Genomic DNA, 68692 nt, shown 5'->3' with positions numbered 1-68692 from the left:
CCGGATGCCCCACCACCAAATATACAGCTTCCCAACAAATGAGTATCCGGGAGGAAGGAGGTGGGGCCTCCCAGGCCTTTCCTGCAGCATCACCTCCACCTCCTGCCAAAGTGGGGGATTAGCCTTGCTGCCCTTTAGGAACTTTTGTGAGATCTTCAGAGAGGAGGGGAACCTCATTACAAAGATGAAAATAGCAGGAGGAGGAGGAGGGCGGGGCTGCATGGCACTTTCCCTCCCTCTCCCAAAGGGTGGGTAAAAGCTACAAGGAAGGGAGCGGATTGCTGCTCCTGGCTCAGTTACCTCCTGTGTGCCAGCATCCTGCAGTAGGAACTGTTCTTCTCCCCAGGGACCAAGGACCACCCCCACAGTAATGGTTGGGTGATACTCCCTCAAGCCAAAGAGGAGCTCCCCAACCTGTTCTAGGTGACCTAGAAAGGGTGGGAGAGAATACAGAGGGCCAGATATGGGGCAGACCCCCACTCTGGGGCTCAGGTTTCTGGGGGACTAAATCCTCCCTCCTCAAGGCCTGAATACAGACTAAATTTGAGTAGGTCAGGCCAGGGGCCCAGTCAGGAGCCTGCCTTGCCTTGGGACCAGAGCAACCCAGTGGATAACAGGCTAGGGAGATTCGGGCACATTCCCCCTCTAAGGAGGGGCCAGGGAGTGGCAGTTTGCATGGGGAACCCCCATATCCTCCTTGCTGCCCCTTTCCCAGTCTCTTTGCTCCCGCTCCTGGTCTGTCCCAATCCCTTCTTCTGTATCAGGTTATTGGTTGTACATATAAATTATACTTTCCTTTCTGTGTGCTGTCATTTTTGCCTGGGGGGGGAATTTTTGTGTGGAGATAAAGTAATGATTATTGCTTTGTACTATTTCGTCTTAATAGCCTCCCCACCCCCCATTGTTTTTAAGACAGGGTTTCTCTGTGTAGCCCTGGCTATCCTGGAACTTACTCTGTAGCCAAGACTGGCCTCAACTCAGAGATCTTCCTACCTCTGCCTCCCAAGTTCGAGGATTAAAGTGTATGCCACCACCACCACCCCGCTAATAATTCCCTATTTTGTGAGTTTTCTGCATTTTTCTCTCTTGAATCATTCACCAAAATAAGACCTTTTTCCAGTATCAACCCCACAATGAGCTCAGTGCGCAGAGCTGGTGAGCAGTAGGACCCCCGAGGTCACAATGGCAGAGCAGAGCTGAACACAGCAGAGAGGGGGCAGGCTGCCTGACAGGAGGGATGCCCAGCACTGAAAACCAGCTTCCCCCACAGTCAGTAGAGGTCACTACAGCACCACAGGTTCAATTATGGAGCAAAGAGCATATTTTGTTTTAAAGAACTGAGATGAGTGTGGTGTCACTAAACTGCTGGGCAAAACTTGGTCTTATAACTGTCAGTAACAGTCTTTCACAGGCTGAGTGAGTCCAGACGCTTTATTCTTGAGACTATTACATTAAAAATAAATTCAGCAAACATTTTTTAATACATATACATTAACACTGCTATTGGCTCTGGAGATAGTCATTTGAAGTTTACACTCTAGAAATACTCAAGAGGACAGGAAAAGGACAAAACAGTTTTAAAATGGAGGTTTATACCTTCTAACTGGATACATTATTATTTGTCAATAAAAACAAGATCTTGAAGACCTCTGAAAACTGAGGTCTACTGCAAATTCACATTTTTAGCTCAAAGCTTTTCTTCTCAAAAGAATGTCACTTTGGAACTTTAAAGCAATGTGTCATTAGTGTTTTAAATGTTTCACCTACAGATGATGATGACATCTCATAGTGACTAAGATCTAAACCAGTGTTTCTTAACTTTCATACATGCACCTGAGAGTCTAAAAAATATCAGGGAATGTGGACTGGGGTCCTGAAATTCTGCATTTCTAGCAAGCTGTGAGACCAACCAACACTGCTGGTCTTGATAAGACTACAGTAAGATATTTACAGGACTTTAAAAATATAACTAACTACATATAGTAAACAATGTCCCATTATGGGACACATTTAAATTATGTGAGCATCCTCTCCCCCCCCCCCAAGTATTGCTACACAGTCAGTACAGATAACAAAGGGCTAGATTTTGCTTCCTTTATCAAATGGTCCACCCATCCCTGATAGGCCTTAATTAAGGCCTCCTGTAAATGTCCCTTGGATGTTTTCATGCCTGCCCTACCAGGCTGAAGGGAGATTGTGTACGCAAGACTTCCAATCATAAGCGGGGAGGCAACCAGAAATTTCTGGAACAAGGAACCAAGAGTGGGAAGATGGCATGCCAGCAAACACACATAACCAGATAAGTGAGATTGACACGGCATAAAAATTAGCTTATCCCTTGTCCTGCCCCCCCCCTTTTCCCCAAAGTAAACATTTCCCACCACAGACTACTGCTAAAATGGGATCTGTTGCTTACACTACAGCCTCTGAACAAACGCCACATTTTTTCTCTTCCCACATTATGGTAGGCTTTGTTTCTGTTATCCCTTGGCCACTCCATCCTGAAAATGTAATGCTGGCACAGTCTAGGAGCCTTCGCCGCTCACAATTCACACTGCCTAGGGTACTTTCTGTTCAGCTCCATCTCCGTCACGCGCGTATCAATTCCAGTATCAGTGTAGTCTTGACATCAACCCTTTGTATCAGAGCACGCCTGAAGAAGATGCTGCTCCCACCTGCTTTCTGCCACAGCTCCCGGGTTCGGTCACAGCGTACAACGCGTCATGTGGGCAATGTCCTTGACCTCTGGACAGTAGAGCACTGGAGAAAAGAAGAAGGGTTAGTGGCAACAGGGGGATGCAACCTGACCCAGCATTCTTCAGCGCGAGATACCCAGTATCCTCCCTACACGGTCCCTCACCATTGCTAGGCAACGGACGCCGCAAGCGGCGCGCGGGCGCCAGGACCCTGTCCAAAATTCGGCGAAGCGCGCGCCAACCGGCACTTGAAGGTCCCGCCCCCATCTCGCTCTCCTGTTCCCCGTCGTCGTCCTCTCCATCCTCTCCGCTTTCTTTGGCCGGGCTCCCCATCGGGTCTCCTTCACACTCAGCCTGGGCTTCTTCCTCCAGCCGTGACCACAAGTCAGGATCTAGCGCGATCTCCGTGATGCCGCCGCGCGGGAGCGGGGAAGGCGCGCGGCAGAACGGGCACGTGACAACACGGCGCAGGCGCACCACACGCGCGGCCGTGCGGCTGCCGTCTCCCCGCGCTGCCAGCTCGCGCAGGCAAGCGGTGCACAACGTGTGGCCGCAGCGGGCGCGCGCCGTGCCAGGCAGGCGGCGGGGAGCGCGGGCCCCGAGGTTGTAGGGTCGGAAGCAGATGTTGCAGTCCAGCTCACCCAGCTCGGGAAGAGAGGGCACTCTCATCAGGAGCTGCATCGTGGTCGCCGTGGCTCGAGGACTTCGATCCCGCGGTGGCTAGGACACAGAACAAACGAGCCCACTTTGGGCCAGGGCTGGGGCCTGGGGCCCGCGCCGCCGCCTCTGTTCCCTTTTAATAATGAGGACCCGCCCACGAGGCGTCACGCACAGATCGGCCGCTCCCTTTCGAGGCACGCGTTGGGGAGGCGGAGGCGCGAGGCTGGGCATACGAGTGGGGGTGCAGCGGGGTGAATGCCCAAGACAATGCCAGAATTGCCAGTATGGCGGACTCCTTATCCGCAGGTAAACACCAACGCTGTCACTTAAACCTATCTGGTGCAGATGCCCAGGCCTCCTCTTGTACACACAGTCACTGGCACAAGTCTCTAAGGCCCTCTTAGCATATTTGTCACATGTTCATACTCTTTCACAACCACCCCCCACACATACACACGCAAACATGTTTACTGTTGGTTCTGCCCGGTTTTAATTGAGCTGCTGGATGTTTGGATTGTGCCCAGCCATAATTTACTCTGCCCTCATTTCTCCTTTTTATACAAGACTTTTTAGGTTCTTTGGAAGGCTGGGTCCCCAAAATTCCGCCCCCTTCCGAGAGTTTGAGTTCAGCTAACATCTCAGCCCAAGGAGGGACTTAGATTCCAGGAGCACAGCCTTAGGAATGCTGGGAATCTTTTCCTTCCGGAGTATCCGGAGTATCCTGGCTAGGACACCCACACAGTATGATGGTAGACACGAAGCAGCCCTGCATGACTTCTGACTCAGGGGTCTGACTTCTCTCTCCCACTGGTAAACAGGACGTGGTACTCACAACCCACATTCCCTCATGGTGTAGCGCCCACACCCAAGCTGCCTCCTCGTCCTCTCGTACCCAGGTTCAGTGGCGGAGGATAATAACACAGGCTTGGCATAGCTGGCTCGAGTACAAATCCTAGTTGTGACACCACAGGCAAGTTACTTAGTTTCTCTGCGCCTTGATTTCCTCATCTACAGAGTGTAGATAATAATAGTAAGGATTGAAGAGCTTGTGTTTGGAAGGTGCCTTAAATGATGCCTGGTACCCAGTAAACATCAGATAAGCAATGGTTATTTTCATCCTTATCATCCCTGGCTCCAAGCTAGTTTTGTGTTCACTTTAACTTCTCCGTACCAGTATTTTCCAACCGTCTCCTGGTTAATATGAGATGGGTTTCTCTACATGTATAGCATTAACTGGCTCCTCACAGGTAAGACAGAGCTGCTTTTGGTTTTCAACATTAGAGTTTTTTGTTTGTTTGTTTGTTTGTTTGTTTGTTTGTTTTCGGAGCTGGGGACTGAACCCAGGGCCTTGCGCATGCTAGGTAAGCGCTCTACCACTGAGCTAAATCCCCAACCCAACATTAGAGTTTTTAAAACTTTGTTTTGTTTTGGGGACAGTCTCACTATGTAACCCTGGCTGATCTGAAACTGTGTGCAGCTCTGGATGACTTCAAACTCACAAGAAATCTGCCTGCTCTGCCTCCTGAGTGCTGGGATTAAAGGCATTTGTTACCACGCCTAACAGCAGTAATCTTTTGCCCAGTCTAATTTGGGATTCGATATGTAGCCGAGGCTGGTCTCAGATCCTGGCAGTCCTCCTACCTCAGCTTCCAGGGCACTGGGATTATGGCTTCTGGAAAGTTATCTTTTTGGTGTGATTTACCTAAGCTTTATTTTGTTTTTAGTGATAAATGTTTGGGGGGTCTGTGTGGGTGTGTGCACATAAGTGCAGGAAACCCCCGGAGTCCAAATAGCTGTCCCATCTCCTGAAGCTGGAGTTGCATGTGGTTGTGAACGACCCAGTATGGGTTCTGGCCACAAAGCTGGGTCCTCTGTAAGAGCAGTAAGGACTGGGAGGGCCTCATGTAACTCAGGCTGGCTTGGAGCTCTATACGTTCCAAGTGACCTTGGACTTCTGATCTCTCTTGTTCTGCCTCTCAAGTGCTGGGACTACAAGTGTGTGCCTTCAAGTCCAGCTTTAGATCTGAGTCTTTTCTAGACTCCGTGGGCACCTGGACATGCCTGGCATACACACACATGCGCATAAAGCAAGCTTCAACTGATGGCAAGTCTTAATCTTTGTTTTTGTGTGCGTGTGCATGCACGTGGGTTCTTGTGTGTGGTTCATGCTATGGCACATGTGTGAAAATCAGAGGATAACCTCAGGAGTCCTCACCTTCTCCTTGTTTGGCCTTTCCTGTTGTTGCTAGTGGCTGTTTGTTGTTTGTGAGGCTGAGTCTTACTACAGTCTTGACTGGCCTCAAACTCAGAGATCCGCTTGCCTCTACCTCAGAGTGCTAGGGTTAAAAGCGTGCACCATCATGCCCAGCCCCATGTCCAACCTGGCTTAGGTCAGGGTTTCTCAGACTTGTATGCCAGGACATCTGGTCCACAGGCTTCTGGGATTCCGTGGATTCTCCTGTATCCACCTCCCACCTCGTAGGAGACCGTGATTACAGACACACATATCGGCACACTCAGCTTATGTGAGGTCTGTGGGTTCCGACTTAGGTTCTCACACTTACATTCAAGCGCTTTACAGGTGAGCCATCCCCCAACCCAAGTCTGATTCATCGAAGGTGGAATCAAACAATACAGTGAGCCCAAGGTGCTCCACAGCCAAGTCTAAGCTCACTTACAGCTTCCTGTCATGGGCTCCACAGCCTTTATGGCCAAGAACCTGAACTGGTGATCTCCCTTTTCCAACCAGAATTCCTTCCATTTTTTCCTCTTTCCCTTCCTTGGCTTGCTCCATAACCCTGAGTGATACCTCCCTTCTCTCCTCCTTCATGTGGCTGTATCCCCTCCCCTTCTCTCCCCTCCCCTCCCGTTATTGACCCTTCCCCAAGCCCAGGCCATTTTGTCCCTTGAATAACCAATCTCCCTACTTATCTCTACCTCTTTCTCACGCTCCTGATCCAAGCTGTTGTCATCTCTTGCCTCCCTGTGATTCACAAACTCCCAGTTCATTCACAAACACACTGGTCTACAGCCTCCCCCCCCCACGCCCTCCACGTTATTTACAGAGAGTTCTCCAAACCTCAAACCAGTCACGTTCTGTCACCACTTCCACTCACTCCTGTTTAAAATCTTTCGATGTATCGAGTGTGGAACGGTGCCCATATCCTTTGCTACTTCTCCCAGCCCACTACACTAGGTTTGGTGGCACAGAGTGCAATCCCAGCACTTAGGAGGCTGAGACAGAATGGTTGAATTTGATGACACCCTGGACTAACACAGTGAGACTCTGTTTTCAATCAAACAAAAAGAGTGGACTTCCCTGTCTCTGCCGTGGAGGATGACTTTATGACCAGCCTTGACCAATGATAGCAAAAGGCAGGGATCGTGTGTTCGTGTTCTGGAGCCTCGACCTCCACAGCAGTGTACATCTGCCTGCCGAAAGTGCTGGAAGGCTGCCCTGAGACCACCACAGAAAGAAGGAGGGTTAGTCAGACCCAAGAACTGGAGGTGAGTGCTACTGCCTGACATCCTAGTGAAGAGATCTGGAATAGTCCTGCTCAGTTTACCTGCTCAGTGAATACAGACCCAGAGGCCAAGTGAAAGGGCAGAGTGACTTCCCGCCAACCCACAGGAGGATGAAAAAAAGTCTTGTTATGCATTTGGTTTTATTTTAAATTATGTCTCTGTGTATATCTATTTGTCGTATGTGTGTGTGTGTGTGTGTGTATACACATGTGCATAGAGGTGCCTGCCTGCTGGAGGGTGTCAGATGTCCCCCGGGGTTGGAGTTTGGGGGTGAGCTGCCTGAGGACCCTTGGAAGGGAACGGTGTCCCTTGCAAGCACAGCGTGCACCTTTACTGCTCAGTCATTTTTCCAGCCCTCTTCCCCCTCAATTTCATTTTTAACCAAAATAGAAACTATCCTGTTATCTTTAGGACGAGGATAATATTCTGAACCACCCAGATGGTCTTGTGGGCCCTGACCTCAGTGTGTCAGGCTCTCTTTGCTCCTTGGACACTCTGGCTTTGGAGACTTTGGGGTTCTATTACGGTTTGGAACTTAAATGTCCCCTAAAGCCATGTGTTGATGGCTTTGGTCCCAGGTGATACTTTGGAGAGGGAATAGAACTGTTAGGATTTAGATTAAAGGGCTTGTGAAGGGTATGTTGAGAACTCAGCCCCTTCCTCTCTGCTTCTCAGCTGCCATAGATTGAGCAGTTTATTCCACTGTGATAATCTGCCACAGGCTCAAAAGCAAATGGGCCAAGCCACCGGGTGCCGAAACCTAGAAATTCATGAGCCGGAGAAAACTTTCCTCTCTATTTGTCACAGCAACAGAAAGCTGTCTAACACTACTTGGCTCCTTTCTGCTGCCAGGTCCCTGCGTGCAACCCTCCCCTCACACTCTTCCTTTTAACACCTACTCCATCTGCTCTGGGGGCAGCCTCACCATGGCCTGAACTCACTCTAGTTAGTACCATGGGCTTCCCTCTGGACATTGGGCAACAGAAGTTTATACTAGAACAGTGACCATGTGGTTGTCTCTCCGAGCAACAAACTACATGAAGGTCATCCCATAGCCCCATGCCACACCGTTGAGTGACTCAATGCCCAGATGCTCACTGAACTCATGAAGTGGGTGAGAAGTAATGGCAAAAGTCTATACACAAAGGAGGTGTGACAACAAAGGAAGGTTCTCTTTACAAGGTACGTCCAAACCACCTCTGGAGGCAATCCTAAGAGGAGGTTTTAAAGGGTATTGAACAGAAGCAGGGATAAACAAATAAGAAATAAATAAAAATGTGTTGAGCTCTGGGGGAGGCAGCATTAGAGGAAGCGCATTGCTCTCCAAGGGAACTATTTAAGGCGAATACTATTTTGAATTGATAAATCCTTGTGTGTTTGTCACAGAAGAACTAATCATAGCTTAGTCATGTCTTGCTTCTTTGGATCTCCTCGGTCTTCAAGAATGAGTGGGAGATTAGAGGGGTGGCTGTGAGCACTCATTAGTCTGCGGATGGTTGCTGAGCCAGTCGGTGAGCAGCAGGCTGCTCAGTGGCTCTCTTGGAACTTCGTTCTATGCTGCACTCCTGTCAGGATCAAGGCAGGATGAGAAGGGTAGGAGGGAGCCGCTGAGGTCATATTTCAGGGCGGCAGACTTCTCCTTTGCTTTGTGATCACTGCAGGTTGTAACTTCCCACCTGCTTGCTTCCTTTCCTCCAAGAAACAGAGTGTGTAAATAGCGGCAGGACCTGAAGAGCCCATTGGGCTCTCCTCCCCTGCCGACTTCCTACCTGGCTTTTCACTGGTTTCCCTCACAAATTGTGGCTCTTCCCCTCTCTCTGTATCCTCTCCAGAGAATCTTTTTTTTTTTTTTTTTGGTTCTTTTTTTTCGGAGCTGGGGACCGAACCCAGGGCCTTGCGCTTCCTACGTAAGCGCTCTACCACTGAGCTACCCCAGCCCCCAGAGAAACAGGTCTTACAATTCCACTCTATCACATCACAGAACCGCAACCCCAGTGACCTTTCCTATCTAGCCACAACAAAATGGCTTCATTTCTGGGTCCCTGTAGGTATGAGACAGGGAAAGGAGAACTATGAGACAAGAAGTGTGGCAGATAAAGTGTGTGCACATGTGTGCATGCGTACTTGCTTGTGAGAGCAGTTAAGAGTACTGGCTGCTTCTGAGAAGGGCCCAAGTTTGTTTCCCAGCATGTACACAGTGACTCACAGTCATCTATAACCCAGGTTCCAGGGGATCTGACTTCCTCTCTTGTAGGCACAGGCATACCTGTGATGCACATGCAGGCAGAAGGCTCATACACACAAAACCTTAAAAGACAGAAAGGGTGAGGTGGGGCGGTGGTGGAGAAGTTGCTCAATTGCTGCTCTTGGGTTCAATACCCAGCATCCACAGAACAGTTCGCAACTGTTTGCAACTCCAGTCCTTGGGGATCCAACACCCTCTTTCTGGCCTCTGTTACCATTAGGATACAAGCGGTGCGTAAACTAAACACACAGACAAAATACGTAAAAATGAAAGGGGGGGAGGGTGGGTGAACAAGATGGCTAAAGGGATCACGGTGATTGCTGCCAACCATGACAGCCTGAGTTTTGATCCCCAGAACCCACCTAGTGGAAGGAGAGAACCAAATGATGTCCTCTGACCTCCAAAAAGCACCGCGGCACGTGCGCCCATACACATACACAAAACGAAAATTCAGAATGTAATGCACAAATGGTGGAGAGTGTTAGCTGCATCTTCCATTAGGAAGAAAAGAAGGGGTCAATGAAACTAAGGTTCATCACTAGTTTCAAAAGAAAGGACGATGACCTGAGCCCGGGGGTACCTGGTCCTAAGATCCTTCAAGAGAACCATAACCAAGGGTGGGGTGCCTGAGCCACTCACATGAACGGAGGGAGAACCAGGGCTGAGGGCTTTCTAACAAAGAGGAGGCAGTGCTGAGTGAGCCGGTGCCCCTAAGGCCCCACCCCCACCCCTGCAGTTTCAGAGGATGTCGTGAGGATCAAGCTGAGATTTTATTTACAGTTCCCTGGAAAGTCTTACAGCAGAGAGGCCATCTTTATTGCTTTAGGTTTACGGTCAGGAAGACGACTTAAGTCCTCTGCTGCTACATACTAAATCCAGTTCGAGCCCAAGCTTTTCCCCAGACCCTTTACAACCCGGTGGCCCAAAGGGTGTCAGTAAACCCTCCAAAGCACTCTGTTTTCTAAGGGCCACCTTGCCATTTCTACAAGACAGCCATTACATTTCTTCCTGCCTTTGTCAACATTTGTCTTCCCTAACTTTATCCTCTCGTGTGACCCTCCTTCTAGATTTAAGTCCTCCACCTCCAGGAAGGCAGGAGGCAGTAGTCTCCTTTCCAAAGACTATAATTTACTTTCTGCCAGGGCCAGCCTGGCTTCTATTGGACAAATACTACAAAGCCCCCTTCCCAGTGTAGGTTCTTGCCCCCTTGATGACATTTCAAGGCCCATTTTTGAGATGCTTTCAATGTTTCTTTTAGCTGCTCCATGTTTTCTAGGTTTCAGCAACAGGGGGAAGAAATGAGCAGAGCGGTGCGAGACCAAATGGCGGAGAGAAGGCTCATGCCCTGGATTAGCGAGAAGGCCTAGCCCTAGGAAACAGCAGGGGCGTAGAGGGTGGGCGGGAGATCTACTTTCCCTCTCCTGCCCGGTGCCCCACGGTGAAAGGATATGGCTTTGTTCATGCGAATCGCTACTCGAAGCCGGGACTCGTTGGTGGGCGGGGCTACCCTGATTCTGCCGCGGCGCTGCGTGGGAGCAGGGTTTGGTTGGTGGGGATCCAGAGCTGATTGCAGGATGCAGGAAAGTGGTTTTCCAAAGGGTGCAATCACTCCGCGTTGGGTTCCCGCGCCCACAACGGACTATTTCTTGGAATGCGATTTGTTCCCCAAGAGCGCATCTATTTCCATCACCGTTTGCGGCGTCAGCTGACCCAGCACCTTGAGAATGGGCAATAGAGAGGGCAGTTTTCCCGGGTCACCGAGTAAGGAAATGATGAAGGCCAAAGTGGGACCAGCTGAGAAAGAGCCTCAGCTGTTTGACAGCTTGGCCCGTCTCCCTGGACTTTCCTTTGCAAATGACAATTCTGCACGAAGGTCGGTCATTCAGTCCCTTCAGGGTTAGACAGCATTGAAAAGGGAGAAAAAAGAATTCCGTTTCTGAATCTCCAACTCACCTGTAGGGAGCCCAGATGTTCCATCAGCTGCTCTGCACTGGACACCCCCAGTAAAACTGAGCTGACACCTTCGCTTCGGAGACACCAGGCTGGGACCAGAGGAGAGAGAGAAAAAAAGAAAAGGACCCCTGATGGATCAATGTGGGCACCCAGACTCCAGAAGTGTCTGAAGAGGGTCCTCCCCAAGAACAAACTAGCCTAGAGAGAGGTTTAGGAAGTCACAAGAGGCAGGTCCCCTGCAGGGTCTCACCTATAGCAAGTTGGGCCACGGTGCAGCCTAGCTGGTGAGCGATGGGGAGAAGGTCCGTCACTCTGGCTTGTTGCTTCTTGCCATCTTCACTTTGCACTTTTTCTTTGAGCCACTGGTAGCCCTGGAAGTCAATGAGAATCAGCAAAGAGCCCTCCCTACCCTCTTTTTGACCATACATCGGCCTAGCTAGCCCAGCCCTGCCTCCCTGAACAACCAAGTCTGACCTTGACAGTGGCCTTGCAAGCATCTGGAACTTGCCCATCGTACTTGCTAGTAATGAGGCTGCACGCCAGGGGAGACCAAGTGACTGAGCCAACACCTAAGAGCAAGAGGATCTGGTGTGGAACAGGGACATATGTCATGGGAGAGGCAGGAAAGGGGGGACGAGGGTCTGCACACCAATTTTGTGGTAGAGCTCAGGCAGCTGCATCTCCACCTTCTCCCTCTGAAAGAAGTGGTTCTCCGCTTGTTCACACACAGGAGGGATCAGATTGAACTGTCTGGCCATGGAGTAGGCCTCCTGGGTTGGTGTGCAAAGGAGACAGGGGTCAGAGCAATCCTTCGTTTTCTCCATTCTCAGTCCAGTGAGGTGGGACTGGTCATGAGGAAAGGTCAAAGTCACATACCATGATTTCTGCAGCACTCCACCTGGATGTCCCCCAGTATAGGGCCAGGCCCTGGTTGATGACATAGGTCATGGCTCTTACAATCTCTAGGTGCACAAGAGAGAAAAAGCCTTGATGTCTGATCCATGGGTTCCTAGACTCCAGATCCATTGCACCTAGACTCTGTCCACCACAACAAGACTTCAGGCAGTCATGTTTACTCTTCACCCTCGGATCTGAGCCTCTGCTATTGGGGGATGTGTGGGTGGGGGAAGCTTGGCTTCTTGCTGCACATTTGAGACAGTGCCCGGTATGGAAGGGCTGCCAGGTTTGGGGTGTTGGCTCTTACCCTCCATAGGACTGCTGGGGTCTGAACGATTGGCAAATACTATGTCAACGTATTCCAGTTGGAGGCGGTCCAGGGATCCTTGCAAGCCTGGGGGGTGGGGGAGGGAAAGGAAGGTAAATACTACCTTCAGTAAAGACATCAGACCAAGCGCTTACCTAGGAAGCGCAAGGCCCTGGGTTCGGTCCCCAGCTCCAAAAAAAAGAACCAAAAAAAAAAAAAAAAAAAAAAGACATCAGACCATATTCCCTTGACATGGTCAACTTAAATCTTTCCCTTCAGGAAAATTCCCAGCTCCTCTGGCCTCCATGGCTACCCACCTCAGGTTCCCGGGCACCGACTCTCACCTTCAATGATGTGTTTGCGACTCAAGCCTCGCTCAGTTTCTGCCCTGTAGGAAAAGGCTCCGTCAAGGAGGGGGGCTTATCTGGAGCTATGAAAAACTGGGATGGCATGAATCCTTACCCGCAGGTATGGAACAGCAAACCCCCCACTCCTATCCCATATTCCACATATCCTTTGAAAGGCTTCGCCCCAATTACTTACTGTCCTCCCCAAAAAATCTTGGTGGTGATAACATAGCTTGATCTCCTGGAAAAAGCAAAACGGTATTTCCAGCAGGAAAATGCTATCCGGTTGGTCATGTTTCTGGTACCTCCCTCCCCCCAAACAGTCTCACCTCCAACCTTTGCTCTTGAGGATGTTGCCTAGGGTTCTTTCAGCCCTGAAATAAAGACAATATAAGGCACTCGACTCCGCCAAGATAGACTAGGTTCCTCCTCTTCTCCCACTTTGTCCTCTCTAGTAGAGAGAAGAGTGGGGGAACGGGAGCCACTTTGGAGTCTCAGCTTTACCTTGGACAAAGGCGAGGGGGGGGTCCTAGAGCTAGGAGTGTATAATTTTTATTCATTCACCTATGTTGTATAGCGACTATATACCAAGCCCTATTGTGGGTGCTTAAGGGGTAGACTATAACAAGGCAAGAGAAACAGACTGGGTTGTTCCTCTCCTTCTGCCTCTGTAAAATTCCAGCCATCCTCCTAAGCCCAGCTCTGGTTCTGCCTGTGACTGCCAGTTTGTGGGGAGTCCTCTCATCAGCTTCCACAGTGTTGCTCACACAAGTCCCCTCTCTTCTGGCCTCCCACTTTTAGAAACAAGATCTCACTTTGTAGCCCAGGTTGGCCTCAAACTCTCAGTCCTCCTCCCTTGCCCTTCCAGTGCTGGAGCTGTAGGTGTGTGCCACCAAGCCCTGCCCGTGTAGTTCCGTTACACACAATCATGGATGGCTGTGACAAGTCCGAAATTATGGAAACACTATATAATGCTGGATCTTTCGTATGTCCCTTGTTTGTATAATCACGTAAGACTCTACATTTCGCAAGCTTATGTTGACTTCTTCCCTGAAGCAGTGCATGCATTTTGCTGGCCTCCATGAAGGATCTCGAGAAGACAGGTTCTGTGGAGGTTGCCATGGAAGGCTCTGAGTTGATCAGCAAATATAGTCGTATGAAGCAGACATTTACTCAATGTCAGAAGGTAGTACTGAGTGTCGTGGGTGCTCACTGCTTATGGCCAATTCTGGGCAGTTGGGTAAAGGCTTCTTGGAGAAGCTGACACTGAGCTAAGTCTTGAAGAAGAATGTTTATCAAATAAAGAGGCAGAGTAAGCCATGCAGATTTTGGCTACTTCCAGTGTAAAGCCATAGGCATATGATGTGACGTGCTGTGTTTAAAAATACAGCGTTGTAATCTTCAGGATAAACTTGTTGGTTTTATTTTAATGTGACTGCACAGTAATGGCTACTGACCTCTAATCCAGAGAGGAAAGTGTTGTGGGAACTACAACTCCCATAATACATAGGGTGTCTACTAGCCTGAAAAGTTGGAACTTTATTGTTCCCAGAATTCCCTGGCTTTTTTTTTTTTTTTTAAAGAGGGAAACAAGAATCCCTGATGTTCTCTCAACCTGCCTTCCAAATATAACTTTACTCTTTCACCCCAGTTCTTACTTTCCTGCTGCGTACACTTCAGCGGTGTCAAACAGGTTTACACCGTGCTCATAGGCTACTGTCAGGAGATCTTCTGCTGTCTAGGGAGGTGAGAAAAGTTGAAGATGAAGGACTGCCCTTAGTTACTTCCCTGCCTACATCTTAACCCACAGCACTGCAGCCCTGGTCCCCACATTTTCTCTCCTTTGCCCATCAGGTCCTTTACTCCACTCCCATGCGTATCTAAACCCACTTCTTATCCCCTCACCACAACCACCTGGGCCCTCTTTCTAGATCCCATCACATATACCTCATCTGAGATCTGAGAGCCAAATGTGACCCAGGTTCCTGCAAGAGAGAATTCAGACCTGTGAGAATTGTGGGAGACAGGTCATGAAATAATGCCCCTTTTCCCTTAGCTTCTATTCTAACTCACCGAGGCCAAGACAGGACACCCGGAGTCCAGACTTTCCTAGGTTCCTGCAGGATACAGAAGCAGCAGGAGAGGATGAAGCCTCCACTGGGGACTTGGATTATCAGTCCCCAGCTCCTGTCCTTCCAAGCCCTCAAGGGTCTCAGTCCAAGAGACCAGACCCAATGGGCTGATGGTATGGACAGTGCTATCCCATAGCAGAGGCCCTAGGAACGTTGTTGAAAGAATGAGTAAACAAAGAGGACTGACCCTCGAGAGCCACTGTTCAGTGCCTCCTTCCCCTCTGCCCTCTGATTTGACTTTCTTCTGGGTGAGGTCCTGCCTGCCTGTGTCTGAGTCATCTCTGGGATGTGTGGAGTAGTGGGATTTGAAAACTGGCTGGTTGTGGTGAGTTTGAGAACAGCCCCTCAGTTAAGGAACGCCACACTGAAGCATGACAGTGAACAGTAAACCAACTCAGGCACCTTCAGGAGGCTCAGTAAAGGCAGATGTGGGGGTGGGGAGGATTTGACGGGAAAGTCTAGCTCTCTCTCTCTTCCTCTCTTCACTGACTTCTGAAATTCAACTAGAAAGCCTCCTTCTCTTTCTAAGTTACAGGTTAAACAGTCCTACTTCCAATCAGGGCTGCTACAGGGAGAGGACTGGATATTTCAGAGGACAAAGGTGGGTCACATTAATGACTCATTCCCAAGCAAAAGTGGTCCCCACTCCCCTTCTGAGAGTCTCTGCCCGGCAGTCCTCTGAGTTAAAGTAAAATTCCCGCAACCCTTCCCGCCAACTCTTGTCTTACAGCATGAGGGTGAAAGATGTGGTCCATCCTTCCAAATGTCCCTTCCCTCTCTCATGCCTTGATCTTACTCTGGAAAGGTTGAGGGAGACCGGCCTCGGGACTGGTGGGGGCAATATCTGGGTCAGGCGCCCCAACCGGCCAGAGTGAGATGCTGTTTCCCTCCCTCCTCTCCCCAGGACGCCAACCCAAGGACACTCCATTGGAGGGGGTGGGGGGAAAGCAGCCTGGAGATCCAGGCGTTCCCCTCTCTTTTACGGGTAAGGATGACAACTCAGGGGCATCGTTTAGGTATGACAGAACTCTGTCAACCTTGGTAAACTTGATTTCAAAGTTGGGGGAACTAACTAGCACTAAGAGAGTGTCAGTGAGAGAGAAGAGGGGGAGTGAACCAGACCTTTAAGCTAAGTTTGAAGGGTTCTAGGCAGCTAACCCAGAAAACCTCAGGGTCCCAAAAGAGGAGCGAATGGATAGGCTGCCCGGCCACTCCATACCTGTATTTCATGCCAGTGCCTCGGCCGGTGCTCTCTCGAAGGGCCCCAGCAGGTGCTGGGGGTCGGGGGACCACTGCAGTCCGTGACTTGGAGCCCAATCCTCCACCCCCCGGAGGGTTCCCATGCCCTCCGCCCACTGGCCCTCCATTACCGCCTCCAGGACCCGGCCGGGGTCCACAGAGACGGTCCTCACTGCTCCGGCTGCGAAGGTTCTGCTCGGTACACGCGATAGACACCTGCATGCCGGATGGCCAGGGCGGGGGAGGGGGCTCCGAGGGAGCGGGAGGAGGGAGCGGGGAAGTTGAGGGCAGACACCGGTGGGGTAGTAGAGCGATCCCTGGGAGAGTGGGAAGGCAGAGGAGGCTGCAGCTAGAGCCGCCAAACGGGATCGGGCCCGCGGGGGCGGGCTGTTGGAGGTCGCGGGTTTTGCGGCGGGAAAGGAAAACCGTGGGGTCGCCCGGAGTGGTGGATATTCAGGTGCTGGGGGCTGTGATGAAGGGAGTAGGAGGATAAACGGGTAAGGATAAAGAAAAGTCGAGGACGGTCTTCCAGGATAGCTACCCAGGAACAAGGGGTAGCAAAAGACCGGTGCCACTTCAGCTGGAACCGCTGCGGGACCGCTGTGCTCCCAGCCGCTTCAGCAGCGAGCCCAGCTCATTAACATGCAGGCTCCGCCTCTTCATCTGCATGGAACCGCCTGCCTCTGAGCCTAACACGCTGCTCATCTGCATAAGCTCCGCCTGCGGAAGGCTCCTGAACTTAAATAATCAATGTGCCATGATCAGAACATCCCGTTTTAGGAACGTGGTTCTCACTTTTTGTACTTGAAACCTGTCAGCTTCCATTCCCGTCAGTGGTGTGCACTCGAGAGGGCGTTTTTGTTCCCCCAGAAAACTAGATTTGGAGACGCTGATCATCACAGCCAAAGGTAAGAAGGATGTGTGTACCACATCAAGTGGTAGCAAAGGTTGCTGCTAAAATTCTCAAACGCAACAAAGAATTATCCAGCTCAAGAGAAATCTACTGGGAAAACCTCCTTATAGGCTTCAGGGATGTGTGGCTACCCTAGTTCTCATTTTTGTGTGGGGAGGGGCCACAGGAACTCACACTCAGGCAGCAGAGGGTGACAAAAGGTTTATTCTGCATTGTTTACAGAGTCAAGCAGGGGATAAAACTGGCAAAGACTCTCTTGTGAACTTCATTCTCATGACTTGAAGTCAGTGGGTGGTAGGCCTTCAGGTTGAAGCTCTGGGAGACGGATAGGTGGAAGGGCTCAAATTGCAACAAGTGAGATGGGCCCAGGCAGTCACGGGTTCTTCTGAGGGGTGAGGTAGATGTGTCAGCCAGCTCGAGCAGAGAAGAAGGGCAAAGATCGGACATAGGAGTCTAGCCGGGATCGGAAGAGTTCACTTTGCACAGTTTGTCCCAGCGGGCACAGAGGATTCTTCACAACAAACTCCACATACAGCTGTGAAAAGGAGAGTGTGTGAGCTTGATTTGAGACACTTTCCATTTTCAATCTCAAACCTGGTATAATCTCAGGAATTTAAGAATACCCGGGGTGGGGGTGGGGTGGAGAGGGAGCTCAGGAGTTAAGAAGCATACTAATGTTTTTGTGGAGGATGGTCAGTACCCAGCATCCATGTTGGTCAGCTCAACAACTGCTTGTAACTCTCCAGAGAATCTGTCACCCTTTTCTGCCCTCCACAGGCACCTGTGCTCATGTGCACACATACCCTCCACACAATACATATAATTAAAATGGGAAATAAGTCAGTGAAAAAAACCGTACAAGTGCTTCCTTAGAGAAGCTATTACTGTTTAAGGAGCTTAAGGTTCTGGAGAAAACTGAGTTCAACAGGGATATAATGTAGAAGGATTAGGGCAGACTCCTAGGGCTCCAGCGGGGGAGAAGAGTTCCTCCACTGACACTGACCGCACTGTAGATATGGTGTAGAACATCTCGGATAGGGCCCACGCCCAAGTCAGTATTCATGACAACCTTGATTCCAGTGGGAGTCTCGTAGTAATGGAGTTTGTAACGGCTAGTTTGGAAAGATAGAAAGCCATCCTTCCTGCAGAAATGAGTATTAAGACAGGAGTGGAATCACTCCCAAAGAAATATTTGCTATGCCCTCCAGGTTAACTCCTTTCTATTCATGTAGATTGTCGAGTAAAAACACCACCCATCATCCCCACCCCTCGACTTAATTGCTGCTGCCTTCACTCTTTCCCTACTTTCAGACCAGCCCTGCAGCCGCTCCTGCCAGCTTCAAGACTCTTGTTCCAGATTCAGCCTCTCTAAAACACACCCTCCCCTCTTTGGGGCCACATGCCACTTCCATCCCAAAACAATATCTCCTCTTCCCAAGGCTAGTTAGCCCTCCTTTCAACACCCCTCTAAAACGACCGTACATGTCTAGCGGGGACATCTTGCTGACAAACGAACGAATGGAGAAGAGCATCCCATACATCAGCTTGTACTCCTGGAGGGAGAGGCGGTAGAATTAGATCCCGGTTATGGAGGGAGACAGGATGGGTATAGGAAGGACCTGGGATTTGGAGAAGGGGAACAGGACAGGGACTATGTGCGTTTGGGGATACTCTAGGACCCTCCGATCACCTCTTCCTTAGGGATCCCTGCTTGCTTCTTGCGGTGCCATTCGCTGTAGTGTAGACACACTCCATTCCGGTCAAAAAGATACAGATTGTGGACAGTCATCTGCAAGATAAAAAGCCTCACTCAGTGGCTTGCACCCAACTCTCTAAAACCTGGTTCTTCAGGACAGGTGGTAACCCCACCCCCGGACTCACCGGAATTGCCCTAAATGAGGGTGACAAGCTACTTCCGGTTTCTAAAGCCCAGCTGGGTCGCAAGCCCTCAAGAACCTTAACTCCGCCCCGATAGTCTTACTAGATTCCGCCTCTCTCCTGAAGCCAATCCGCGGTCGCCGATGCCGCGCGCACGCGCACTCCTGCTCCCCGGCCTCTCAAGCCCCGTGAGGTGCGGGGAGTTTGGTCTCGCGGGCGGGTGACGTAATTCTGTTGGAGGCGGGATTGCAGGCGGTGGGCGGGAGGCTGCCAACGGTTTTGAGAGCTAGTTTCGCGCTAGAAAGGGGTTGCCTTTGGTTTTTCTCTATGGAAGTTATTGGGTAGGGAGATAGTCCTCCTCATCTTGGTAAGCCAGGGCCGTCGTGCTCAGAGTAGTCGGAACCATCCAGGCGGCTGGTTGCCCGGTGTGTTTGTGCACGCGCGCCCCTTTCTTAGAGATTTCTTAGGGTGGGGTAGGGCGGAATTCTACCGACCTCTGCTGTGGCTTTCTTTTCAGGAAGGATTAGAAGGGAAATCCAGGGAATTCGACTCTGGATGGGACAGGTGAAGAAGGGGCGGAAGGAGGGTGTTGTGGCTTTGAAGTCGTGCCTCTTTCTTCACTAAAACCAATTGAAGGACAGACATTGGGCCAGCTTTGGCGTGTGGTCTGTTTCAGTTTGCACATTTTGAGTGTGAAAAAAAGGTAACCGTGGTTAACCCGTGCCGAAAATGATTTGCAATTTCCAGGACCCTAGTTAGGAAGGAACTGCAGCGGTTCTGTTGCCCTGCGTGCAGGTCTTCTGTGCATTACCTTGACTTTCAGCCTTGCACACCCGCTTTTCGCCGTTCCCAGGAGTTGGGAGAAGGAATGTATTTGCCCTCTCCTTGGCCTCTGGAGTCAGTGGACATTCCTCTAAGCAGAAAGCCCTGATACCCTCATTTGTTGAGGACCCAGTGTCTTCGTCCCTTCCAAATCTTCCTTTTTGGTGATCTTACCCACAAGTTTGGATCCTTTCAAAACTGAGCCAGGAATTCCCAGTTTCCCGCTGAGTCCAGTTGTCTCTTCTCTGCACATGGCTACAGCAGCCCCCAGCCCCAATTCCCCTCTCCGGCCAGAGGACCTCCTGACCGATTCATCAGAGCCTCCTGGGTTGAACCAGGTGTCCTCGGAGGTGACCTCGCAGCTGTATACTTCTTTGCATCTCAGCCGGCAAGCGGAGGCCACAGCCCGAGCCCAGCTGTATTTAGCTTCCACCTCCTCACCTCCTAATGAGGGCATAGACAGCTTGGCTCAAGAACTGAGTCGCAGCTTGTCAGTTGGATTGGAAAACAACTTGAAGAAAAAGGTGAGAGAGAGGTGTGTCTTGGAGATCTCTCGGGTATTAGAAAGGCTCTTGGCCTTTCAGGTTAGCCTTGCTGTGGCTTGAATCTGTTATTAGATTTAAATGATCTCCTCCAAGTACATAGGTTTTTCATGCTTCTCACAGAAGATGTTGAGGGAATGGCATGAAACTATAATTTGGGAAGTTGTGATGGTTCCTAGAGTTTTGGTTTGTTTTTGCTTGGACAGACACCCGCCCCTGTAGAGTAGCTTAGTTGTCCTAGAAGTGGGGATTAGGTTTCTTGGACCCAAATGAGAACTAGAGACTTGAGGACAGCAGCAACACACGTAAAGTTCCTGTCAGCTCAAAATTCTTTTGATTGTGTGGTTCAGACTGTGGCATACAAGGCACACATGCATGTGCAGGGAAGATAGTTGCACCCCTGGAAAAGATACCACTGATGTGCAGACTGGTTAGGTCTTCCAGAGTGTGGAATCTGGTAGGCACAGTTGCACCAGGCTTCAGACAATACCTTTGCTCCTCAGCTGACAACAGTCCCCTCCAGCCTTGTTTTAAACCTACTGCTTCATTCACTTACTGCCTTTCTGGCCTCTGTAAACATTTGGGTTTTGGTTCAAGGATAAGACACTCCCCCACCCATGCTGGGTTTGACTGCTTTCCTCAGTTTTTTAAGGCCCATTTGAAAATTCTGCCCTGGCAGTAAGTAGAATGTATATCATAGAGGTTAAAATGTGACTTCTGTGGCCTTTCTTTTTTCTCACCCTAGGATGGGTCTAAGCATATCTTTGAGATGGAAAGCGTTCGGGGCCAGCTCCAGACCATGCTCCATACCTCACGTGATATGGCCTATCGTAAGTCAGCCCGGTAGAACGCTTGAGGAAAGCTGAGGTGTAGGGGCAGGAGACAGTAAGCAGGCACTCTAAGAATTAGAGACCAGAAGAAAGGCACCTACTCTCTGGGAAAAGGTTTGGGGAGTGGAGAACTGGAAAGGCCTTTTTTTTTTCTTTTCTTTTTTTCCAAATGGCTGCTGTCCCTACCTGGTCCTTACTTTGGGGTCTCTTGGGCCTTGGGCTACAAGCAGGGGCTCCCCTCATTCCAGGAACTGGCTCAGAGAGACGGGAAGAGGACTCCTTTGACAGTGACAGCACTGCTACCTTGCTCAAGTGAGTGCTCCTGGTGGCCCACTTGCTTTTCTTTCACTCCCCCCTTCCCATCACCTCTTATGTACTTCCTAGGGATCTAGAAGCTTGTCGTTGGCTTTCATCTATCTTCTCCCTTCCTTCTGAAACCTGGGCAGTAGCTGTATAGTACTTGGCCCTCTCTATCCTCAGCCCGTCTTCTCCAGCTTGTATCTGCTGTTATTGGGTCTCATTCTGGGGGCGGGGGAGTGATTGGAGGAAGGGACCTCACAGAGGATCCTCTGTGCTGTTGGCTCTATGTTTTGGTTCTGTGACATATAGAATACCACAGTAGGATCAGTGGGTCTCAAAGGTTTTCCCAGTCTTGACATTCCCTATCTGACTCGCTCAGCACCCGGCCTCTGCAAGACCTGTCTCCATCGAGCTCAGCCCAGGCACTGGAAGAGTTGTTTCCCCGATATACCAGCCTTCGACCAGGGCCCCCCACCAACCCCCCAGATTGTCAGGGGCTGAGGGATGCACTGGACTCAGAGCTTACACGCCGAAAGGTGAGAGGCAAATGTTTTCATTTGAAAGTAGCAAGGTTAGAAATTAGGGGCATTGGGTAGAAAGGCAGGTCTGATTGTTAAGTCTGAAGGCTGGGAATGGGACTGTGCTTTAGGATGTCTTCAGAGAGGCCCTCAGTGACTGTCCTGTGTAATGTGACACACATACCCTCCTCCCATACACACACACAGTTATCAGATCCCTGGTTCCCTTCAATAACTCCTCACTGATAACATCTTGTTGTTCTCCCCTCTAAAGTGTGAGCTCCTCCAAGGTCAGCGCTATGTCCTTTTCAGTACTGCTTCTCACCTAACACACAGAAAGAAAAAAACCCTTCCATAGTAGTTTCTGAATGGATAAAGCACTTTGTTGGCTTGCACAAAGAGTAGTAGAGCTATTGGTGATATGATGATCTTTTCCTCCATAAGACCCTTAATGTCTGAGGGGACAGAGAGGTGAACAAGAATGAAGAGAAGGCAGAATCACTGGTTGTCAACTTTGGAACCGCCCCAGTTATTTTAAACTGCCGGGCTGTGAGCGAAAGGCTTTCCACTTTGTGTTCAATGAGCTCCTCAGAGCGGGAGTAACTTCCCACCCTTTACAATGTGGGCTGCTGCGCCTCTGCCAACATTTTCTGGAAATCCAGGAAAGAAGCTAACAGCCACTTCCCGAGCTCCAGAATTCTTGATTCTTTCTTTTCAAACCAACTCTGCTCTTGGGATCTAAGCTTTCTGTCTCCAGTCTGTTTGTCCCTAAGGATGCTGAATGTCATTGCCATGGTCAGACTAAGGGTGAGTAGCACCCACATGCCTCATGTCTCTTTCCAGCATTGCGAGCGCCACATTCAGAGCCTACAGACTCGAGTGCTAGAGTTACAACAACAGCTAGCTGTGGCCGTGGCTGCTGACCACAAGAAAGATCTCATGATTGAACAGCTAGACAAGGTATGGGGGCGGTAGCAGGCATGGGGGCGGGGGCATCTCTGTGGAGGGCACTGTTGCAGTGTCACTAAGGGGGTGGCAGGGTCTCATATGGTGTTCCTTTGAGGTTTTAATGGCCATTCTGCCTCAGCCTCCTGAGGGCTGGGATTACGGGGATGAACGGACATCACACTCTGTTTAACCAGGTTGTGTTCGTGCTAACAGCAGGACGAGATGCCAGGTTTTCTGACCTGGGAAAGGGAGGTGACTCATGACTTGTAGAAAAGAGGGCAAAAAAGTGGGTTTTAAAATTCCATTTTATTTGCCTTTCTTGAGACTCTGGCTCGAGTGGTAGAGGGCTGGAATCGGCATGAGGCTGAGCGGACAGAGGTGCTGAAGGGACTTCAGGAGGAGCGCCAGGCAGCAGAACTCACCAGAAGCAAGCAGCAGGAGGTGGGTGACCTGGACCCTGTGGCATTAGAGTCTGGATAGGAAGAAACAGCCTTGGTACTAGGGTTCCCAAAAGTTTGGCCTCTGGCACGCGGTTGCTATCCTTACGCCCGCCCTTGTTACCGCTTGCTGAGACTTCTGTCAGATTTGTATTTCTAGTGGCTTCTCAGGCAGGCTCCCCTCCCCCACACATTCTAGTCTTTGGTTCCCTGGGGTATTTAGTAAACTGGTTTCGAGTGTTCGTTGCTAATTATTTCTGAAGTAGAGGTGTTTCCCTCATTATCACTGTTGTGTGCTTTTCTCTCCTGAAAGACAGTAACCCGCCTGGAACAAAGCCTTTCTGAGGCCATGGAAGCCCTGAATCGTGAGCAGGAGAGTACCAGGCTACAGCAGAGGGAAAGAGAGGCACTGGTGAGAAGGGGGGGCTGGGTGAGGGCGTCAGGCTCCTCTAGAGACCGTGGGGCTGTGATGGTCTGGATGAGTTTATAATTTGAGTGGCACTAGGGTCCTGCTGCTCAGGCATATCCAAGGAACATTAGTTCTGCTAATCTCTGAAGACAGCCCTGCTGCCAAGAAAACACCACATATTATATTCCTATTAAAACATTAAACCGGGCTGGAGAGATGGCTCAGCGGTTAAGAGGACTGACTGCTCTTCCAGAGGTCCTGAGTTCAGTTCCCCAGCAACCTCATGGTGCCTCGAAACCATCTATAATAGGATTGATCCCCTGCCCTCTTCTGGTGTGTCTGAAGACAGCTACAGTGTACTCACATACATGAAATAAATAAATCTTAAAAAAAAACCTAAACCCATCTGAGGAGCTAGGTGTGTCCCAGGCCTTTAATCTCTGCAGTCTTGGGGTAGGCAGAGGCAGGTGGATCTCTGTGAGGCCAGCCTGTGCTAACTACATAATGAGACCTCACATCCAAATACTGCACACACTTGTGCACACACACCTTTAACAGAGGATCCTTACGCATACTAGACAAGAGTTCTGTTTCTGAGCTACACCCTCAGTCTCTCACCCCCAGAGATTTTGTGTCAGTAGATACAGAGTGGGTTTCAGAAATTTCCTAGGTGATCTTGTTCAGTCTGGAATGGGAGTGCTGGTCTGGGTTACACAGCCTAAACCACTACTGGATGACACTTACTTGGGATTCTTAGAGCTGAAGTGGGCATGTGAACACCTATGAAGTTAGTAGTCAGGCTTGGAAGTTACTGTTTTCATGACACATGCTTGCTATATGCAGACTGATGCTTGTGGTCTGACAGCTACCTCTGACAGGGCTGGCACTGGTGCTACTTGACCCACTCTGACTGTAGGTTGGGCATTTGTATTTTAATGATGGCGGTGATGACTGTTGTGTGTTAAGTACATGCTAGGTGCCTGGCCCTGCCAAATGGATTAAATACACTTTTCACTTTAGTCCTCACAAAGCAAACTATTATCTTCTTTTCACAGATGATGATGTATGCCTAAGAACACACAGTACACTGGGCATGGTGGCGTACATCTGTAATCACAACACTTGGGAGGTTAAGGCAAGAGGATCAAATTCAAGCTCAGCCTGGGCTACGTAGCCAGACTGACTGAAAAACAGAACACGTGATAATGGATGGGAGGAGTAGGATTCATGCTGAGATTAAAACTCTGGCACACAGTCCGTTTATGTATTTATTAGTTTTATTTTAAAAAGTTACCAATAGGCCAGAGTGGTGCACACCTTTAATCCCAGCACTTGGGAAGCAGAGGTAGGTGCCTGAGTTCAAGGCCAGCCTGGTTTACAGAGGGAGCTCTAACACAGCCAGAGCTACATAGTGAGGTCTGTCTCAAAAAACCAGAACAATAAAAATTATCTTACTGAAGATTTCATAAGAGTCAGGAAGTTTATGTCACACACTCACAGCCCACAGTATAGTCAGTCTTCACTTGGCCTGGTATTTCTTTTAAAAGCATCATGAGAGGGTTGGGGATTTAGCTCAGTGGTAGAGCGCTTGCGCAAGGCCCTGGGTTCGGTCCTCAGCTCCGAAAAAAAGAAAAGAAAAAGCATCATGAGGTCTTCCTGCCTTCTCTACACATAGCCTATGTTAGTGTACTTAGCCTCTCGGTAGGAAAAAAAAAAAACCAGCGACTGGAGGGCTTAAGTAATTTTTCTCTCAAGTTCCGACAGCTCCAAGTCCAGGACCAAGGTGCTGGGTGGGTTGGTTTCTGGCTTGCACACAGCTAACTTCTTGCTGCCCCTTCACTTGTCAAGAAGGCACAATGGGTCTGCTTTTAAATAGAATATCTTTTATTTATCCTTTACCAGTTGTGTACATATAAGCAGTGTCTTGATAAAATGCATCCCAAGTCTCTCTTTCTTTTGGGGGTAACTACCTTAGTCAGTTGACCCACCCTGTTGGCATGCCGGTCTCCTGCCGTAAGCGTAGCTGCTGTGTTTGTGAGTACATTGACATTTCCCAGCACTCCTCCCTATGCTTCTCATGGCATTCCTGAGGCTTGGGAGAGAGTGTTGGTGTAGCTAGAGAGCTCCCATTTACTTATTTGCAATCCTGTCACCCAGTTCTGAGTTTCCAAATTAGCTGTTGCCCACAGCCGAATGGACCTTTTATTGCCAAAGTTGAGGATAGCACAAATTTGTGTTTAAGTATGAATTTTTAAAAATTGTTTTTACATTATGAGTATGATTGTTTTGCCTGCATATATGTCTGTGCACCATGTGCATGCCTGGTACCGAGACCAGGAGAAGACTTCAGATCCCCTGGAGTTAAAGACAAGTGTGAGCCACCATGCAGGTCCTGGATATTCTGGAAAAGCAGCTGACCCTCCTAACCACTAAGCCATCTCTGCAGCCATTAAACATGAATATTTAGGAAGCATTTTGACAACATGTCCATTTAGCAAGACAACAGTAGTAGGTCCCCCAGACCAATGGCCTTCAAGCCTTGGGCTCCTCTAGGCTCACTGTACCAGGTGTGCATTGCCTCCCGTGGACAGGGGATGAGGCTTTATCCACTGTATTGTAACCCAGTGAGCTAGTCAACTGGTGCTAATTCTCCACACTGTGTTGTCTGGGGGTGTTTGCTGGTCTGAACACATACTCAAAAGTTGGCTCTCTCCTGGGGCTTTAGGAAGAAGAACGGCAAGCCCTGGCCATGAGGTTGGAGGTGGAGCAGCAGCAGTGCCAGGCCCTCCAGCAAGAGCGGGATGAGGCCAAGGCTGGGCAGCTCAGTGAGCACAGGAGGCTGGAGGCCCTTCAAGTGGCTCTGCAAGAGGAGAGGCAGGCCTGGGTCAAGCAGGAACAGCAGCTGAAGGAACGCCTTCAGGCGCTGCAGGAGGAGGGCCAGGCTCAGCTGGAAAGAGAGAAGGTAGAAGTAGCAAAGGGAAGAGTTGGGGATGAACCGGGTTGGGAAAATTACAGAATAAGATGAGATGCCAGAATGTGGAGGTTACTAGGGAGCAAGGATGGAGAATAAAGAGTTATACATGGAAGGCAGGATTGGGTTGAGTACCAGTGTGAAGGCCTAGGGGCACCAGATACATGAAAGACACAGAGATGGAGAAACAGGGTAAATGGGAGGAGGGAAAGACAGAGTGTGACTTGGAATCAGTAAGCAGGAATTAGGAGACGAGGCATGCATTAATCCTGGATTTTCCATTTTAGGGGACCAGCCAGAGGGAGGCACAGGCAGCCCGGGAGGCCCAGCAGCAGTTGGCACTGCTGCAGTCTGAGGTGCGGCGGCTGGAAGGGGACCTGGACACGGTGCGGAGAGAGAGAGACGCACTGCAGCTGGAGATGAGCTTGGTCCAGGTGAGCCCCGGAAGTTCCAAGGGGTGCTCTGTAGTTGGGAAAGCAGGCCTGAGTACACACAGAGACTTGGGAGGTCACGGAAGAATACCAGTCAGATACAAGAGGTATTATAGGTTTGGCTAATTTGGTAATATTCTGTCTTAAGCTCCAGTAATTCCTCACTGAAGGACAGTTTCCAACAGTGTGGACTGACACCCTGTTACATTTAGACTATGCTGGTTCAAATCTTGAGATGCCGTATACTGCTCTTAAAGAGGCAGTGCCACACTTCCTGTATGCACTCTTTGAGCAGTTGAAAGTTTGTGCCTGACCTAACTCCAATTGGTAATGTCTTGCTTTGTGTTTATTATTATTTTATCTCTAAAATTTTATTATCATTTTATATGTGCAATGGTTGTATGTCTGTGTATGGGTGAATTGTACCACGACACGTGCATAGAGGTCAGAGAACAGCTTTGTCCTTTCACGTGAGGAATTGGATTCAGGTTATTAGAGTTGTGTGCTACACATTTTTTTTTCTTTTTTCTTTTTTTCGGAGCTGGGGACCAAACCCAGGGCCTTGTGCTTGCTAGGCAAGCGCTCTACCACTGAGCTAAATCCCCAACCCCACACATTTTTATCTGATAAGTCATCTAAGCAGCCCTGTTACTAGTACTTAGGAACTTCTGCTAATACCTATCAGTTGGGGATCCGGGAGGACAATGTTTATTTTATTTACTTGGGAAATTCCTGAATCAGCTCATAACCTGGGTCAAAAAGACACAATTAGATTGAAAAACTCATTTCAGCTAGGCCTGGTAGCACAAGTTTATAATTCAACTACTTAGAAGCCTGAGGCAGGAGGATCTCAAGATATAGCCCAGCCTAGGTTACAGTGTGAATGTGAGTTCAAGTATAGCCTAGACAACTTAGTGGATGCCTGTGTCCAAAAGTAAAATGCAGACTAGGGTATGGCTCAGAGGTAGAAGACACACTCAGCATACGTGAGCCCCTGGGTTCAATCTCAGTACTGGTTATAAAACAAGGCTGGAGAGATGGCTTGGTAGTTTAGAGCACTGGCTGCTTTTCCAAGGGACCCAGGTTCAATTTCCAGCACGCACATAGCAGCTGACAGCCATCTGTAATTCCAGTTCTAGGTGACACCCTATTTCTGGTCAGGCATCAGCATGGCCATTTAATTCTACTTCTTAACTTGCTCTCAGAAACTCATTGATTGGCCCTTTTACACATAAAAACAGAGGCCCACAATGGCCAGAATTAAACTAATGGTCAGAACTAAATTCACATTTTACCTGCAGACAAAATCCATACACATTAAAAACCAACAGTTTCAGTGTAACTAGGCCATTGAATCTTCACCTTCATTAGTTAGCCTCTGATCGGCTACTAAAGAGGGGTTGACAGACTTTCTGCAGAGGACCAGAGAGAGTATTTTTGACTCTGTGGGTGGTGTGTTCTCACTTGTTAACTATCCTACTGCCACAACACAAAAGCAGAGTTTTTGGAGAGTATGTGGGTAAGTGGGTATGGCTGTGTCCAGTCAGACTTCATAACAAAAAGCAGGCATTGGGGGAACTAGTTGAGTTATAGTTTGCTGCTCCCTGGAATGGTGGAACTGCTTGGAGAGAGCCATGTTTCAGTCCTGGAGGAACACAACCCCGGGGACCCCTGACTTGGGAGGACTTAGCTCTGACCACTGTGGGCCTCTGTTTTATGTGTAGAGTGTTTGCTAAGGGCCAATGCATGAGTTAGCAAGAGCAAGCTAAGAAGTAGGATAAATGACCGGTCAGAAGGGAGTACGAGAGTATGACAAGCCAAGAATGATGCCTGTGGCCCAGGTCTATACAAAAAACAGCCATGATGTTTTGGTTTTCTTTTGTTTATTATTTATTTTTAAATAATTACCTTTTTTTTAAAGATTTATTTATTTTATATAAGTACACTGTAGCTGTCTTCACACACACACCAGAAGAGGGCATCAGATCTCATTATAGGTGGTTGTGAGCCACCATGTAGTTGCTGGGATTTGAACTCAGGACCTCTGGAAGAACAGTCAGTGCTCTTAACCACTGAGCCATCTCTCAGGCCAATTATTTTTATTTTATATGCATTGGTGTTTTACCTGCATGTGTATTGGTATGAAAGTATTAGATCCCCTGGAACTGGAGTTGCAAACAGTTGTGAGCTGTCAAGTGGGTACTGGGAATTGAACTCAGGTCCTCTAGAAGAGCAGCCAGTGGTCTTAACTGCTGAGCCTTCTCTCTAGTCCCTTATTTGTTTATATTTTAAACAAGGTCTTGATATGTGGAAGTTGACTGACTTTATCCTACTGCCTCTGACTACCAAGTGCTGGGGTTCAGGCATGAGCCACCATACCTAGCTTGGGTATATGGGCTTAAAGCTTGGGGAAAAAAAGATCAGGATAAAATGAAAGATTTAGGAACTAAGGAATCTAGTAAAAACCATGCCTAGAGGCAGAAGCTTATCATATACACTTTAGAATTATCTGGCCCAAATGTCAGCAGATAGGAAAGATAGGAGGAGAGGGAAGGGTGGTGGGGCTAGAGAGCAGTTGCAGGCAGAGCAGTCAGCCAAGACTTAGAATGAGAACAGAGGTCCTGCAGAGGAAAAGTCACCTAGACAGGAGGGGTGGCCTAGGGCCCAGGAGCTGCGGTGACAGATGGAGAAACAGCCACAGTGGGATTAGAACTGAGCTCTTTGCTTGTGAAGTAGCAATCAGATTCCAGAGAGCTGCAAAAGGAGTAGGGGTGGGGGTGTGGGGAAGGGAGATAGACTGCTGAGTGCCTCCTTTCAGGGAGAGGTTAATAAGCAAATCATCTCAGACTCCTGCAGAGTGCTCTGGCGTTCCCCTGGGTTAATACATCTGTTTCTTTTGTCCAAAGCCATTTTCACCTTTGTGTGCATATATAATATATCTCATAGTTCAATAAAGAAAGGGAATCTGAGTCCCTCTCCAAGGCAAACTCCCTGTTGTTCATCCTTAAGGCAGATGGGGGGTTGTTGGTACTGATCTTGTTGACATTTTCCACACTTAGAGAACTAGGGGGCTGGGGAGATGACTCAGCAGTTAAGAGCACTGACTGCTGGGGTTGGGGATTTAGCTCAGTGGTAGAGCGCTTGGGTTCGGTCCCCAGTTCCGGAAAAAAAAGAAAAGAAAAAAAAAAAAAAGAAAAAAAAAAGAGCACTGACTGCTTTTCCAGAGGTCCTGAGTTCAATTCTCAGCAACCACACGGTGGCTCACAACCATCTGTAATAGGATCTGATGCCCTCTTCTGGTGTGTCTGAGGACAACTACGGTGTACTCATATATAATAAATAAATAAGTAAATAAATATGGAAGAAGGAGGAGGAGAAGGAGAAGAAGAAGAAGACTAATCTCAGACATAACTGAGCTGACAGTCATTCCATCTCCTTTACTCCCAGGCCAGATATGAGAGTCAGCGGATCCAGATGGAGTCAGAGCTGGCTGTGCAGCTGGAGCAGCGGGTGACCGAGCGGCTGGCGGAGGTTCAAGAGAACAGCCTGAGGCAGGCCGCCTCCCTCAGGGACCATCACAGGTACTTGGGACTCGCTAGATAGTGTTTCTCTGGCAGCAGCAAGTGTTGTTAGCTTCCTGCCCATGTGCTCAGAGCCTCTTAGCATCTCCCAGCACGACTCCCAGCGCTCGGTCCTATCTGTCAAGGTCTTGGGCCTTCTCGGGAGAGTTGCCATGAAGTGCTTATGGCTAGGCACACAGCCTAGAGATTTCCCTCCAGTGTTTCCAGCTCCTTTTGGAACAGTGCTGAAGTTCACAGCTGCTCCAGAGGTGCCTCTGATTCCACCCCGCCTTCGCTCACCCTCCTTCACCATGGTTTCTGGAAGAGCTTCTGCTTTGTTTGTTTTGGGGGGTTGGGGAGGTTTGTTGTTCTTTTTAAAGATGGGGTCTCACTATGTAGGTCAGACTGTCCTTGAATTCATAGAAGTCTGTCTGTCTTGTCTCCGCCTCCTCCTGAGAGCTGGGGCTAAAGGCATGTGACACTGTGCCTGGTGGAAGTGCTTCCTATTATGTCATTTTTAAGTGGCCATGGATTACAGTCCTATAACCCCAGCTTGGGTGGCTAAGGCAGAAGGATTGTAGGTTTGAGTTGAGCTTGGGCGATGTAGTGCGATTCTGTCTCAAACAAACCAAACCAAACCAAATGGATCAGCGAGTCTGTCGCTTTCCCACAAACCTTCACACCAGTCTTTGCTTCTGGGGAGTCTGTCCTATGGCCTCAGCTTTGTCCTTATTGTCATGTGCTGGGCCAGGCCGGGTGACTGCAGTTGTCTGTCTTCCTGACCCGAACCCACAGGAATAAGGGTCCCTAATGGTGAGGTGCTGAGAGGGAGGACAGGGATGAGAAATGGGACCAGCGGGTCTTGCATAAGCTGATGACGTATGCCAAGCAAGTTTATGCAGAAGTACAGCATCCTGTATACTATCTGCAGGGAGCAGGAGGGCTCAGTAGTCAAGGTCAACTGAGAGCCACGTTAGACAATGTTGGCAAGGAGAGCACAGCACACCTTAGACACAGCTGATGACCACAGTGCAGGGGTACGAGTAGGGTCTCCAGAAACACTCGCTCCTGCCCTAGCCCAGCCTTGCAAGCTCACTCCTGGACAAGGACACAGAACTAATGGTCCCTTTGTCCTTTTATTAGGCCTCTGGGAAAATCTGGGCTTGGGCTGGCTCCCCACATCTCCCCTTACCCACACACATTCTGTCTTTTTCTCATCGATAACATCTTATGGTTTAAAATGCCTTTGTAATTACATGTATGCACATGTGGCTGTGTTTAGATATGTGTGTGTGAGCACAGATGCCTGTGGGGCAGATAAGGAGCTGGACTCCTGGAGCTGCAAGCAGTCATTAGCCACTCAGTGTGGGTGCTGGGAGCCACACTTAGGTCCTCTGCAGGAACAGTACACACCACACACTTAACCCCTGAGCTCCTCTCCTGCCCCTGATTGTAGCTCCCATCTGTACACTAAGTCTGTTTCTCACCTGGGCCTTTCTAGGAAGCAGCTACAGGAACTCAGTGGACAGCACCAACAGGAGTTGGCTGCCCAGCTGGCTCAGTTCAAGGTGGAAATGGCTGAACGAGAGGAGCGCCAGCAGCAGGTTGCTCAGGACTATGAGCTCAGGTACTGCCTTGGAGTTCTCTCCGTGGGTAAAGCCTGGACTGGGGATGGCAGAGAGAAGCCTTCCAGAAGAGTCAGCTTCCTCTAATGCATCCAAATCCTTAATTATTTCAGAGGTCTGATACTGCACCCGGCCCCTTGTCCTAAGCTTCTGCTTTCTTAAATTCTCCAAGTCACCTCTCTAATGTGTGTGTATTAGGGATGTATGTATGTGTTCCTGTGGGTGAAGTGTAGACCAGAGGGCTATGTCATACCTTGTCTCCTTCACCTCGTTTTTTGAGACTCTGAATGTAGAGCTCGCCTATTTGGCTAGCCTGGCTAACCATATGTGTTCTGCCACACCCTGCCCTTAATGGGGATCCTAACTCAGGCCCTCAGGCCTTGCAGCAGACAAGTCACCAACTGAGCATCACCCTGGCTCCTCTCTTCTTTTCCTCAGGCTGGCAAGGGAGCAAGCTCGTGTGCGTGACCTGAAGAGCGGCAACCAGCAGCTGGAGGAGCAGCGGGTGGAGCTGGTAGAGCGGCTCCAAGCCATGCTGCAGGCCCACTGGGATGAGGCCAACCAGCTGCTCAGTACCACACTTCTGCCTCCCAACCCTCAGGTAGCCATTGCTCTGGAGAACAGCTGTTGTGCCTGAATAACCCTTTTTCTATGGCCATAGCTCTCCAAATGCGTCCTGTTCCACTGGGCATAGTTCTGTGGTTCTAGCACATGTGGATAAATATGTGGTATCAGTTTGGTAGAATAATGGCTAAAAAAAATTAGGACAGTAAGTTGTTGCTAAGGTTAGGGAGATGACTGTCAGTAAAGTGCTTCTTTTATAAGCATGAAGACCTGACTTCATTCCCTAAAACTCAAGGGGAAAAATTGCTGAGCCCAGCTGCTTGTGGCGAGGAGGCCGAAGGTCAAAGGCTCAAAGATATCCTCAGCTTTATAGTGAGTTCAGGGTAAGCCTGGCTACATGTGGTCCTATCTTAAAGGAAAGCAAAGCAAAACAAACAATAACAAGAAAAAAACAGCAGCAGCAACAAAAGCAAGCGTGCACGCACGCACACACACACACACACACACACACACACACACACACACACACACACACACACGCTCATGCACACAGTCGAGTTGTTGTCCATCCTGCCGTAGACTAAAATAGGGATCCTTACTCCCAGTCTTTCTTATGTTGGTATTTCTTATTTTTAATTTATGGTATGATTGGTTAAAATGCTTTAGAATTGGTTTTGTGCACGTGGCACAAACATCTGAACTGTTAAAATAAAAAAAGTTTACAGTAGAAAGTAGCCTCTGGGGGCTGGAGAGATGGCTCAGTGGTTAAGAGCACTGACTGCTCTTCCAGAGGTCCTGAGTTCAAATCCCAGCAACCACATGGTGGCTCACAACCATCTGTAATGGGATCTGATGCCCTCTTCTGGTGTGTCTGAAGACAGCTACAGTGTACTCATCTATAAGAAATAAATAAATCTTTAAAAAAAAAAAAAAAAGAAAGTAGCCTCTGCTCTATCCCAGGACCCCGCCCTCTATCTCCAGGTCCCTTCTCCTCCCCTCAGCTCTCACAACAGATGCCACCCTCTACCTACTGCTATCTAACTTTGAATGTGACCAAGTATGTAGTACTTGATACAGAAATGGTTTTCATTTTCTGTATTTAGTATGTATACTGTTACAATACCTATTAAAACACATGTTATTTATTGTATGGGTTATCGATACAGTTTGTGGAAATAGAATTGTAATATGACAGATAATCAGTTAAAGTTTGATGGAAGTTAGATGCCACCCATTTTCCTTTGAAGGGAGTTCAGGGAGTTTACAGCCGTATTCAAGTGTCTGTACTAAGCCTTGTGTCTTTGAACCCGCCAGGCTGTGAACCTCCTTTCTCTCTCTCTCTCCTGGCCAGGCCCCTCTTGCTGAGCCCTCCAGCCCAGGGCCTCTGGAGCCAGAGAAGGGGGAGAGGAGGATCTGGGCCATGCCTCCCATGGCTGTGGCCCTGAAACCTGTGCTGCAGCAAGGCCGAGAAGGGAGGGCTGATCTGCCGGGAGCTCCCTCTGTTCTCTGTAGCACCTCACCAGATCTGAGCCTCCTGCTGGGACCCTCTTTCCAGAGCCAGAACTCCTTTCAGCCCCTGGAACCCAAGCCTGATGTGGCTCCACCTGCAGGTGACTAAGGGCAGAGGTCACTGGCGGGCGGTCTCCATGCACGAATGGCTTCCTTACGGAGTTCCCTCTGATAGGAATGCGGGCGTTTGGTTCCTGGGTGTCTCTTCCCAGTCGTTGAGTAATGGGAGGAGTACATGGAAGTACACGGATGTGCAGGGAGCCGGAGCCGGAGGCAGGGGTGCTGTCAGAACGGTGGTGGCGCTTCTCCTGGGTGGACTCTTCCTCGCCGTGACTACACCCCTGCTTCTTTCTGCACGAGTCTACCACTCTACTCTCTCACTGTCCACCCTGTGGTTCTCACTCCTTATCACCTTAGCTTATGATGGACTCGACCAGTCAGGATGCTTGAGTCTAGTCCAGACTCTCCGATGGCACTTCTCACTGGATGGGCTGGCGTTAATGGGTGGCCACCCATGGTTTAGGGTTTTTGTATTCAAACACTGATGTACTGTGACTTAAGAATGAAAAGGCTTCTGATGTTTGTAGCTTAGTTGTAAACACACTGCTTGCCTAGGACGTGTGAACCCCCAGCATTCAGAAAGGACTTGGTAGCATATGCCAGCACTCAGTGAGTAGAAACAGAAAGGTCAGAAGTTAAAGATCATCCTCAGCTACATCGCGAGGTGGTTTTTAAATTATTATTATTTAAATTATTATTCTATGAGCGTTTTGCCTGCATGTAGATATGTGCCCCTTTCTAGCACCTACATAGTAAGTTTGAGGCCAGCCTGGGATGGATGCATGAACCCTGATGGAAAGAGAAAGAGTAGAGCCGTGGGTAGGGCTCATGCCTGTGATACCAGCACTTGGAAGGTGGAGGCAGGAGGATAAAGAGTTGAAGGCTGTGGCTGGAGCTGTAATTCTGGCAGAATGCTTGCCTCTCCCACATGAGGTGCTGGGTACAGTCCCGAGTTCACCAAGAGAGGGAAGTGTTGGCCTGGCCGGAGAGAAGGCTCAGGGAGTGGGAGCACTTGCTGCAGAAGCAGCGGGGCTGAGTTCAGACCTTAGCGCCCATGGAAAAGCCGGTGTGACCTTCACTGATAACCTCCGCCTTGGGCCTGTGAGAGCTGTTCTTGGTTATCAGCCTGACTACATCTGGAATGAACGACAATCCAGAAATGGGGGGCACACCTGTGAGAGAGTTTCTACTTGAAGTGGGTGGATCCACTTCTAGCCCTGATCTTTGAGGTAGGAAGAGAGTGCCCTAGCTTGAGCATCTGAGATCTCAAAACCATCCTCTAACAAAGCCAGACAATCCAACGTGGCCACACCTTCTAATGGGGCCACTCCCTATGGACCTTCAGGGGCTGTTTGCATTCAAACCACTACAGAGTTGGAGAGACTGGGATCACTTGGGCATGTGTGCCTAGCTCCAGGCAGTAAGATTCTGTCTCAAGGGAGTAAAGCAGACCAGCATCCTTCTGGTGCTTTGTGCACTTGAACACGTAAGCACTGTTTTTTTTGTTTTTTGGGTTTTTTTTAACATTATTTACTTTGTATTTGTATATGTATAAGCACATGTATACCATGATATTTCTGTGGAGCTGTGGGACCTGATACTCTTTATATAAATGTGGGTCCCAGGAGTCAAACTCAAGTCATCCGGCTTGGCAGCCAACTGCCTTTATTGTCTGAGCCACCTTACAGGCCCACCAAAAAGGGAGGTGGGGTTTGCCTCAGATTCACTGTGATAGCCAAGCATGGTCTTGAATTCTGGTTTTTAAATGCTGGGATTACAAGAGCGAACTCCACACCCAGTGTGCTGTGGTACTGGGGACAACCCTAGTGCTATCTTTTTGCTAGGCAAACACTCCCACATGAGCTGCACCCCAGTCCCCAGAAGGCACCTTTATCCTCCCCTCTAGTTCTTTTCAACTCTGATGCCATCTTTCCTGGGTGTGCTGTCCCTCTGATATTTATTTATTTGTTTTAAAAGTTTGTATTTTTCATTTATGTGTATGGGTGTTGTGACTGCATGCATGCTGATGGACCACGTGTGTCTGTGGAGGTTGAATCCCCCTGGAACTGGAATTCTTGACAGTGGTGAGCTGCCGTGTGCTGGCCCTTAACCACTGAGCCCTCTCTCCAGCCCCCACTCTTCCATTCAGTGGTCCCTTTTCTTTGGGAGCATTTGGTAGGTCATTTATTCTTCCATGTACAACACGCGTGCATGCCAAGATACCTGTCTCACTTTGCAGTTGGACCCTTCTCTGCATTGGAGGCTTTCACTGCTGATCATAGAGCAGAGCACCCATTTCCTGAGGAGGACCCTGGGCCTGAAGGTGATGGGCCCCTAAAGGCAGGGCTGCCACCTGCTTCTCAGCTGGAAGGCCTCAAGAACTTTCTGCAGCAGGTAAGAGAGACCTCCATTTGTCTTTATGTACTGACTCACTCCCTCTGGGTTAGCCTCCCAAGTGCACTGTACCTGAGTGACTTCTTGCCTTTGTGTGTGTGCACATGCTCATGAAGTATGTGAGCCAGAAGCTGGTGTCAGCCATTTCTTCCACAGCTAAGTTATTTTTTCAATGCCATTTTTTTTTTCTTTTTTTTCGGAGCTGGGGACCGAACCCAGGGCCTTGCGCTCGCTAGGCAAGCGCTCTACCACTGAGCTAAATCCCCAACCCCTCAATGCCATTTTTTGTTTTGCTTTTTTACTGATTATTTTATTTATCTACATTTCAAATGTTATTCCCCTTTCCAGTTAAACCTCCTATCCCTCCCTCATGCCACCCGCTTCTGTGAGTGTGCTCCCCCACCCACCTACCCCTTCCCATCTCACTTTTCCCCTATGCTGGGTCATCAAGCCTCCATAGGACCAAGGGGCTCCCTTCTCACTGATGCCAGACAATGCCGTCCTCTGCTACATCTGCAGCTGGAGCCATGGGTCCCTCCATGTGTACTCTTGGTTGGTGGTTTAGTTCCAAATGTGTAGCCCAGGCTGACTGCAAACTTGTGATCCTCTTGCCTTTGCCTCCCTCAGCAAGTCCTACTGATGTGCGCCACCACAACTGGCAGCCTTTTTTTTTTTTTTAATGAGACAGTGTTGTCTGTCTGAACCTAGAGTTTACTAATTGGCTTGGGTGGCTGGCCAGCAAGCACTCAGGACTATCCTGTCTCCCTCTTCCCTCCCCAAAGTGCTGAGGTGGGAAATGGCTCCATCCTCCGCCATGCCTGGCCGCACTATGTAACCCTGGCTGGTCTGTGACTCACTATGTAAACTAGGCTGGCCTCAGGCTCACAGGATTCTGCGTTGTCCTCATGTTGGGGCTAAAGGCTGCACCATCACATCACTCACAGCTCTGCCTAGCTTATTAGGTGTTGGGAGTTAAACTCAGACCCACATGCTTGCTCAGCATCTCTGAGCCATCTCCCCAGCCACTTCCTTGCCTTCTTAGGACCAGCCATTGTCTTAGTGATTATTCTATCACATTCTTAGTCCGTAGTCCTCCTCTGGAGCTTAGGCCACTGGCCCTAGCCTCACACAGCTCTGTTCCCCTCAGAGCCGAGGTTTCTCTTTACCCTTGTCTAGAGGAGCATCCCGTCTTCTTCCCCCAGCTGCTGGAGACAGCACCTCAGAGCAACGAAAACCCCTCTGTTGACCTGTTGGCCCCTAAGTCTGGTGAGTCCCAACTCTGAAGAAGGTCAGGATGGGCCCAGAAGAGGTGGGAATTGGTGAGCTAGGGTGAGGTAGGCGCTTGGAGGTAGGACTTGGCTTTGCTCCATTAACTACCTGTCGTAACATATATAAACCTGAATTAGAAACAAGGGCGCAGCGGTTTTCTGTGGAGAGATTATATGTGTTTATTTGAATTTGGATTCCGTTTCTTCTGTTGTTTTCTGTACGTCTTTTGTGGCAGGATCTCATTCTGTAGTCCAGGCTGGCCTCGAACTTACTGTGTAAATCGGTGTTAATCTTGAACTCAGATCTAGCCTGCCCTAGTTCCCCAAATACTGGGTTTATTGGACTGAATCACAGTGCCTGGCTTGAATTTGGATTCCATTTCTAAATTAATTTATCATTAAACCTGGTAGTGTTAGAAAGAATTACTTCTGGCACTTTTCAATGTATTAACACCTAAAATAACTAAGTTAAAAGTTCTCATTTAGGGGTTGGGGATTTAGCTCAGTGGTAGAGCGCTCCCTGGGTTCGGTCCCCAGCTCCGAAAAAAAGAAAAAGAAAAAAAAAAAAGTTCTCATTTAAAGGACCAGTCAGTTTTGCTGAAGTATATTGTGGTCATTGAAATACCATACTTGGGGTTGGGGATTTAGCTCAGTGGTAGAGCGCTTACCTAGCAAGCGCAAGGCCCTGGGTTCGGTCCCCAGCTCCGGAAAAAAAAAAAAAAAAAGAAATACCATACTTAACTATTATTTACTAAATAAAGTACATAGAAAAATTTATTGAGGGAGAGCATTGTCATCTTTGTGGCTAAGACATGATCTCGTGTAGTTGAAGGTATTCTGGGACTCTGCTCTTCCTGCCTTTGTTCCCCAAGTGTTTCGTGTACAGGCGTGTGTCCTGATGCCCAGTTTTATTTGTGCCGGGGATTGAACCCAGGGCCTCTGAGCAGAGCCTGGGCAGCCTGTTTGGGTTTTTGTTTATCCTGTGTTGATTGTTGCTCTCTCCTAATGCCAGGTTCTCGGGCTGTCTCGTCTTGGGAGGAAGCCCCTCAAGTGCCTCGACTTCCACCTCCTGTCCACAAAACTAAAGTTCCCTTAGCCATGGCTTCTAGTCTTTTCAGGGTCCATGAGCTTCCTTCATCCAATCTGCAAGGCAGTGGTGTCAGCACTGGCTCCCCAGAGAAAGGTGAGGCGGGGGAGGAGGAAATGCTTGAGGCCAGCCTAGGCTCCTAGGGAAATGGGACGAAGGCTGGGAGAGGAGGCCTCGGGTAATGGCCAACTTGTCTCTCAGGTACAGATGGGCTCAGCCCCCCAAGGCAGCTGATGGAAGTGTCTGAGCTCTTACGTCTGTACCAGGCTCGGGGTTGGGGTGCTCTGCCTGCTGAGGACCTGCTACTGTACCTGAAGAGACTGGAACATGGCGGGTATGTGCCTGGGGGAGGAGAGGAAGGGCTCCAAGCTGGAATTGGTTAGGAGATGGTCAGCCCCAGTGTGTCTGCTGAATGCAGCCTGTCCTTTTTAGGGGGCCAGGGTGTGGGGAAGGAGGAAATGTAGAGTCACAATGTTCCCTTCTCTGTTTCCATTTCTACTGACTTTTCTTCTTAAACCCTGACCCGTGTGCCCAGACCTCAGTTTTCTTTCCTTTCTACCCAGAAGCTCAAAACTCAGAATCTCAGAATTCTTCTTATTACCTGAGAACCTTTTCTAACAAATCAAACATTTACTCAGAGTCAGTCATTAGGAAATGTATTTGTTTATTATGTTTTTGAGACAAGGGTTCAGTAGCCTGGGACTCACTGTCGGTCAGCCTTGCCTCTGCCTTCAAGCTCAGGATTATGACATGTGTGAGCATGCCCTTGGGTTCTGTTTTGTTTTGTTTTGTTTTTTGTTCCTTAGTAAAACTAAGTCGGCTGCTCAAACTTTCAAATCAGACATTTGAATACAATTGAAAGACGCACTGACTTGATACCTGCTGGGGAGTGAGGGATGGAGAGACAGCTCGTTTGGTGGAGTGCTAGCAATACAGACGTGAGGAGCTGAGCTTGATCCCAGAACTCATGTTGAAAAGCCAGGCACAGTAGCATACACTTGTGCTCCCTGGGGACTCATGGGCCTGGAACCAGCTTAGCCAAATTGTCGAGCCCCAGGCCAATAAAAGACCCTGTCTCACAAACTAAAATAGCCAGATATGGTAGCATATACCTTTAATCCCAGCACTTAGGAGGCAGACACCCGTGAATTTCTATGAGTTTGAGGTAAATCTGGTCTGCACAGTGGGTGGGACCCTATCTCACAAAGACAAAAAAAATTACTGTGGGTAGCTCCTGAGGAACAACATGGAGGCTGTCTGGCCTCTGGCCTCCGCATGCCTCTGCACCTGGATGCACAGCACAGAAGCATAGTCTTTGTTTTCTGTGATTAAACTGGTTTGTGTGAGAGCAGACACACACCTCAGTATGTACAGGAAGAGCACAGCAGTGAGTCACAGCAGAGTACCCTAGAGCCAAGTGTCCACTGTGGTGACGGCTGGCACAGCGAACGCATGTGTGCTGTGTGTTCAGAAGCAGGGCTGCAATGAAGTCTCAGCAGCACCATCGAGAACTGCAACATTTGGACTCGTTTGGACCTGAGTTTGAATTAAGTTTTGATCATGCCATATTCAGAAACCTTTTCTGTGTTTGTGGGTTTTTTTTTTCCTTTTTCTTTTTTAAATCTCTATTTTGTGGTGCCATGCTACAGGTTAAGAAGCTTGGATCCAACCCAGAGTGACTCATTGGATCCCACAAAGTCTCCTCCACATGGACTCCAGCTCCACTGTGCTTCCAGTTCTCTTTCTCTTTTGTTTTTGTGGAACTAGAAATGCTGTCTCCTGTCTGAGCATCTCCGCAGACTCTCTGCCCCCCCCCCCCTTTCCTTTTTTTCGAGACACGATTTCTCTGTGTAGCCCAGGCTATCCTAGAGCTTGCTGTATACACCAGGCTGGGCTCAAACCGAGATTAAAGGCATCTCACTTTCCTAAGAGAGGAATTACTCCCCCACCTCCACCTTGTCCTCATTCACACCCTTGATTTGTGTGGCAGGACTGATGGCCAAGGGGAGCTTGTCCCCAGAAGAAACACAGACTCCCGTTTGGGTGAGATCACCCGGAAAGAGGTAAGGGGAGCAGGGAATAGTGGGGCTCTTGTCTTTGTCTTTCCAGTCCCACATGCCCTGGCTAGCCTTGCCACTCAAGGTCCACACTTGCTAGCATTCACACACACACACACACACACACACACACACACACACACACACACACACATACACACACACACACACACCACCCCGTGTTCACTGGTTGGGGCCTCTCTGAATACCATGCCCTTCCTCTGTGGGGCGGGGAAAATGAGAGAATATGATGATGGCTTTTTCTTCTTTCCTCTCAATTCTCAGATCCCCTCCCAAGCTGTCCCTCGACGCCTTGCTTCAGCCCCTAAGACTGAAAAGCCTGCTCGGAAGAAAAGTGGGCATCCTGGCCCCAGCATGAGGAGTCGGGGTGGCATCTGGAGATGAGGCCTACCCTTCGTCCTCTTTCGCATTCATTTTGATTAGCGCCCTGCACTCTGCCTGCCTGCAGTCTGTCTGCAGCAGTGGAGTCTGGAAAGTAGAGGTTTTGTAGGAAGTGCTGGTTCGGTGTTTTAGAATATGTTTGTTTCCTAGGAGAAAGCACAGGAGCCTCTGAGGCTGCCATGTGAGGATATCTGAGTGGCCTAAGGCTCAGTGTAAGCTTACAGTGCTTAGCTGCTCCATAGTAGATTATGAGTGATTCTTTTCTTCTTGTATAGTTTGTATTTTGTATATTTTCTGAAATAAATATGTATTACTTTAGAGATCAAAAACGCCTAAACCTTTAATAAAAGAAAATTATTGTATAAATGTTTGAGGAAAGCAGTCTATGCTGGGAAGAGTTTGTCTTTTAAAACATTTTTATTTTTATGTGATTTTTTTTTTCCCTTTTTGGGACCAGGCCCCTCTGTGTAGCCCAGGCTGCCTGTACATGTATGCCTTCCTGCTGCTTATGAGTTGGGTTACGAGCGTGTGCCAACATGCTTGGCATTTCTGCTCTCTAAGAACAGATGACTTTGGGTGGCACTGGGGATTCAGGCTGGCAGGTTCTGTCCAGCCAATAGGTGTATTTGAGCTATAACTTTATAGCTCTAAAACATGTCAGTAAGGAAGGTGTGATGCACACGTCTTTAGTCCCAGAAAGAGGGAGGCAGAGGCAGGTGAATCTCTGAGGAGGCCAGCCTGGTCTACAGAGCAAGTTCAAGGATAGACAGGGCTACACAGTAAAACCCTGTGCTAAAGAAAAAAATGAAGGAAGAGGAAAGTAACACTGTTTCTAGAACCTTCTATCCTGATGTTTATCAAAATGAGCACAGAAGTGTCCTTAGGGCTGAAGTGATAGCTGCCCACAGTGTCTCATGCCTATAATCATAATTATCCTCAGGGGGTTTAGGCAGACAATTGCCACAAGTTTGAAGCCAGCCTGGGCTACCTAATTCTAGGCCATCCTGGACTACAGAATGAGATTCATCTCATAATCAGGATGAAGCTTCTTAGTTTAGGCCCCAGTGTGGAGGCCCCAGTGTGGAAGCCCAGTCCCAGTTAACCTGAGAGGATGGAGAGTGTGTTCATCAGGCAGACTGAAGGAAGCTCCACAGCAGCACCCATAGGGCGATGGGAAGGGCAGACGGGTGCACGCACAGTGCTGGCTCCTGAGGAGACCAGGCCCTGTCGACTTTGAGCTGTTTGATGCTTCACATGGCGAACAGCAGCACACATGGACGTTTTCCTCCCTGCCCCCTGGCCTTCCTCCCAGGGCAGGGATGGGAGTAGATGGCAAGTCCGTCCTGTGGTCCTGCTCCTGGCCATCCAGGACACTAGGCCTTCAGCTGAGCTTAGGACTTGACAGCAGGCTCCTGGGGGTGCTTTCCTGAGCCCTGCCTTTAGGAGTGTCTGCATCTTTGTTTCAAGTGCCATGGATGTCCAAACTGATCTGGGGTGCGTGCACTGTCAGCATTGGTAAGTGTTAGTTTTACACCTTTAAAAAATATTGGTAAAATGAACGCTCAGCTCCTATCTCATCTCCAGATTCCAGCCTGCCACCACCAGCCGGCATGCCCTACATTTTTCTTGAGACACAGGCTGGAAGTTATGTGTCCCTAAAACAGCTCCCAGTGAGAAAAGGGCACAGCGCTGACTTAACCACTTTGAGAGGTGATTCTAGCAGGACAGCTTTGAGTTTTAAGTCTACTGAGTCACTGAAGGAAGTTAGGAGGGACACAGAAATCACGGCCATCTCCCACCCAACACCTCCATGGTTATCTTGGGAAAACTCCGAGAAGGGGGACAGAAAAACCAAAAAAAAAAAAAAAAACCCTGAAGGATTTCCAGAAAACCTACATTCCCAGCTGCCTGGTGTGCAGGGCATGTTGATAATGGGATTTTCATCTGAGAAGGCTCAGGGGCATGTGTGAGAAGAGCTTAGGGGGGTGGGGGTGAGGTCCACTAGGGTGGAAGCTAAGCTGCTGTGACCACCATGACCTTCCGGACAGTTTGTTTCTTCTGTGATGGTCTAGGGAAGTCTGATGTCACTGGGACCCGTCGCCCTCCATCTTGCTGTTCCTCTTGAGCTGTTATTTACACAGGTGAAGCGAGATCATTATGACTTCTGGCTGGAAAGAGAGGAAGGACTTTAAGGGTCCAGTGTCTTAGTCCACAGAGCTGGAAACTTTGCACCAACTTTGCTACTGTCTCGTTGGCAAGATGGTCAGCATTTGGTTACATCAGGCTACAAATATCTCAGGAATGTAGCCCAACTGTGCTCCCATTGTGCAGCTGGGCTGTGTGTAACAACATGGGAAGGATAAAGTAGAACTTGACAACAGTCTAGCAATCTGCCCTAGGCCCTCCCTTAAAGAAACTGAAAACTTAACCATTGGTGGAGCATGCCTTTACTCCCTATTCTTGGGAGGCAGAGGCAGGCAGATCTCTAGAGTTTGAGACCAACTTGGTTTACATTGTAAGTTCCAGGACACTCAGGGCTACATGGTGAGACCCTGTCTTGAAGAACCAAAACATAAAAGATTTTAAAGGAAGTTGAAAATATTCACTGGGAAGATGACCCAGGCCCATATTTAGTGGTGACCAACTGTGAGACGCTGGGAAAAACACATTGGTCACACAGACCAACAGCAGAGCTGAACTGGTCTCTTTCGAAAATTAATGTTGGAAGACCTTATTTAAGCAGTGTTCTTTTTGAGACCAGAAAGGTGCTATTACAAAGAGGCAGCCATACAAGCAAGTAGTGAGGGGATTAAGCTTGGGACTGGAGACCTGGCTCCATGCTTAAGAACACTGGCTGTTCTCACAGAAGACCCAGGTTTGGTTCCCAGCAGCTTACAACCAACCATAACTCTGAGATCTGATCCTTCCTCTGACATCCTCCAACTCCTGCATACACACACACACACACACACACACACACACACACACACACACACACACACACACACACGTGCGCCAAAAACCAAACAAATATAATTACAGCTGGGCGTAGTAGCCCATCTCTAATTCTAGCATTTGGGAGGCATAGCCAGACAGATCAGAGTTCAAGGCCAGCCTGGTCTACATAGTGAGTTCTAGGACAGCCAATGCTACATAGAGAAACCCTGTACCCTGTATTAAAAATATGTCACACACACACACACACACACACACACCACCACCACCACCACCACCACCACCACCACCACCACCACACATGAATTAACTTTATTGAAAATAATGTATGTTCTTTAGAATAAAATTTTTTTGAAATCTCCCATGTTCAAAAGAGGGAAAAAAGGGGTTGGGGATTTAGCTCAGTGGTAGAGCACTTGCCTAGCAAGCACAAGGCCCTGGGTTCGGTCCCCAGCTCCGAAAAAAAAAAAAAAAAAGAGGGAAAAAAATGCCAGGAATGACAGCTCCTGCCTAGAATTAGAAAACTGAGACAGGAAAATTGCTGAAAGTTCAAGGCCTGTCAGGGCTGCAGAGGGAGATCCTGATACCATGACTGCAACAACAACAACATCATAAATGTTAACGAACTGTCAAAAAAAGCTTCAGATTAAGGCAGGAGCACAGAGTGGAACTGTGAAACTGGTTTCCTTTAAGAACAACTGTAGATTTGGGTCCCACAGAGGTGGGGAGACATGGAGTGGGGGGAGAGGGAAAACACCCATGTATGCATATATGTGTTTATCTCAGGAGCAGGAGAGTAGTTTAACATCAGAAATTCAGAGATGCAAGTGTCATGTATTCACATCAGTGACCACTTGTGACTGTGAGGACGAAAACATTATAGGTTCTGGGATTCTGAACTCCTATTCTTACAAGTGGGGCAAATGCTTTATCCACTGTGGCCTCGCCCCAGCTCTGCAAACACTATGCTTAGTAGGGAATGTTAGAAACATTCTCTATAGTATCATCTTTCCAGGCCGGAGAGGCACCTCAGCAGTTAAGAGCATTGGCTGCCCCTCCTGAGGACCTGGGTTTGGTCCCAGCACCTACGTGATGGTCCACAACTCTAAGTCCTATTCCCAGGAGTCGAATGCCCTTTTCTGGAATCAAGCATGCGTGCAGTGTGTATACACACTCAGCGAGCAAAAAGACACATAAGTCTTCTAAGAAGCATTAAAGCCTCCTCTTGGATGCCTCTGTTAGCACTGGGATGCAATCCTACCGGAGCCGGATGGGAGAAGAGAAAACCAGTATTCGCAGATTAAGCAGTCATCTCCGCGACATATGAGTTTAAATGAGCATCGAATGATACACTTAAAGTATGATATACTCGGGGTTGGGGATTTAGCTCAGCGGTAGAGCACTTGCCTAGCAAGCGCAAGGCCCTGGGTTCGGTCCCTAGCTCCGAAAAAAAGAAAAAAAAAAAAAAAGTATGATATACTCCCACTGACACCAATTGATACATATATTTCAGATGTTAATGCTGTGATAAATAGCATGCTAAGATTTATAGCAAATTGTTCATTTTTTAAAATTTCAGTATAAAGGGGCTTAGCTTAACAAAAGACTTTTTTAAAGCGGAGGCTGGAGAGATGGCTCAGCAGTCAAGAGCAATGGCTGCTTTTCCAGAGGACTGGGGCTCAACTTCCAGCACCCACATGGCGGCTCACAGCTCTCCATAACTCCGGTTCCTGGGATCTAACACCCTCTTCTGGCCTCTACAGGCACCAGAGGAGAGCACATAGACCTACATGCGGACAAAACCCACTCACAAAATCACTTAAAAATAAAAATAAAAAATTTAAGAGAGAGACACCACCAGGCATTTCTTGAGCTAGTCAACACCGGGAGGGACGCTCAGCCTCACCGAGCACCGGGTGGGCACTGCAAATAAAATCAGTTAACTATTCTCTTGCCCTGTCAGACAGGCAACATTTAACAGGTCTGAATGTATAGTCACTGAGGACATTTGGCCTCGGCAGCTGTTCTGCGGGTAAGAAAAGCAGGAGGGGACAAATGGCCCATTTTGGGAAACATTTTGGCAGTGCCTGATGTGACAGTGCACATCCTATGATGTAGCAAAGCCATCCCTTGGGACATTCCCTAGAAAAACCGCTCTGCACCAGGAGACAAGTCCATTGACGTCACAGGAAAATAATGCATGTCTTTCCACTGCAGCAGTCTCACATCAGGAAGTACTCCCAGCAGGTCAGATGGGTGAGCTGTAGTTACAGGCGTCCGTCTCTCTGTCTCGGTGACGGTCCTAAACACGGTACTGAGGGGCAACGCAGACTGCAGGAGGAAATGGGCAGCACATGCTGCTTGCATAACATCAGAATCAGTGCAGGCTAGCCCGGTCCAGTGTGTGTGATTAGAGGCAGAGCTGGGTGAGAAGGAGCCCCACAATGCAGGGGCTCACCTGGCTCTGGGTGTTGGAGGAAAGGGGTGTGTCTGAAGTGCCACAGGAGTCAGAGACAGGGCAGGGTGAGACAGAGCAGCTATGTGAGGGAGCACACAGTGGAAACTGCTGCCTTTTGGGGGGTAATCAAATAGTGGCTATGTTACAAATAGAGGGAGTCCAGTTTGTGTTGTGGGAGAGTGGATGTACAGACGTGGAGAGGGAAAAATGAGCCAATTCTGCTACTGCATTAGGTTAGACGTGTCAGGGAGGAAATAAACAGAGATGAACATGGAAACACACATGAATGCAAGCTGTGTGCATGTCTGTGGCGTTTCCGAGCAATGCCACTATTTCCCCAGTCTGCTATGATGAGTCACTAAGGACTGCGTAGTCGTAAGTGACAGGCATCTCTTACTATTCTGAGGCTGAAGGTCTGAAATCAAGGTTGGGCAGGACCATGCTCTGTGGGGACTATAGGGAGGACCTCTGTTTTCTTGGCTTCCGTCAGTGGCTGCCAACAGCCCTGAAGCCCCTTAGCATGCAGCATAAGCTTCTCCCAGAATCCCTGGGCCCTCCTTGGCCTTCTTATAAGGCCACCATATTTACTGGATTTAGGATCCCACTTAATCCATTATGACTTCAACTTAACTCGATATCCTCAAAACCAATTTAAATACAGTAGCCCCGTTTGTAAGCAGTTTGGCTTTCTATCATTTCTGCCATCCGCAGTCAACTGCAGTCTGGCGGTCTGAAATGCAGGATTCCAGCAATAAACAATGTGAGCACTCTGTTGTCTTCGTTGTTTACAAACATGCCTCCCTATGTTCCCAGGCTGGGCCCAAAGTTCTGGACTCAGATGTTCCTCCTGCTTCAGTTGGGACCACAAGCTTCAAGCAGTCCATGCAGTTATGCAGTACAAGAATGCAGTTATGCATGCTGCACTACCAACCTCACAAACATCACTCCTGTCGCCTCACAAAGGCAGAGAGAGAGAGAGAGAGAGAGAGAGAGAGAGAGAGAGAGAGAGAAACTACTAGTGAACTACATCTCCAGTTCATTTTTAAAAATTCTTATTCAGCTTGTTTCTGAGTGACAAAAATGTTGTTGTCGCGGCGTCTGGGGAGCTGATTTAAAACACACTTAATGACATGAGTTCCATTCCAGGGACTACATGTTGCAAGAAAAGTACTGATCCCCAAAAGTGCTCTGATCTCACCATGTAGTGTGGCATATGAACACCCACCACACACACATACAAATAAAGTCATTATAATTTCAGTCTTTTTGAAAAGACTAACTGTAATGTGACCATGACTAGGACATCTTCTCACAGAGAACACCAGGAGGATGACAGAGCAGGCCGAGTCAGCTCTGAGGATTAGACTACAGCGTGACTGGTATCAGCCTCCCGGTTATGGTGGGCCTATAACTACAGTTGTACTTTGACAGCTCAAGATGACTCTATATATACATGGGTTTTCTCTCTCCATGTGTACGTACAGATGTTTGGAAACAACATCCCCAAATTCTCTCTGTGCCTTAAACTGGCCTTGAACTCCTGATCTTGCCCCGCCTCCCAAATGGTAGATTACAGGCATGTACCATCAGGCTGCACTGAAACGAATCCTCTTTTATCGGGGGTGGGGAGACTGTCAAGACAGGGTTTCTCTATGCAGCCCTGGCTGTTTTAGAACTCACTCTGTAGACCAGGCTGGCCTTGAACTCAGAGATCTGCCCACCTCTGCCCCCAAAGCGCTGAGATTAAGGGGATTAGAGGTGTGCACCACCACTTGCAAAATCCTTTTTATTTTTTATTTTGTTAGTGCTGGAGATTGAACCCAGGGCTTCATACATGCTACCACTGAGTCATATCCCAAAACCCTGAGAAGACTGATTTTTTATTTTAATTATGTGCATGTATGTGTGTTGGGGAAGGCAGTTATGTCGACTCATGTACAACTTGAAGAGGTCAGAAGTCAGAAGATCCCAGGCTCTCCCAGATCTGCACTTACAAGATTTTGCTGTGATACCTGTGTGGGTGAACTGAACTTGAGTCCTCTGCAGGGGAAGCTGCGCTCTTGGCCCCTGAGCCATCTTTCCAGTGTTGAGTCAGGTATGTAGCTGGGCAGCAGGGCACTTTCCCCACATGTGTAAAGCCCTGGGTTCAGCCCCCACTGTCAGAAGAAAACAAAAGTCAACAAAAAACACTCGAAGCCAGGTAGAATGACTCATGCCTTAAGCCCAGCACTTGGAACCTGGGACTGCATTTAAATTCCATTTAGTGGTCTCTACAGTGAATGTGGAGAGGTTTCCATTTCTTGCTCTTTTCATGTGATTTTTCAATGAAAGCACTAAAAGTTCCCCATCTCCTAAGAGTACTGCATTAGCTCATGTGTAAAACGTTTGCCCTAAACTCTCCAACGCATGCGCTGTGGTTGTACAATTTTGAGGCCAGCCTGAAGAGCACAAAGAGATTCTATCCCCAAAATACCAAAGTGAGGGCTGGAGAGATGGCTCAGTGGTTAAGAGCACTGTCTGCTCTTCCAGAGGTCCTGAGTTCAAATCCCAGCAACCACATGGTGGCTCACAACCATCTGTAATAAGATCTGATTCCCTCTTCTGTTGTGTCTGAGGATGGCTATAGTGTACTTACATATAATAAATAAATCTTTAAAAAAAATACCAAAGTAAAACATAAGATCTTTCTGTTTCTGCTTCTCTAGTAGTCATCCGGTTACTGAAGGTTAGAAGCCCATATTGGTGAATCCCACCAAACCCTGCTTATCCCACCGAACCCTGCTAGTTGCTCTAACTAGGCATTAAGCATCTTTGGCTTTGAGTCCAGGCTTGAAGCATCCTGCAGGCTCAATTGATTTTTGTTGACTGGAGGTTTCAATTTTTATTTTCCCCTATAAAGCTTGCCTGCCATCGGAGTTTTAGAAAAAAAGAACAAAATTATAAATATGTAAAAAGAAATTAGATAAAATTCAATCCTATGGAGTGTTGGGGTCCAGGAGCTGCTCCACAATCCACACAAAAATCAATCCCAGTCAGATAGGTATGGTTTTTGGAGAATCAGGGGTTCAAGGTCATCTTCAGTTACATAGTGAGGTTAAGGCCACCCTGGGCTCCATGAGTCCCATCTCAAAAAACAAACCCTTTCTCTTCAACAAATTTACTGTCATAATAAAGCAAAAAAAAATTTATAACATCCCAGGACCAAAATGTCAAACAAACAGAGACAGGCAGACAGACAGACAGACAGACAGACAGACAGGCAGAATTAGTTTTCCCTCATTCCTATGTCCTTTGTGGACAGGCTAGTGCTGAGTGCATACAATGAAATGTTATACAATAAAGATATATAATATATTCAATACAATTAATAAATTACCACATTTTCGCTCCTAGAAACTTCTCCTCAAATTGTGTCCTTACAAACGATGGTACTGTTACTTGCTGCATAAAAGAGTTTGGAGTTCAGCAGCAAACAGTGGGTCCCCAGCACCTCAAAGAGGGGAAAAAACCAATTTTGTTTTGTTTTGAGACGGGGTCTTTGTCTTAGTCAGGGTTTCTATTCCTGCACAAATATCACGACCAAGAAGCAAGTTGGGGAGGAAAGGGTTTATTCAGCTTACACTTCCACATTGCTGTTCATCACCAGAGGATATCAGGACTGGAACTCAAGCAGGTCAGGAAACTTTTTTTTTTTTTTCCAGAACTGGGGACCGAACCCAGGGCCTTGCGCTTGCTAGGCAAGCGCTCTACCACTGAGCTAAATCCCCAACCCCGCTCAGCCTGCTTTCTTATAGAACCCAAGACTACCAGCCCAGGGACACTACCCACAATGGGCTGAATCCTCCCCTATTGACCACTAGTTGAGAAAATGCCACCGGTTGTGGTGGCGCACACCAGTAGGATTTGCTGAAGGAGGCAGAGGCAGGAGGATCACGAGAAAATGCCTTACAGCTGGGTCTCATGAAGGCATTTCCACAACTGAGGTTCCTTTTCTGTGATAACTCCAGCTTGTGTCAAGTTGACACACAAAACTAGCCAGTACAGTCTTGTTGTCCAGACTGACCTCAAATTTGCTGTGTAGCTGAGGTGGCCTTGAACTCCTGATCCTCCTGCCTCTAGGATTACAATCATGTGCCACAAAGCCTGGATAAAGTCATTACTGTAGCTGTCTTCAGACACACCAGAAGAGGGCATCAGATCCCATTACAGATGGTTGTGAGCCACCATGTGGTTGCTGGGATTTGAACTCAGGACCTCTGGAAGAGCAGTCAGTGCTCTTAACCTCTGAGTCATCTCTCCAACCCCTTTAAAACAATGTTTAAATTTAAACGTGTTTTGATCATATTGATCCCCTTCCCAAGTCCTTCCAGATCCCCTCTCCCCCTCTTCAACCACCCAATGTTAAGAATTTTCTCAAAAAGCAAACAAAAGCACAATGCAACAACAAAACCTCCCCAAACCAAGAAAACAGAATAAAAGCATGCCAGAAAAGGAAAAGCAGAGCAAAACTTCACACTGCAACCAAATAAAAGCACACACACACACACACACACACACACACACACACACACACACACACAAACCAGTGGACCTCATTATGTGTTGGCTGGCTGCATGAGCTCTGTCCTGGAGTGGTTGGCATACCCAGTGTCACTCCATGGAAGAAAATTGATTTTCTGTCTCCCAGCAGATGTAAGTGACAGTTCAGTGTTAGTCTTTACCCTGGTGGCTGGCTAGGTTTTCATTCATTCACTTAAAAAATATAATAGAAGATGTAAGAGAAAACAAGAATTATCGCATTGAAGTTGGACAAGACAAACCAGCAGATGGAAGAGAGCCGGAGAGCCAAGGCACAAGAATCAGAGACCCCCTCATTAACACACTCGGGATCCGTGAAAACACCAGACTGGAAGCCATAATACTTACACAGAGGACTGGGTGCAGACAGGTGCAGGCCCCGCACGTGCTCACCCCTGTGAGTTCATATGAGCTATGCTCCTGCTGCTTTAGGGGCCTTGTTTTCCTGCTGTCCTCTGTCCCCTTTGACTGTTACATTCTTTCTACCTCCTTTTCTTCAGGGTTCCCTGAGCTCTGAGGGGAGGGATTTGGTGGCGGCAGCATCTCATTCCAAGGTCTCTGATTCTCTGTAATGTCTGGCTGGGTCTCTATAATCTGTTCCCCTCTCCCTATCCAATCCCACTGGTTATATTTGTCTTTCGGAGTCTGAGAATCATCCTCATTCGGGATGATTTTTTCCCTCATTCCATCCATTTGCTTGCAAATTTCATCATGCAGGTTTTTTTTTTTTTTTTTTTTTTTTTTGACACGGGGTTTCTCTGTGTAGCCCTGGCTATCCTGGACTTACTTTGTAGACCAGGCTGGCCTCAAATTCACAGAGACCCAGCTCCCTCTGCCTCCGAAAGTGCTGGGATTAAACATGTGTACCACCATACAACGGCGGAGGAATACGTCACTGTATAAATGTACCACGTTTCTCTATCCATTCTTCTACTGAGGGGTAACTAGTTTGTCCCCAGTTTCTGGCTATAGTGAATAGAGCAGCAATGAACGTGGTCTAGCAAACGTCTCTGTGGAAGAACGAAACATCTGCAGAACAAGTGCCAGGACAGACATGAAGGCTACACAGAGAAACCTGTCTTGAAAAACTAATGACGATGATGATGGTGGTGGAGGAGGAGGAAGAAGAAAAGAAGGAGGAGGAGGAGGAGGAAGAGGAGGAAGAGGGGGAGGAGGAGGGGGAGGAGGAGGAGGAGAAAGAAGAAAAGGAGGAGGAGGAGGAGGAGGAAGAGGAGGAGGAGGAGGAGGAGGAGGAGGAGGAGGAGGAAGAAGAAGAAGAAGAAGAAGAAGAAGAAGAAGAAGAAGAAGAAGAAGAAGAAGAAGAAGAAGAAGAAGAAGAAGAAGAAGGGGGCTGGGGATTTAGCTCAGTGGTAGAGCGCTTACCTAGGAAGCACAAGGCCCTGGGTTCGGTCCCCAGCTCCGAAAAAAAAAGAACCAAAAAAGAAAAAAAAAAAAAAGAAAAAAGAAGAAGAAGAAGAAGAATCATCTCAAGGATGATGGAGTAGAGGTTTTTATATATGATTTTTGTTTATTTGTCTCCTGTGTATAACAACTCACACCTTCGTTGGTCATTTGAAAATCATACGGTGGGATTCTAAAGAGGGACAGGATAGAGAGGAAGGGAGGGAGGGAGGGAGGGAGGGAGCCGCTTGGCTGGTGCTGTGAAGTCTCATAGAAGCATTTTGGCAGAGACTTACCACGGTGGGCCTTTCCCTCAAAGTCTCTGGGGAGGGTTAATGAGGAGTGGGTTTCAGGAGAAATGCGGTCAAGTTTCTGTCTACTCAAGGTCGTTACTCAGCCCCATGGCTGTTTGTTTGTTTGTTTGCTTCTTTGTTTGTTCCCTTGGCTTTCCTAAGAGGCAAGACCTCTGGGTCCCTACCACACTCTTAGTGCCCCGCATACCCACGTTTGCCACTTTCATGCCACTGTAAACAAAATACTCCGGGGAAATGAAAGGGGAAAGGGCATGATTTGGACTCATGATTTCAGAACTCCCTTGCCTCGTGGCGGGGCAGGAAGAGAGATGCGGAACAGGTGAGAGAACACAGCCGGCCTCTAGTGAGCCTTCCAGCAGCCAGGCTCCGCCTCCTAGAATCTCCATGGCTTCCCAAATCCTGCTGCAAACTGGATCCCAGCACCCTAAACATAAAGCTGTGGGGGCCATGACAGTTGCCAGATCCTGTCAGCTGTCCCTTTAGAGGCCTCTGTGGGCTGCGTGTGCCGTCTGACCTAGCTTTCTCATCAGGGTGCAGGATAGGACTTTCTAAACCTATAGTTGTGTGAGCCTATAGATTTGTGCCCCCACCCATTTTGTCAGAACCCTCTCCCACCGTATCAAGTTCCAGGCACCGGAGCCTATCCTGGTGGGAGCCCTTGAATTTCTCCTCCCATAGGGCTCTCAGAGTCAGCGATGCCCCTGGGAACCACCATGTTCTCTGGGATTCCAGACTGCTGGGGTGATGCTGCGGGGTTCCCCAGACCTTTGAAACTCTGTTGCAGGCTGGACTACCGCACCTCTGTGGGGTCTGCCTCAGAGTCCCAGATCTGCGCACGCCACCCAGCTGTTCCTGGGCTGGGGTCTTTCTCCATCTGGAACTTCCCCCTAACCAGTTATCTGAAAACTTTTCCGTGATTTCTGACTCTGTCCCTGACCTTGAGTGTTGACTCAAAGTGTGCTCAGCCCATGGCACAGTCATCCCTCTTCAGCTCTGGTCTTCTCTCTGGGGACTGAAGAATCATATTGTCACATCTCATTGGCCAGACTATTTCCCACAAGGCCTAGGTTTTGGAAGCTTAAAAGCTGTTGAACCATCTCATTCCATTCTTTTCTGGGCAGGCAGATCTGTCCCCTTCTCCCTAGAGAGAAGTGTGACTCATGCCTGCAAGCCCAGCACTTGGGATGTGAACGGAGGAGGATCAGAAGCCCAAGGTCACCCTCAGCTACATAGTGACTTTGAGGCAGCCTGGGTTACACGAGATACTGTCTTCAAAAAAAAATTAAACAAACCCCCAAACCAGCATGGGTGAAGAGAGATCTAACAGGAAACTGGGGGTGGCTGGGTGGGGCATATGAGTTGATAATACTTCAGAATATTGTCTATGTGAACAAAAGGGCACTATGAATTACCGTACACTGGCATGGCGTTATTCTGAGCTGATGACATTTGAGAAGCATCTGTCAGAGAGAGGCCAGCCCATCCCATCTGCCCTGTCTAACAACAGGAACTTCTGGGTATTAAAACAGCCACAAACCCCTCTTCACAGCCACACATCCCCGAAGGAGGAGAAGGTGAACTTCCAGCATCCCCCATCCAGACCCTTCGTAACCAAACCCACCACAACTTATATCCTGCCTGTTCTCCACAAGAGTCTAATTATTATCCACAGAGACATTTATTTTTTTCTTCTTCTAGATAGTGCCAGTTAAAGTAGGTTTATAAAGATTTGTCTGTTTGCATTTTATGTATACCTGTTGTTTTTCCTGAATGTATGTATGTATGTATGTATGTATGTATGTATGTATGTATGTGCGCCACCAATGCAGTACCGAAGGAGGGCATCAGAGGGCGACAGATCCCCTGGAGTTAAGGAAGTTGGGAGCTGCCTTGTGGGTGCTGGGAACCAAACACAGGTCCTCTGCTCCAGCAGCCATTGCTCCTACTAGCTGAGCCTTTTCTCTATCCCTTGAGTCAGGTCTCTGATCAGGGCCCCACCGGCACTGAGCGAACTGAGCCGATTTCCGTGTGAGTTCCCACATATGTAAGTGAATAGCTTTGTCTTTTCTCACTCGCTAATTTCTCCTTTGTCAGCATCGTTCACAGGCTCCCTGAAAATCGTGCAAGAGTTGTGAAGAGAATCATTTCCTTCCAGACACTAGCTTAAGTCTTCTTGATGTTTAAGGATCCATCAGGGAGATCTTAAATCCTAACCCATGGAGGTCAGGCAATTTCTATTAGCTTCCTCATTCATAAGCTTGTCAGCCTGAGCCCAAGAAAGAGGCATCGTCATAAAGAAGCCTGGAGTTTCAGAGACTACCACACCAGCTCCAGGCAGCTCTTCTAATGCCCGGGAAGGACCGAAGTGCAGAACCTTTGTGTTTTCGGGGCCAACAACACAACAGTATTCCTTCCGTCTCCTTTTCCAGATTTAGTCTTCTTTCTAGTTTCATATATTTTTGTTTTCTACACAATCAGACTGACAAGTATGCATATGGTTGTAACTTAAACCTTAACTTACCTGTATATTAAATATTGTTTGTTTTAGGGGTGCCGGGGTTCACACCCAGGGCTTTGCCTGTGCTAGGCAAGTGTGCTACCGCTGGGTCATATCCTCAGCCTGCATCCTAGGCCGCTATGGCTAAGAGATATAGTGGACGAGTGTATGACGTGAGCAGCTGATGGGGTGCATTGTGTCTCCAGGTCAGTTTTATGCAATAAGATTTTTCCTTTAATATTTGACAAGAATGGTTTATTGTTTTTTTTTGTTTTTTGGTTTTTGTTTTTGTTTTTTTTTTTTTTTTTTGGTTCTTTTTTTTCGGAGCTGGGGACTGAACCCAGGGCCTTGCGCTTCCTAGGCAAGCGCTCTACCACTGAGCTAAATCCCCAACCCCAAGAATGGCTTATTGTTACATTAAACTTCTTTGGACAGAATTATTTCAGCTAGAATTACTTCTTCGGCATGATTTCCTGGAGGTAGAATTACCCAATGAAAGGATATATACATTGAACGCTTTAATTTTTAATTTTATTGCAAAAAAGTTCTGTGAAGTTCATAAGTCTTTCTAAACTTTGCTCTTTTAAAATTTATTTTTGATTGTGTGGTGCACATGTTTATTACAGGTATGTACTGCTCTCCTGTGCGTGGCTGCTGTTGGGCATCTTCCTCCATCGCACTACATCTGATTACTATTATATTCCTATTTATTACCTTTGTAATAATGTAATAATAATAATTATTATTATTACTTAGCTTTTGAGACAAGTTTTCTCTGTGTAGCCCTAGATATCCTGAAACTTACTTTGTAGACCAGGCTGGCCTTAAAGTTACAGAGATCCAACTGCCCAGTTTTTTTCTCCTCTTTCTTTTCTCTGTTTTTTCTCTTTTGAGACAAAGGTCTCACAGAACCTGGCGCTCAGTGAGCGAGACTGCCCAGCGATGAGCTTAGAAATCCTGCACGGCACTGAAGATCAGGTGCTCATGGATGCAGAGCAAGCATTTTACTCACTGAGCCATCTCCTCAAGCCCCGGAAGGTTTTTTAATATTTTATTTTTGGTTTTCTTATGGGAGGAGAGGTCAGGCCATTTTATTCTTTGGCTGGCGATTAGGGAGAGGCCAAAGAGGTTCATGCTACCTGATTGATGCCCTCAGCAGGGCCAGGTCTTCCTGGCCTTGTCACTAAAGGCTTTCACGTTATCATTTATTTAACGTGCATGGGTGTTTTGTCTGCATGTGTGCCTGTGCACTACATGCATGCAGTGCCCAGAGAGGACTTTGGAGTCCCTGGGACTGGAGTTACGGATGGCCGTGGGCCACCATCACGGTGTGGTTACTGGGAACTGAACTCAGGACCTCAGCCAGTGCAGCCAGTACTCTTAACCACTGAGCTGTCTCTCCAGCCCCTGAAGCTTTTATTTTTATTTTTTTTATATATTTGTGTGTACAAGGATAAGAACACATATGTGCAGATGCCCAAAAAGAGCAGATGAGAGCATTGAATCCCCAGGGGCTAGAATCACAGGCAATCTGAGCTGCCCAGTGTAGGCCTTGGGGGCCAGCCCTGTGCTCTGAAGCAGCAGAGCACTCTATACCCTGCTGAGCCAGCTCTTCAGTCCTCCTTGCATTACCATTGTCACCAGTGGGATTGTATTTATTCCTTTACTCACTCGCTTGTTTTTATTTATTTTTTAATAAAGCATATTTTGGTAATGTTTTTCTTCTTCTGACTCCTCCCGGTTCCTTCGCTACCTCCCTATTCACCTAACTTTATGTTCCCTTTCAAAACAAAACACAACAAGACAAACAAACGAACAAAAAAAAAACCCCAATAAAACAAAACAAAAAGCCAAAATGAAACAAAATGCTACCCCACCCCCAAATCAGAGAGTTCCTTTTGTGCTGGCCTCCTGCTCCTGGGCCCGGGCTTGCGTGGGGAACAGATGACTTGCCGGCTGACACTCCATTTGAGAATGGGTTTCCCCTTTGCCTGCAGGTATCAGCTGCAAAAAGCTTCTTGGTGAGGGGTGGGACCCCGTGTCTACTTCCCCTCTCAGAGCCCGTGACCACATCTGGCTTCCGTTCTTATTTTTAGTTTTGTTTCTGTTTTTGTTTTTTAAACGCTGGTGAGTAAACCTTGTGCATGCTAAGCAAGTGCTGGGCCACTGAGTCATGCGCCCAGCTCAAGTGCCCAGGCCCTAGTCTTGATGAAAGTTTGTAGTTGAGAAGGCACAAGTAACTGCCGTCCAAACGCGTTACTTCCATTGCCAGCAGCTAGAAAACTCACCAGTGCCCCCTATTGGTTAAGGCTCATACACTCTTCAGAGAAACCCTGTTCCCATCACCCATAACTGTTCTTAAAATTAAATCAAATTCAGCGTGCGTATGCTCATGCATGTGTTCGTGTGTTCACGTGTGTGTGCGCGTGTGAGCATGTGCACGTGTGTGTATGCATGTGCACATATTCACAATCTCGCAGTGTCTTGCCCTTGCAGGTCAGAGGACAACTTTCAGGAGTCAGTTTGCCCTTTCCACTGTGTCTCCTGGGGATGGAGTTCAGGCAGTGAAACTCATCACTCGAGCACTTTACTAACCAGCAAATCTGTTTGCCTGTTACTAAACGTCGCATAAATATTCTATGTAGTATGTAGTCTCGTGTCTGGCTTCTTCATCACAACACAGAGTCTGTGAGAGTCTTTCACACAGTTCCACACGCTAATTACCCACGCTTCGTGTCCACAGTATGTTGGTCATGTACCCAAACAGCCGGATCTCCTTTAATAGGTATTTGAGTTATATCTAGTTTGGAAGCATTCTCGATAAAGCTGCAATAAGAAATGTTAAAATCTCATGTGCAAATCAGAAAGTGGTTGACTCCTCCCGTGACATTTGTGCTGCTATTGTACCAGCTGTCATGTCCTGCCAGGCCAGCCATTGTCGTGGTTTGAAGGGTTCCCAGGGTGTAGGATTTTCTAGTACTATGAAAGCTAACCAGAAGGGACGAAGGTGAGTGCCAGCTTAACCTCTCTGTATTCTATGACTCAAGTACACAGTGTGCTCCGTAAGAGGGTCTTATCATCAAGCAAACTGGCACTGGCCTGTAATTCTTGGGACCTCAGGAAGCAGCAGCTCCAAGAGCAGGAACCCATTCCTGGTGCTGGGGGTTTTGGTAGCCTATGGTGTCTAGAAGGGGCACTGTCGCCCCTTTATAGGGTAACCCCATTTAAAGTCTTTTATATATGTCTTTTTATATATATATTTTAGGAAGCATTTACAGTAGCATGTTTCTGTATGGCTTTTCAAAAAGCCTGTAGTGTTAGTTAGCTTCCCCTGATCCTCCTCTACCCTGCCCTTCTGCCTCAACCCCATTTAACCCTTCCTGTTCCAGTATCCCCTTAAACCCTCTATACCACTGCCTTTAACATCTCACTTTAACATAACTGTAAAAAGAACACACTTTTTACTATTTCTATTTTTTCTCTTCTAAAAGCTCAGGTGTGAGCATAACCAATCATACTCCTGGAAAACATTGTAAAAATGCATCCAGCTAATTCCATGAATACCCAAAGGGGTTCTTCATTGAAATGCTCCCTAGACGAAATAAAAGGTTGTCTCTTTAACATGACAAAAAGACTATTTAAAGCCAAAAGTCAGAATTACCCTTAATGGGAGAGCCATGAATTATTCCTGTTTAAAATGGGCCAGCCGAGGACAATCACCCCTATTTAACTTGGCTCTAAAAATTCTAACAAAGCCTTCGGGTTGGAGGCAGAATGATACAATCAAAGAGAAGGAAGAAAGCCGACTATCATGTTTTACAAGTGATAGCTGATGCTGGAGAGAACCAAGGTACAGCTCAAATGAACTTGGGTTCCTCCTCACAACAGTGTCAACCACTGTTATCCCTCTCCCGTTCATCCTTTAGGAAAACACCATGATTTTATAGCTAAGTCCTATACACGCCTTTTAAAATGTGTGAGTGCTTATACGTGTGTGCACCACATGTGTGCCTGTGGAGGAAGTTCTGACACCAGAAGATCCCTGGGAACTGGAGTTACAGATGGTTGTGAGACACAGTGTGGCTGCTAGGAATTGAACATAGGTCCTACGTGAGAAGCAGCAAGTGCTCTTAACTGCTAAGCCATCTCTCCAACTCATACCTTCTTTAAAAAACAATTTCATACAATGTATTTGATCGGTAGGAAACAAGTCAGAAACAGGTAGACATTCCTGGTAATGGGGACTTTACTTGCTAGCATGTGGTCTGTAGTTGGGGTGTTGCCCTCCACTTTCTCTGTTGCCCAATGTTTAACCTAGCATTTGAACGTGTTCACACTTGTTTTCAAACATTGATAAGCAGCAGTTATGTACGGTCACTGACTATAGAGGAGATAGAGGGACATCACATCCACGTGACATTAAGGGCCTGTGTAAGAAAGGTGGGGTTGTATTTTCTGGTCGGCATGGGGTTAGGCCAGTCCCATTTTCTCCTTTCTCCACTTCTTTCTTTGACAGAATCTCCTCAGGAAATGGAGGCTGCCCTCAAATTTGACGCTCTTGTGAACATCTCCAGTATTAGATCTCCACACATGCGCCATCATACCCGGCTTCTTTGTTTGCTTTTATGATGTCCTAAACCAGCTAACTAACTGCCTGGGAGGTATATGAAGTCATTTTAAATTTAGGTAATGAAATAAATGCCCAGATCCTGGTATATGATATTAAATCAGTTATTATTATTCAGACACGGGATCCTTAGCTAATCATGCCTTCTGATTTCTGGTGACCGGACTGCTGTAACTAGACTCTGCTTTATCACAAAGTACTCAAAATATTATAGCTTAAACCACATGATACCCTCATTGCTTTTGGGGTGTGTGTGTGTGTGTGTGTGTGTGTGTGTGTGTGTGTATGTGTGTGTGTCTCCTCAGGGATTTACAAGCAGGGAATCTGAGGCTCAGCTGTGCTGTATGGTGGGTCAGTCGGTGGGACTGAGCCCTTAGCCTGCAGGATCTGATGCCATCTGGAGGTAAAAATGGACTGAATTAGAGGGCACTGGACTGCTGAAGGACTGATTTATCAGGTAAGCAATGCCTCGCATACACCCTGGTGTTCTAGGAGTCTGAAGTGTTTCTCTTTACCATGTGCGGCGGTCAGGTTTTGGAAAGGATTGCTGTCACGTAATTGTGGGGCTGTTCTGCAGCCATCTGTATGCTGAGGTTTTAAGGACACTCTGTAACTCTAGCTTTCGTAGGTCAGCTGGCCCTCAGCCCCTGCTGTTGCAGCTTTGGATAACATCTTGGTGACTGTCAGGACCCACGAGTGCTTCCGAGCAAGGGCTTACCTCTGGTCTTCAGTAGTCTCTTGTCTTCGGTCTTTAGAGCCTTTCATCTTCTGAAGTCTTTACTCACCGAAGACGTCGCTCTCCTTTGCTGAAATCCCAGCGGTTCTTCATAGCTTCAGCTCTACAAAGCCTCTGCCCACAGCTCTTTGATGGACTCCTCTGTCCCCTTCTAGGGGCTGCTGGTGTGCTTGGAACTAGCAGCCCCAGGAATCGCCTGTTCCTCATTCAACTAGTTTGGCCTATTCTACCTGTGATAAAGGCAAACCACCATTAGTTATCGCTCTTCTGTGATAACGTTAGGTAGTTTATGGGGGTGGGGGGAGTGTCCCAGACCGCTAGAGAGGAGCATCCTTCATCACCAGTTCTTTGCTCTAGCTCTCATGGGGGCTTCTCCTCACTGGGTTGTCACGTGTAGGTGGGGCTATCTGAAGACACAGTGGATCTGGTCATCCGAAGCTGTCATGGCCTAGGTAGAGGCTCCCCAAAGCCTCCAGTCTTAGGGTGGTAGGCAAGAGAGCTGTGTTAGCTCCCCTCAACTGAAAGGAAGTTTCTTTGGGATATCTGCAACTGTTCTGAAGTCTCCTCCCAGTGTCATTGGCTAGATCTGGATCTCTCCCAGGTTACACGGGCTTTAAAATTGATTGCCTTGGGGGTTGGGGATTTAGCTCAGCGGTAGAGCGCTTGCTTAGTGAGCGCAAGGCCCTGGGTTCGGACCCCAGCTCTGGAAAAAAAAAATTGATTGCCTTGGCAGCAGCTGGATTACTAAGATGACTTGATTGACAGCTCCCACTGCCTCTGTGGAAATGGCCACAGGTCCTTCGGCAACAGGGGCAATGCCACACCCAGTATCAGCGGACTCAGGAACTGTGGAGGTGACAACTTTAGTTCCTGATCCAGCCTTCCTCTCTGTGGGTCCTGGGGTAGGTGCTTGGCTTTGTCCTTGGCAACAGTTGCTTTAGCGGGGGGGGGGGGGGGGGGGGCCGCGGGGGCGGGGGGGGGGCCTTGTGAAAGGTTTGGCTGCTGTCAGTCAAATCTCCCACTTACCCCACCAGACAGATTTCATCTTTTGCAAGGTAAAAAATGTACGTGGGGTGCTTGTGACAAAGATAACCCACAGTTAAGGATTTCTTTTCATCATTTTTTTTTCCTGACAGTTTTTAACCTTTAACCCAATAACCTTAGGGAGGGGGAGGGGCTCTTGATCTCTGTTGTTACCCACGGTCCTTTCTCTGGCTTTTCGGGGTATGTAGTTAATGTCTCTGTCCACCCTACTACATAACAGCACCCGGAGCGCCTCCCTGCTGTCTCTCTGGAGCTTAGTTTCGAGCGATCAGCAGCCCCCACGGCTCCTCACTTGCCTTTGCGTTACTGAGTCATATCAGGAACACTGAAGAAAAAGAAAAGTTTAAGTCGCTGACTTCCTAGAACCCAGACGACAACTGTACTCATCCCCAAACTTGCCTTTGAGCAAGTTTGTTCTGTTCTAGTTTTTTTTTTCCTCAGAATTGCACCTGAACAAGGACTCAAGGCAAATTTAAAAACAAGCATTTCCTGTCCTCTGCTCATTAAAACCTGCCTCCTTATCCCTTCCTCCCCACAAAACATCCATAGGATCCTTTAAAGTAAAAGGTTCTTTACTGAGATAAAGAAAATCTGGGCGCCTCAGACCAGAGAGCCCCCGGCAAACAAGGACAGCATGAATGGCACCCAGAGTCCATCTTTGACTCAATTAGGCGGAATCAATCTTGTCACTGAGTTTCCAAGGAAATTCAATTAGAGGTCAAGTGTAGGAAGCAGGCTAGCGGTGGCTTAAGCAGCAGACATGACAGGCGGTCGATAGCTGCCTGGGGATGAGTTGGACTTCAGAGTCCCTGGATCGCAGTGAGAGGCAGGAGCTGTCAGAGGAAGAGGCTCCTACAGGCTCAAGCTGACCACCCAGGGTCTAAGCCAAGCACCGCGGCGGGAGCTGCAAAGGACCCACACTTAGCTCAGTTACCGTTGTGATGGGTGACTCGAGGCCATGGGAGGGACCACCACGACCCAGGAGGGAGCCGCAGCACCGCGTGTGCGATCTGCGTGGACAGAAACTTTAGTGCCCAGTCACGGACAGTGCGGTGGAAGAAAAGTCTTAACTCCTTAAGAGGGCAAGGTTGGGAGGCGCTTTCTCTGTTAAACATGGAGTCATTCCCCCTCTAGTGGTCACACAGGGTTTTACAAAAGCAAGTTTGTAAATTAAAACAAAGCAAAGCAAAGCAATAAACCCAAGCAACCAACCAACCAACCAAACAAAAGACCCAGAAACTAAATAAAACAACTGAATACACTACATTTAAAAGGCTTTTGGCTGGACATGATGGTGCACACCTTTAATCCAGCATTCAGAGGCAGGCAGGACTCTGTGAGTTTGAGGATGGCTTGGGCAACATAGAGAGACCCTGTTGATGATGATGATGATGACGATGATGATGATGGTGGTGGTGGTGGTGGTGATGGTGGTGGTGGTGGTGATGATGATGATGATAGTTGGGGAGATGGTTCGGTGGGTAAGGACATGCCCGATGACCTGCATTGGATCCCTAGGACCCACACTGTGGAAGAAGGGCAGCAATGCTCAAAAGTTCTCCTCTGATCTAGACACAGACAGACAGACAGACAGACAGACACACACACACATACACACACGCACACACTCATACAGACAGATACACACACATACAGAGACACCCATGCACACTCACACACTCTTACAGACAGACATACACACAGACACACATGCACACACACACACACACACACACACACACACACACACACAGAGTGAGGGAAGATATAAATACCAAAGAGCTTTTAAACGCATGAACAGAAGTGAAGTATAAACTCAAAGGGAAATTTAAGAGAAAACAGTAATGCCATGTTTTTCCTACGTAATAGACTGGCAAGGGCCCCCAGATCCAAGGTTGGATGAAACATTCTGATGGTAATTTGAGAGACCCTGATAACCTTGCATTTCCCCCTTGACAGCACAGTACGTGCACATCCATGCAGAATAACAGAAAACCTTCACTGAGACGCTCACAGCCACAATGAAAGCAACCCAAGTGCCCGATCCTGGGAGACTGCCTATGTGTAAGTCACGTGGTGGACTAAATATAATACAAAGTGTGGGGGCGGGGGAGGAGGAAGAATTCTATGTACTGATTTGAATTCCTAGTCGGCCATCACTGAGTAATGCAGGTGCTGAAGGAGAGAGGATGTGCTGCCTCTTCAACAGAAAGGAGGAGGCGGAGCACACATTTGGGGGAAATGTCTCCTTTACTGGAAGAGGACAGAGAAGACGGGAGGAGTTGTTGTTCCATGACGTCCTTTTAGAACACCGTGATTCTTAAAGATATACATCTCTATTTTAAAAATTTCCAGAAATAGGGAGATGGTCCACAGGGTAGTGGAGTTGAACTTGCCCTTTGAGAGGTAGGAAAATATTAATGAATTACAAGGCAGAGAGCATTTCTGGACCCCTTCCCCATAGCTGGAGGCATAGAACTTAGCAGTGTTAGGGAGGTGGCCTTAGCAGCCAGCGAACTGTATCCGTTTGCCTTGTGGGGTCTGGGATGGAACCCAGGGTGGCACTAGGCAGTGCTCTGCCACAAACACACCGCAGCCCACAGTTCTGTACTTAACGTTTTAAAAACTATGTATGTGTTCTTTGCCCATATGTATATCTGTGTATCACACATGTGCTTGGTGCCCAGGGAGACCAGAACAAGATGTCAGGTTCCCTGGAACTGGAGTTACAGATGGTTGTGACCCACCATGTGGTTGCTAGGAATCGAACCCTTGTCCTCTGAAAGAACAGCCAGCACTCTTTTTTTTTTTTTAAGATTTATTTATTTATTATATATAAGTACACTGTAGCTGTCTTCAGATACACCAGAAGAGGGAATCGGATCTCTTTACAGATGGTTGTGAGCCACCATGTGGTTGCTGGGAATTGAACTCATGACCTCTGAAAGAGCAGTCGGGTGCTCTTAACCGCTGAGCCATCTCTCCAGCCCCACAGCCAGCACTCTTAACCCCTGAGCCAGCCCAGTTCTGTAGTGATTAAAATTATTTCTTTTCCCCATGGTTCTAGAGAGTAAGACATGAGGAGAGAAAGCCCGGACTCACTTACCCGAGGACTCACAGTACACACAGTGTGCAGATAACACGCGGAGCCAGGGTCGTGCTTCATCACAAGGAAAACTGACCTCTTTTCCGGACAGAGTGACAGCCAAACAGACCTGCAGCTTCTCTAGACAGCTGATCACCCTACGGCTACAAGGGGTCTGCTCTGTACTAGGGTCAGCCCCACCATCTACCGGGATTGTCAGAGGGTGGCCCTTATTAAATGACCGCACACCACTGTGATGGGACATAGGAGAAATTCTCCAATTTCCTAGTCAGACTCAGAAGGTTCATGGAGCCTAGGGGGGCAGTTCATCTACTCAGGCAGAAGGCAAGAGGAACAGACTGGAGCATGATAAGGATTCTGCTTTTCATATAACTTACACCAGGTTTTGAGGAGCTGCTAATATTTGTTTTAAAAGCCCATCCTTGCCAAACATGGTGGTGCAAGACTTTAACCCCAGCACTTGGGAGGCAGAGACAAGTGGGCGGATCGCCATGAATTTGAGGCCAGCCTGGTCTATAGCGTGAGTTCCAGGACAACCAGGGCTGTGTAGAGAGATCCTATCTTAATGCCCCCCACCTAAAAAAAAAAACACATTTTCAGTGACTTACATCTGCCAGTTCGGTCCTACTTGCTAAATTTGGTATACAGCTTTCAAAACATCACCACCAGACGGGTAAGCAAGGTTCCAAACTATGAGCCTGAGGCTGACTTTCAAATTCGAACCATACAGATTTTTAAAATTAGTTCTACAGTTAGGCAAGTCACTCTAATTCATGCAACTACATGGTTTGGGGAAGATAGAAATGAAACAGAAGATACATCCCAGCCTAGTCTTCCAGTCTTGCTAACTTTACCAACATGACAAGCTAGAGTCATCTGGGAAGAAGAACCTCAACTGGGAAAATGCCATCAGGCGGCCCGTAGGCAAGTCCAGGGGGCATTAATGATGGATGTGGGCGGACCCAGATCACTGTGGGCGGGGCCATCCCTGGGCAGGCGGTCCCGCGTGATGTAAGAAAGCAGCTGAGCAAGCCATGAGAGCCAGCCAGTTTACAGAGCTCCTTCTTGGCCTCTGCTTCAGTTCCTGCAGCAGCTAAAATAAACCCTTTCCTCCCCAAGTTGCCTTTGGAGGACAGTGTTTATCAAAGTACTATACAAAGCGAACCAAGACATGGCCCACGCGTCTCCACTGTGATCCGAAACCCAAAGCAAAGGTGATAGATGTGGTTTAGAAATGATGGCTCAGACCCCCTGGTAGCTAATTCTTTGGGTGTACATGGAAATGCAAAGCAAAAGAAACAAACTAAATATATAGTCTCTGGGTAGTTGTTTTCTGTAATAGATAACGTGCCCGAGGAGTGATGTGGTGAATCTTACTGATCCGAGGCTGTGTTTGGGCCAGTCTGAGTTACAGCTGCCAATCTCACAGTGCCCCAGACCGTAACCAGTATGTCTGAATCCAGTTATCGGAGGAAATTAGGCAGATGTGTAAAAGAATTCGAAAAGAGAAAGTATGTGGGGTGTGTGTATCAAAGACTACTTGGTCTCTGGAAGATAGTAGGAGAGATGGTATCACAGAAAGGACACCGGAGGTCATCAAGTATTCCACTGAGGACTCAGAGTACGGAACAATAACTTGTGGTTCTTATTATTATTAAATTTGTGGGGATGGTACATGCCTTTAATTCTAGCACTTGGGAGGAGGCAGAGTGAAGACTCTGTGAGTTCAAGGCCAGTCTGGTCTATATAGTGAGTTCCAGAATGACCAGGGCATGTCTTAAAAATAACTTTAAAAATAAAAGTTAATGTTTGGGTATTTTGCCTGGATATATGTCCATTCACCACATTGGTGCCTGGTGCCTGCAAAGACCAGATGAAGGTGTCAGATCCCTTGGAACTGGGCAATTGCAACCTACCATCTGGGTTGCAGGAACCAAACCCTGGTCCCCTGGAAGCATGGTGCTAGCATTGTCCATGGCTCTAACGCTCAGTAGCTCACAGACACAGGCCTTGTGCTGATAGTCACATGATTTGGGAAAAGGACAGGCTCAGGGAATGAACAAGAATTGCCTCATTTCTAGTCTATCAATCTCTGAGGAGCCCAAGCTCTGGGGACACACTACACAGAACTGCAGAGATCCTTACGACTGGGCAAACAGAAAACACAGTTGTTGACCATCAGTCATTTCTTTGAGCTGCCTTGGATGCCCAACAAGCAGGGCATGAGTGGAGCTGCCCAGGTTCGCCCACTACATTTGCAGAATCATTAGATAACAAATGGTTAGTGCTTTAAGCCACCAAATAGCAGTCTTATATTTCCTAGCAACGAGTAGACAAATTCCTGACATTTTCAGTTCTTGATCCTCCAGGGTTCCCTGTTCACCCCTGACTCTGACAATATTTGGGTTTCTGTGCCCTGCAAGGTCAATCATTCCTCACCCACTGCCCCAACATCCAGAATGCTCACCTTCCTCGTGTTTCTAACTTCTGTTCTTCTTGACCCTAAGGGTTTATGCCTTCTAAAATTTTGGCCTTTTTCTTCCTTCTTTTTTCTTCCTTCCTTTCTTTCTTTCTTTCTTTCTTTCTTTCTTTCTTTCTTTCTTTCTCTCTCTCTCTCTCTCTCTCTCTCTCTCTCTCTCTCTCTCTCTCTCGTTTATCCACTTATCTTTATATGTGGGATGTTTTGTCTGCATGTGCTTCTGTGCTTCTGTGTACCACATATGTTCCTGGTGCTGCAAAGACCTGAAAGGGCATTAGGTTCCCTGAGACTGGAATCAGAGACAGTTGTGAGCCGCCATGCAGGTGCCATGAGTCAAATCCAGAATCTGGAAGAGCAGCAGCCAGTGTTCTTAACCATTGAGTCATCTCTCCAGCTCTTGGTTTATGCCTTTAAAAATCCTTTTGTTGTAATCTGAGTGGGAGTTGAGAGACAATTTTATCTGGTTACTCTGCTTGTTTAATTTGAAGTTTCTCCCCCCCCCCAACCCCCTGCACCTCCAACAAGGTCTCACCATGGAGTTCTAGCTAACCAGGATAGCCTTGAACTCACAGAGATCCTCCTGCCTCTGCCTCCCAAGTGCTGGGATTAAAGGCTTGCACCACCCCACCTAGGTTAACTTCTGTGTTCTCAGCCTTTCATCCTAGGCTCTGTGACTTCCAGAGCTGGAGTCTGGAGCTGGAGTCTGAGCTCAGGCTCCTTCTTGTTCTTTGAGGGGCTTACCACTTCTCTCTCCCATCAGCCCCCATCCCTGAAGTCCCACCATTTCTTGAGCAACAAGGACACCCAGTGTTTGAGGTTTTCCTTCTAGTGACAGCAGCATCCCCACCCTCAGCCCAGCCGCCCTTTGGCTTTTTTGCTTGTCTAGCTTTCTCCTCCACCTCCAGCAGCCATGCCAGCACCCCTGTGGCCACGGCCAAACCCTGACTGTGTCACCTCCTAGAGCCACAACT

At 48.2% G+C, this 68692-nt stretch overlaps 5 protein-coding genes and 1 long non-coding RNA gene across 45 annotated transcripts in view; 2 read left to right on the top strand and 4 right to left on the bottom strand.

Annotated features, from left to right (window-relative positions):
- The window catches only part of Chd3 (chromodomain helicase DNA binding protein 3), a 26435-nt gene extending 25635 nt beyond the window's left edge, over window positions 1–800 (top strand). For all 31 annotated transcript variants that reach the window (XM_087571860.1, XM_087571863.1, XM_087571867.1 and 28 more), the window contains one exon: window positions 1–800. This exon is cut by the window's left edge and continues 392 nt beyond it. The gene's annotated coding sequence lies outside the window, so the exon portion shown is untranslated.
- Window positions 801–1413: 613 nt separating this feature from the next.
- Window positions 1414–3377, bottom strand: Rnf227 (ring finger protein 227). Its single transcript, NM_001126292.2, is given in 2 exon segments — window positions 1414–2760; window positions 2861–3377. Coding segments are annotated over 2 exon segments (573 nt in total). The 3' UTR covers window positions 1414–2704.
- Window positions 3378–10253: 6876 nt separating this feature from the next.
- Window positions 10254–16602, bottom strand: Kcnab3 (potassium voltage-gated channel subfamily A regulatory beta subunit 3). The gene is made up of 14 exons (NM_031652.2): window positions 15982–16602; window positions 14704–14747; window positions 14578–14615; window positions 14289–14368; window positions 12960–13004; window positions 12827–12871; window positions 12628–12671; window positions 12284–12370; window positions 11956–12041; window positions 11729–11849; window positions 11554–11648; window positions 11330–11450; window positions 11080–11168; window positions 10254–10843 (listed from the first exon to the last, which is right to left on the bottom strand). The coding sequence occupies exons 1-14, from the start codon at window positions 16221–16223 to the stop codon at window positions 10766–10768; spliced, it is 1215 nt and encodes a 404-aa protein (NP_113840.1). The 5' UTR covers window positions 16224–16602; the 3' UTR covers window positions 10254–10765.
- Window positions 16603–17100: 498 nt separating this feature from the next.
- Window positions 17101–18838, bottom strand: Trappc1 (trafficking protein particle complex subunit 1). Of its 2 annotated transcripts, NM_001039378.1 has the most exons (5): window positions 18796–18834; window positions 18605–18703; window positions 18397–18467; window positions 17918–18056; window positions 17248–17449 (listed from the first exon to the last, which is right to left on the bottom strand). In NM_001039378.1, exons 2-5 carry the CDS (start codon window positions 18701–18703, stop codon window positions 17321–17323), a joined length of 438 nt encoding a protein of 145 aa, NP_001034467.1. In that variant the 5' UTR covers window positions 18796–18834; the 3' UTR covers window positions 17248–17320. The 2 variants fall into 2 exon arrangements, with proteins under 2 accessions (XP_087426548.1, NP_001034467.1); XM_087570422.1 differs by lacking the exons at window positions 17918–18056; window positions 18397–18467 and having other exon boundaries at window positions 17101–17449; window positions 18796–18838.
- A 108-nt stretch (window positions 18839–18946) lies between these two features.
- Cntrob (centrobin, centriole duplication and spindle assembly protein) lies at window positions 18947–41892 on the top strand. Of its 9 annotated transcripts, XM_087571846.1 has the most exons (20): window positions 18947–18985; window positions 19310–20138; window positions 20902–20986; window positions 21235–21298; window positions 21666–21822; window positions 22648–22764; window positions 23077–23193; window positions 23503–23601; window positions 26324–26560; window positions 26857–27003; window positions 30448–30581; window positions 32062–32187; window positions 32624–32786; window positions 34101–34359; window positions 36558–36712; window positions 37915–37978; window positions 38993–39163; window positions 39269–39401; window positions 41058–41130; window positions 41410–41892. In XM_087571846.1, the coding sequence occupies exons 2-20, from the start codon at window positions 19866–19868 to the stop codon at window positions 41527–41529; spliced, it is 2694 nt and encodes an 897-aa protein (XP_087427972.1). In that variant the 5' UTR covers window positions 18947–18985; window positions 19310–19865; the 3' UTR covers window positions 41530–41892.
- LOC148002929 (uncharacterized) lies at window positions 41574–63212 on the bottom strand. Its single transcript, XR_015631763.1, has 4 exons — window positions 63071–63212; window positions 61075–61322; window positions 48952–49095; window positions 41574–43694 (listed from the first exon to the last, which is right to left on the bottom strand). It is a non-coding gene; the product is annotated as an uncharacterized LOC148002929 (long non-coding RNA).
- Window positions 63213–68692: the final 5480 nt, after the last annotated feature.

The sequence above is a fragment of the Rattus norvegicus genome, chromosome 10 (genome assembly GCF_021556685.1).
Source record: "Rattus norvegicus strain SHRSP/BbbUtx chromosome 10, alternate assembly SHRSP_T2T, whole genome shotgun sequence".
Lineage (NCBI taxonomy): Eukaryota > Metazoa > Chordata > Mammalia > Rodentia > Muridae > Rattus > Rattus norvegicus.
This window is presented reverse-complemented; position numbering and strand designations above follow the sequence as displayed.

Coding starts and splice junctions, on each gene's coding strand:
- Kcnab3 (NM_031652.2), bottom strand. CDS start 16,223: ATGCAGGTGTCTATCGCGTGTACCGAGCAGAACCTTCGCAGCCGGAGC. Junction 14,369..14,577: donor GCTCTCAGATCTCAGATGAG/GTATATGTGATG, acceptor TCACCTCCCTAG/ACAGCAGAAGATCTCCTGAC. Junction 13,005..14,288: donor GAAGTGTACGCAGCAGGAAA/GTAAGAACTGGG, acceptor TCTTTATTTCAG/GGCTGAAAGAACCCTAGGCA.
- Trappc1 (NM_001039378.1), bottom strand. CDS start 18,703: ATGACTGTCCACAATCTGTATCTTTTTGACCGGAATGGAGTGTGTCTA. Junction 18,057..18,396: donor AAGATGTCCCCGCTAGACAT/GTACGGTCGTTT, acceptor TCATTTCTGCAG/GAAGGATGGCTTTCTATCTT. Junction 17,450..17,917: donor TACACCATATCTACAGTGCG/GTCAGTGTCAGT, acceptor TCCTTTTCACAG/CTGTATGTGGAGTTTGTTGT.
- Cntrob (XM_087571846.1), top strand. CDS start 19,866: ATGGCTACAGCAGCCCCCAGCCCCAATTCCCCTCTCCGGCCAGAGGAC. Junction 32,188..32,623: donor GCTCAGGACTATGAGCTCAG/GTACTGCCTTGG, acceptor TCTTTTCCTCAG/GCTGGCAAGGGAGCAAGCTC. Junction 39,164..39,268: donor CACTGGCTCCCCAGAGAAAG/GTGAGGCGGGGG, acceptor CTTGTCTCTCAG/GTACAGATGGGCTCAGCCCC.